This window comes from Pipistrellus hanaki (assembly GCF_964339955.1).
Source record: "Pipistrellus hanaki genome assembly, chromosome: 3".
NCBI lineage: Eukaryota > Metazoa > Chordata > Mammalia > Chiroptera > Vespertilionidae > Pipistrellus > Pipistrellus hanaki.
Genome location: NC_140505.1, coordinates 130919073 through 130991161, shown reverse-complemented (window position 1 = coordinate 130991161; position 72089 = coordinate 130919073). Strand labels below are relative to the sequence as shown.

The 72089-nt window shown below is 39.0% G+C and overlaps 2 protein-coding genes across 2 annotated transcripts; both read right to left on the bottom strand.

The window, feature by feature from the left end:
• Positions 1–1123: 1123 nt before the first annotated feature.
• On the bottom strand, positions 1124–4493 carry IFNG (interferon gamma). The gene is made up of 4 exons (XM_084879720.1): positions 4284–4493; positions 3076–3144; positions 2799–2981; positions 1124–1703 (listed from the first exon to the last, which is right to left on the bottom strand). The coding sequence occupies exons 1-4, from the start codon at positions 4389–4391 to the stop codon at positions 1578–1580; spliced, it is 486 nt and encodes a 161-aa protein (XP_084735846.1). The 5' UTR covers positions 4392–4493; the 3' UTR covers positions 1124–1577.
• Positions 4494–48218: 43725 nt separating this feature from the next.
• IL26 (interleukin 26) lies at positions 48219–65469 on the bottom strand (the record flags this gene model as incomplete). Its single annotated transcript, XM_084877616.1, has 5 exons — positions 48219–48305; positions 48391–48456; positions 64858–64992; positions 65157–65213; positions 65299–65469. 5 exons carry the CDS (start codon positions 65467–65469, stop codon positions 48219–48221), a joined length of 516 nt encoding a protein of 171 aa, XP_084733742.1.
• Between the last annotated feature and the right edge of the window lie 6620 nt (positions 65470–72089).

Here is a 72089-nt window from a genome sequence, read left to right as displayed (position 1 = left end):
AAGGCAAAAGACAGTGTCCAGAGTTTCTGTTCCATATTAAGGCACACTCCAGTTCAGCACCTGATTAGCTTATCTGATTCCCAGCTGCAGTCCATTGCATGTGGGGTTCACATGGCTATGGGCCACGTGCTGCTTAAGGACACATGGCTATGGAGAGAGAACGCACCAGCATCCAGGTGAATGAACAAGAGAGTGAAGGGAACAAGGGACACAAGCAAGGGAACTTTTGGGGGATTATAACCTTCTAAGATTTCATGTGCTGGCAGTGCTTCACCTCTTAGCTAATTACCTTTTTCCCAGGTTGTACTGGCAGGCAAGCACCTTCCCGACTTCACTGTGCATGTGCCCATCTCCCTCTTTGTTCAATCCCTTCCCCCAGTGATCTGCAGGGAATGGACTAGTGGGTCCCTGGAGAGTGTTAAGTTGGATCTTCCTGGTGAAGCTGCCCAGATGACCATGCTTATAACGTCTGGCTTCCCCTTTGCTCTCTTCCTATTACTAATATTATCCAGCTAATGATAGTAACAACATTACTTGGTAATGGAAGAACCAAGATTATAACCCAGGCCTCTCTCCCTAAAGCTCACAATCACTATTCATACCCAGAGATGTTTGTCCAAGGTGGACAGAGGAGATGGGGGAGGAGGGTACCAAGATGAAGGATGTAATGGGAAGTTGAGGGAGAAGGTACAAATAAATCTTTGTGTGCCAAGCTAAACAATGTGGACTACTTTCTAAAGCAGCTGCTCTGAGATAAATGGTGACATAGTTAAATCTATATTTTGGAAAGATAAACAGCTGCCAAATGGAGCAGTGGAAGCAAACAAATTGCCAGTAGAAGCACCATATTTAATGGAGCTTAATCTAACTCTAAGATTTCCACAGCTTAAAATGACTTTCCTCCTACTAATTCATTAGTACATAGTGCATTTACCAAAGACCTCCTTAGAAAATGTCTGAAACAACATAAATAGTTATAAAATTATGTTTTATTCATATATATTAAATATTGATAAATGAAAAAATAAAATATTTTGCATTTGAATACAGTCACAATTATCAGTGATATTCAGAAGCACCAAGCATGACATGAGATGAGATACTATGTTTTTTATCAGGGGACAAGTCATATGACCTACACATCCAAGTGTTGTGTGACATGCCATTAAAGCAGTGGCTCAGAATGCAGATATGATTTCAAATAGACAGGAACTGTATGACATCATTTCATTTATAAGTGTTCATTATATCAGCAAGTGAAATAAATGCACAACCCAAACCCACAGGGTCTGGCTTCAGTCCGCTGCCTACTTGGTCCCTGAGATAAAGCCTTATAAATCACATAGTTTTGCCTCATCAGAAAAGAAGGGTCAAGTGAAATAGTCATAGATTACAGAAATTATAAATAATACATATATTAATAGATATTCATTTTCATTAGATAAAAATTGCTATTATAAATAATTTGATCCTGAGTTTAAAATAGATTCCCCATATAAATAATGTAAAATATTAAATATTAATAAATAAATTTAGATTTAAAAATTCAAATATTGCAGGCAGAATGACCATTATTTCTATGCTTTCCAGCCACGAAACAGATTCTGACGCCTTTTCCGCATCTTTGTGTTAGATTTTGACAGCTCAGTGATCACATTGAAGAGTTCACTTATGGCTTTGCGCTGGACCTTCTGATCATTTACCTATTGAAAAGGATACAACAGTATTAATTTCAGGCATACAAGCTATCAGAATATTCTACTGTTGATGGTATAGTTCGTGAAAATGAAAGTATTCCTTTAAAAAGATGATTTTTATCTTAATATATAACAGTGATTTTTTCCAGTAGTAAATATAATAATTAAATTGCTAGTTATGCTGTAATAGGGTGGGACACACATTTTAACCTTAAGTGTACTGCTCCAGAACTCTCAAAATTAAATAGTGAAAAGCCCCTGAAGTGGAATGACAGACATTTTGGTTTGAATTATTTTTGAGCAATAATTTAGAACCAGTCACTTAACCTTTCTCAACCCATGTTTTAGATAACTCCTAGGTTCTCTACAAATTCTACTACCTTATACTTTAGTCTTTGCTGTATCAAATAAGTTACAGTAGGTTAGTGGTTCTCCCCTTTGGTGTCTAGCAGAATAACCTGGAGACCTAATGAAGAACTCCGAGGTCCCGGTGCAGGAAGAGGGCCAAGGCCATTGCTTGGTCACTAAGCTCTGCAGGGGATGCTGGTACCCACCAAAGTTTGAGAACCACTGAAGTAGGTCTAGTACTTTTTAAATAGCAAGTCCACGACAAATGAACACTGTAATTTTTAATTTCCCCCAAATTATGTCATTTCCATCATTTCCATAAAGGGATTAAAAATAAATCATTTTTATATGGTAATAAGCAAGTACTGCTATATAAACATCTAAAATTGGAATTGCAGCAAATTTCCCTGTATTCTGCCTTCTATTCCAGCACATTGAACTATTTCCTCAGATAAGCCAATAACAACATTTAGGTAAATTCATGTTTAATAAAATAAGGACCATTTACTTTCACCTTGGCTCTGCCACTATGTTTTTTTTTTTTTCTAATGCTGAAAACTCTGTGGCTACCTTGTCACATTCCTGAGAATTCTAGGCTGCAAGACTAGTCACTTAATAGCATAACATGCCTTAAATATATTAGCAATTGAGTAAAAGAGGAAACCGGTTGAGAGTTCACTTAAGATTGCCCATCCTGATACTTTTCCAAGAGCCTTTGCAATGAAATCAAGGAAAGAATTAAGATCAACTCACTGGAATTTGAATTAGCTTCTTGAAGTCTTCCATTTTGCTGTTGCTGCTGTTGAAGACTTTAACACGCAGCTCTTCCTTGATAATGTTCAGGCTATTTTGAATGGTATTGTTATCTTCAATGTTTTCAAAGAGTTTGAAGTAGAAGGAGACAATTTGGCTCTGAATTATTTTTATGTCACTCTCCTTGGGAGAAAGAGCACAAAGAGAGATTGATAAGAATTTATCCACTGGAAAATAAGCAACAGGAAAATCAGTCAAATGGAAATATTCAGCTTACCCCTTTCCAATTCGTTAAAATGTCTAAGAAAAGAAGTCCACCATTCGCCACATCTGGACTCGTTGCATTCTGGAAAAACAAGGGGGGACAATTGGTTTACAATTACTCCATAAATTGCCCTAAAATGCTGACAATACTCAATGATTTTCTTTTCAATCCTTGGTTTATTTCTAACAAGTACCCCCAAAAGCTGTTATGTTGGATATTGCCAAAGACTATCATGCCATTTTAACTTTCATATAATCCTTAAATTGCAGTGTCACAAATGAACTCAACAAGACAGATGATACTTCAGTTTTCTCAAATAACCATAGTGGGGGTTTTCTGTTGTTTTGTTTTCAAGCCTAGTAAGGAAATCAGCAACCCACTATAAAATACTGCCCCCCTATGGTACAAATCTTTACAACATCTCCTGTGTCCTATCGGATGTTACTTCAACTTTAAAAAATAGTTCTAGGTGTGAGAGAGAGGTTTGATGTTGTGAGAATAGCATCACCTGTGAAAGCTTAAATGTAAGTACAATAGCTATAATTATAATAACTAAATTTTGTACAAATAAAATATTTAAAAGGCAAACACACTAAAGTAACCATAAGTATAATTTTAAGAGAAAGCCACATAACAAAACAAAAATATTTAGTTATTTATAATTCCTAGAGAATCTCAGCAAGGAACTGAATTCAAGGGTAATTCATAAATGGGGTAGTAGATTTTTTAGATCACTTTTTGGAGAAAAGCACCTATAAATGATTTTTTTAAAGCCAAAGCTTTAAGAACCTCACCTTCTTTAATTGATTAATTATTTCAGGTTATCATTTTAATGCTAATCTTGACCCTTTACTATCACCATCATGGTAGTCTGAGAAATCAAAAATTAATAGCCAGTCTTTTTTTTTTCAATATGTTATATGCTACTTGACATTACAACTGCATAGATTCTTACCACAAAATTATCAACCTGTTTTATACCCATATTTTACCCATCTTTTGAAAGATTCATGAATGCCCCCTTCTATAAAAAATTTGAGTAGAGGGATAAAGCAAAACACAGATCATTGAATTAAAACTCATCCAGTCAACAGTCTAAATACCACCAGGTCTTTTCAAGATGACTGTGGACTAGAAATGACAGCCTATCATAGATACATTCCAAGTCAGTGTTCAGTCATTTCAACCACAAACAAGTATTATTAAAAGGTCATACTTACAAAATATCTCTTCAGTTTTTCTGTTTCGTTGAAAATTGTGGACTGGCCGTAGCAGCTAGAAAAGATCACGCAAAGCTGTAAAGCTAAGATGTAACTTGTGTATTTCATCGTTCTGAAGAGAGTTGGGCCGAAGTCGTTGAAATCGGTAGCTCCGGAATTGAGTTGATCAGGTCCAAAGGACTGAGCTGATCTTTCTCTTCTAACAGCCAAGCTGTAGACGCTCAGAAGAATGTACTGCATCTCCTTTTGCTGCTGGTATTTATACCTAGTTGGAGTCTCGTCGGGATTACGTATTTTCACAAGTTTTTTTTTAAGAAGAGATGGTGACAGATAGACGGAGATGCTAGTTTGTATTAATAACTATGGTTTTGTGGCATTTTGGTATTGTACTTAGAGTTTCCTTTCAACTCCTTGGGACTTCTGACAATGAGACAGACCCGTTATGCCCACCATGCCATTCTTGTGGGATTCTCTGAAAGCACTTTTACTTCACACCATTCGGGGATTAGAAAATTTTTTGCACTCCTTTTGCCCTTGTAAAAAGTTGGCTCCAATGTGTTGACAGAGCACATTGATAATTTGTTTGTGGTTGGGAGCAAGTGAAAAGGAAATTCTAGGGGTTCTCAAACCTTTACAAACGGGGTGCTTTTTTACATTTTTTCTTGCAAGTAGCCAAAAAGCAAGGAAAGAATGTGGTTAAAAGACCAATGTGGTGAGGAAATCCTTCATCAGAGTTAGTTAGTATAATTTTAAATTGCTCTGGACCAATAATGCCCAATAAAAATCCCATGTAAGCCAAATAGATACACTTAATTTTTTTAGTAGCCCCATTAATAAAGGTAAAAAGAAACAGGCAAAAATAATTTTTAAATATATTGTATTTAAACCAATATATTCAAAATATTTCTCTCTCTCTCTCTCTCTCTCTCTCTCTCTCTCTCTCTCTCTCTCTCTCTCTCTCTCTCTTTCTCTCTCTCTCTCCCTCTCCCTCTCTATTTATATATAAATATATAACATTAACAAAATATTTAAAATTCTTTTTGTCATACTAAATCCTAGAAATATGGTACACATTATATACCTACAGCAAATCTCAATTTAGACTAGTCAGATTTCAAATGCTCAAGTCAGTATGGCTAGAGGCTACTGTGTTAAACAGTATAGCTCTATGATCAATAGTCCCAAATAACCAAGAGAAGTTTTTTTTTTTTTTTTACTTTTATATTTCTTTTCCTTCCAAATGCAAAAAATAGGATTCTTTCTCCTTTTTTAGTAATTTATTTATGAACTAAAACCAGTGTGGATGTCACAGAAGGCCTGTCACGCTTTGGTTCCAACCCATCTTGCATTTCAACCTGCACTGTATGCACTAACATATCATGTTTGTGGATGCAGACTTGAATCCTGGTTCCACTATTATCTAGCTATGTGATTTTGAGCATCTGTGACTCTCAAATAAGCCTAATATTAGTATCTCCTTCTATGCCTCAGTTGAAAATTAAATCACACAATACATATAAAGTGCTAAGAATTTTGCCTGGCATGTAGTGAGCACTCAGTAAAAGTTATATATTATTATTTGAGCATGGTGGTATAACTAGACATTCCCATAAACATGCACTGAACTTTCGCTTATCCTATTCCTTTGCTCTTGAGCTCTCATTCCCTTCATCTGTGCCCCTGAGGGTGGTGCCCATGCACTCAATCCCGGACTAAAAAGCATTATTTGCATGAGTTCTCCCCAAATTATCCTTTTTAAAATTAAGTACACTAGCGTAGCACTTGGTTCATATTCTTCTTAGAATCCTGATCCCTCAATTTCATATAGTTATTCATGTATTATCTCCTTTGTTAAATTCCTTAAAATCAAAAGTTGTCTCATTGCTTTTACATTTTCTTTTTTCTCTTTTAAAAAGAAAAGAAAATATGTTGAAAGTATTACATAACTCCCCTTTATACCCTTATTGAACCCTTCTAGCCCACCTCTACCACCCGCCCTGGGCCTTCAACAGTCTATTGTCTATGCCCATGGGTTATGCATATAGGTATATAAGTTCTTTGTTTCATTTCTTCCCACCCACCCTCCCCTGCCTTCCCTCTGAAATTTCATAGTCTGTTCCATGCTTCTATGTCTCTGGATCTATTTTGGTCATCAATTTATTTTGTTCATTAAATTACAACACTTTTCTTCTCTAAAAACATTTTAGTCTAGAGATTTGTCCACAGACATCACTGAATAAACATGAATTTGAATACTTAATTTAGGATCTACTTTGAGTTATTTCCCCTCACATCCTAATCCCAATGTTATCAGACCTCACCTGTAGAAAACTAGTTTTTAGCCGAAACCGGTTTGGCTCAATGGATAGAGCATCGGCTTAGGGACTGAAGGGACCTGGGTTGGATTCCGGTCAAGGGCATGTGCCTTGGTTGCGGGCATATCCCCAGTAGGGGGTGTGCAGGAGGCAGCTGATCGATGACTCTCTCTCATCGATGTTTCTAACTCTCTATCTCTCTCCCTTCCTCTCTGTACAAAATCAATAAAATATATTTAAAAAAAAAAAAGAAAAAGAAAAGAAAACTAGTTTTTAAATAAGTAGAATATACGATTATTTTGGAAACATGACGCTATGTCTTTAGCCAAATCCTGCTTCTTAGGACAATTCCCTGTATATTTTATTGGAAGCCACCTGAAAACTCTTCGAGGGATTATCTGCTCAAAGAATAAACCAAGATCAAAACATATCTGCACAATCAAAGCCTCATGTTACGCCATTGGAAAATGTGAAAAGTCCACTGCTGCCCACAAAGCTCTAGTGTAGTGGTCCTCAAGGCAAAACATGACCCAAGGAGTGTGCTTACAGGTAACACAGTAACAAGAAAACCTTATCAAACCCTTGAGATACACTGCAAGCATTCAATATCTTCCAGAAAACCATTGCCCAAACTCCATGTTCCTGGAAGAAATATTCCCATCTTTATGGAAAGGAGTTATAATTATTCTCTTGATTCATTCACTGGAATATGGTATTGGGGGCGAGGAGTTCAGAATAGTGAGATATGCAAGTGGGAATTACAAATTGTCTGGGCCTTTGTAAATTGAAAGTGCCTATTTAAAATTACAGATACATTAGAAATATGTTTACAATATGGCCTGCTGTCTAGGATTAGCAACTACATGGCTAACATCCAAGCTCTATTAACACTGATGGCATGACACAGAATTATGTGAAGCATAACACAGAATTATGAAATTATAGAGATGATCTATGGCCTATTCCCTCACTTGTTAGATTTGTAAATCAAGACCCAGAAAAAGAGTGCTGTGTTAAAATTCATTCAACGGGAAAATGCAGAGCTGAGTGTGGAACCATGACTTTTTCCCTAATCCACCTGTCCCCCAATCAATCAATACCCATTAAGGTTATTGTATGTGCCTAAAACTGTGTTAGATGTAAATTCAAATCATTATATCCTACCAGACTTTGGTTTCTGAATTTTTTTCTGTAGAATTTGTGAGATAAAAGTTATTCTTTAATTCCTTTAAAAAAAATAGTAAGACTGCAAATAAGAGGTTTAAAATTAGAAATCCCAGCAGGCCCAAATTCATGGACTAAAACCTGCACCATCTATCAGGACCCCACTTGGTTACAATAGCCCACATTTGGTTTAGTGCACTGCTGTTACCTTCCTAAAAGTCCTAACAGGTTTTTAACAAGGGGCCCCCATTTTCATTTTGCACTGGTTCCTGCAAACTACATAACTGGTCTTGCATCCTAGGCTAGAAGTGAATCTTAATATATTAGATTTGCATCTTTTAACACAGGATTCTTTGGTTTAGCATATTGTTACTACAGTAGTACATACTTTTATGATCTTTTCCTGTCTTATGAACTTTACCAAAGATATTTCTCTCTCTTTTTTGACTGTAAAGCACCTTAAGTTGCACATGCAAACTAGAGGTTTCACACTTTGTTGGTTCAGCCAACACTGAGGCTGCAGAATAATTCATCACCAAGGTATTCTTTCAAAGTTTTGCAAACCCACCAAGAACCCAAGTGTGACCATATCCGTAAAACAAAGGGACTGAAAACTTTCTTTCTTCTTTTCAGCTAGACTTTCTTTCTGAAAACTGGCTATGGTTATACATTCAGCGTCAGCAAGATTTCTCAGTCATATCTCATGCTATCCTTAAGTGAGTAGGTAGTCGTAAGGCAAAACTTACACCTTGGTTGCCCTTTTTCCTCTGTGATCAGCAGTCATATCCCTAGCACTCACAACCAAATCATCTCATCCAGACTTTGGTGTCGATTTCTTCCACAGAGTATATGAGTCAATGTTGGATCCATGCCCCCACGCTATTCTGACTTCCGCAACTCCTGACATCATTAAAGCTGAGCCTACGGAGGAAGAATGACATACAAAATGGAAGTCCACGGGGAGTCAGGTTTCCCCCGCAATTTGACTCATAAAATCCCATATGTTAAAGGATGATTTTCTGAATCCCCCTTTTTCTTTCATGCCATCTGGGCAACTCTGAGAGGTGATTTAAAGAATATAGAGAACATTAAATGTACAGGACTACGCTCCAACCAACAGAGCTACCCAGCCAGGGCTAAAATAGCACCTTTTTTAAAAAAAAAACACAATTAAAATGTAGTACATATTTGAGAATTTAGAAAATATTGAAGAAAAAAAAAAGTTACTCAAAATTTAACCAGAATTAAGATTTTTGTGTTTTCCCTTTCCATGTATCTACATGCACTCTGCTTTTCACCTCTTCAGAAACAACAACACAATCCCAACAGCAACCATCCCAGCATAGTTTTGTGTTTAATTAGTGTCTTGTGTTTAATTAGGTACTGCATTCTGGGGGACAATTATACTGTATTATGTCAATAAACTTTTGCCTTCTGCAAAACAAAAAACAAAAACAAAAACAAAACAAAACAAACAAAAAAGAAAGAATATAGAGAACATTATGCTTGTGTATTACGGTCATCAAATTACAATATTTTCCATTTTATGTCAGATGGAATTTTGTATCGACAAGGTTCACCCTCTTAAGGTGATATTTTTATTCCACTGGGAATTTTAAAGCCCCTGACAAGTGCCAACTACTGGAATTATCTTGGGGTTACCAAAGACAGATGGGACAGTTCTGTTGTGAAAATATTTATATTTAAATTTCAACCAATTAGTAAGTCCTTATTGAGCACTTACTACATGTCTACAGATTTAGGGGTTACGAAGAAGCTAATGAGAAAACTGGCAGAAGCATATGTCATCACGTTAGTAGCTAGGGTTGATTCTTCTGTCCTGGTTAATGGGAAGGTATCCATATTATCCATATTCTCCTTATCTTCTCCATGTACACCCTTCCCAGGGGATTCATATGGTTGAAAAGGACTGATTATTGGACAGAGAAAAACTTACATATCTGACATATGTATCACATTTTCTCCTGAGCCCATGGCATATGTCACCAGTCAGCCATGATATTCTTTCCTCCTCAGTTTACATGTAGTCTCTGAATCCTTTTCAACACTGAAATCTAGACAGATATTACCAATTTATTGTTTCCTTATTATCTTCCCTTTTGTAGCTAATGTTTCTTGTTGCTGTGCCTCTTACTTAGATCTGCTAAATGTATATTTTCAAATTACAAAAAAATAAAAGATATGATGTTTTGCTCCAAAAACATCCGAATTAAAGAAAAACATATTACAATCCAAATAAATAATATAAGGTAAGACCTTTGGCCTAAGAGGAAGAAGTCTCAAATTCTGGACTTAGATCTGTTATTGACATGATATGGAATTTTGAGCAAAGCCTTTACCTTTGCTTTACATCTCAACTACATCATCTTAAAAAAGAGGAGTTGGATCTAATGAATTGTGTTTCATTTCTAACATCCTAAGTTTCTGTCTGTGATTTATGAAGAATATAAGATGTTACTAATAACTGAGGTTACATAAGGTAGAGGAGAGACATGGGAGAGTGATGGAAAAGTTGAGGCATTTCATCAGTGGCTTCAGTTTGGAATTTAATTTGAATTTGGGCTTTAAATCTGATTTTAATTGAATGTGAAGAGAAATATAGAATTTATGAGATCAGGTAAGGAACAAAACTTCACAGATAATACTTAACCCTGTAGGCCATGTGCTTTACCCTCAAAGATATCAATAAGAAAGTTGTCCTCTTGGTGACTTCAGAAATTGCACCAAGCTTTGAAAACATATGAATTTTTACAAAGAACATTTATCCTTCTATCTCCCATCATAAACGTTCAATACGGAAAATTTAGATTTCCCCCAGGCTACCTAAAAGGTGAATTCTGAATCTCTAACCAGCCAATAAATAATATTTTTACCAGGGTTTGATAAGTAATTATCCCTGTATCCTTAATCCTTGGACTAATTCATGAGGTACCTAAACCAAATTCCCAGCTATTCATTTTTCAAATAGAAATTGTTTTTAATGGTTACCAAATTATGTGAGATTCTTTAAATGAAAATCAGACAATCCAGAAGAGCACAAGAAAAGAAAAGAAAAATCACCTCTGATTTTACTACTCATAAGTACATAGTTAGCATTTTGTCACAAATTATTTCATATTTTTCCTATATAATTAACACAGGTCTAGCACAAAATTATTCCTTCATAAACTTTGAGGATTAATTGAATATGAGAAAAACTAGCCCAGTGATTAAGTTCAAAGGCTCTGGAATCAGGCTACATAATTTCATTATGACATTGCTCCTCATTTGTTGAGTGAAGTGAGTTAATTCCTCTGTGCTTCAGTTTCCTCTTATAGAAAAAGATGATGTAGAGAGTAGGTGTCTGAAAGGATCATGTGAGTGTAAATTAGGTTACTATGTCTAATGGGGTGCAATGCCTGTCATGTAGTAAAAGCTCAACAAATGTCTGGTCAACATTACTAGAGCCTTCCAAGATCCAGGCTAGCCTTCTTCCTGGCCTACGGAATGAAATGGCCTCTTGCCGTTAATTGAATCCTGTGACTTGTTCTGGACAGTCTATTTTGAGACTAAGTAATGCGTGTCACTTCTGGGCCTAAGGTGGAATGAAGCCGCTGGGTCTCTCCTCTCTTGCTGCTGTGATGGTGGAGGTTATATATTTTAAGGACATGAAACAAGGAAGATCAAAGACATATGTTTCTTTCAGAGTCCTTATATTAATACTAATGGGATAAAAGGTTATAGAGCCTCAACGATAGAGAGAGAAGAAGAAGAAGTCAACAGCAGATGAGAAATGTCAATAAAGTTATGGAAAATGCAAAGAGGGTGAACGAGTGGTAACTGACTTCAACTTTGGACTTCTCCACTATGACAAGTACCTGAGTAGTAGAATTCAACCGGATGAAAATCAGTTCACACTGTACATCTGCCAAAGATTCAAGAGTTGGGTTATCAACAATCTCTGAAAGGTAAGCTTAGGGTAGGATTAAAAATAGGACAACTGGTTTAAAATACATATAAGATGTAGTTAGATCCCTGCCAGGCTACTACCCCTGCCATACCTTGTTTCAAAGCTGGAAGTTTATTTCTCATAAAGGTTCTAGATATTTAGCACAGCAGAGAAGGAAATGAAGTGTCCTGATAAGATTAGGATTTAATTGAAAGTCATCATCCTGAACAGGGAGGCCATTGGTTCCAAAACGCTTACTCTCAGGTTTATATCCCCCAGAGCAGGTGACGAAGAGATTCATTTTTTAGGAAAGCTGGCCAGCCCAAAAGAAATATTAACATTTGGGGTTTCCCCCAGTGCAACACATCAGTTTCAAGTATAATCCTAATAGATTGCTTGTGAGTCAAGAAGCTCTATCTAAGCATATAATACCCATTCCAACAACTAGGACTTCATTATTAAGCATAAAAACAACAATTACTACACAGCACTTCAAAAACCACTGTAGGGTAAAAGACAAAGTTCAAAAAACAAATAGAGACAAGCCAGAGTAAATTAAAAAACAATGCAGAGGAAAAAATTAACAACTTGAAGCATTTAATATTATATCATTTAGGGTTGTTTGTTCACACATATTAAAACACAATTTTAATTTTAGTTGAATGTATATGGAGGAGCTCATGGATGGATGACAAAGGTGTTTGAACCATGTTCAAAACAGATAAGCGGTACCTGTACCTTGCAATCCCAGAAGGTGTCAGCCCCAGAGACAACCTTTTGCAGGTCACCATGAAGGAATGAATCCATAAACTCTAAAGCTTTTGTTTCCACCTTTGCATTCCTGCACCAGAATCAAACCTTGAGGAAGTTAGCCATCTTGGCTGATCTTGGGTCAATTGACTGCCCCTTAGTCATCAATCATATAGTAATTAAGAAGAAAATTAACCTGGCAGAGAGTTTTTCCAGGCTTTGGATTTTGTGATGGAGGACAGGAAGCTCAGCTTTACCAGCCTGACCACACATATTGAAGGCGATAAGATTCTCCAAAAGAAAACAAAGTGCCATTAGGAAGGGGTAGATGTTTGGTTGTCAAAGGAGGAAAATGACCTTTACAGGGACTTTCTGGGGAGCTCTTGGAAGGCAAAACCTCCAGTGGAATTTATGAGATATCTTTCTAACATTTTAGGACAATCCTTGAACCTTGAATACAGGAATAAGCAAGTAACAAAGAGGCTCAGGCACTGTGGTGACAGCTGAGATACTGAATCAGCTCGGTTTTACCTGGGAAGATGTTGGGAGCTGAGACTGACTTGACACTCATCAAACCTATTGCTTCTTCCTGGCACAGAGCTCACTTACATTTCCCAGCTTTCCTTCCAGGTATATATGGACGTATGACTGAATGCTGGCCTTTGGAATGTGAGTGGGAGTGATGCGTTCCACCCTCCATGTGCAACCTTCCATGCTCCTCTTTTTAGCAGCCCAATGCCAATGTGCATGCTGACCTCATAGTCCAAGTACTGAAGATGGTGGAACCCCAGAATGAACGGTCCTGCTAAGAGGAAAGATACCTGCTGCTCTCATACATCCATTTTGGACTTTATATGACAAAGAAATAAACTTCTATTAGTTTTTGCCCGTTATATTTTGGGGGGCATTCATGTTGCCTTAACTAATGTAACTATTGAAGCCCTGTATCTTGACTACAGTTTTTAGCTAAAGAAGTATGTGTATTTCATATGTTAAAATAAAATTTAAATGCATGTTAAAGGCTTTAAAGCACACGGTCACTGCCTACTGAGATGTATATTACTCTAAAAAAAAAACATTCTCTTCATAGTTATTATGACATTAAAATGTGTTGTTTATATACTTCCTTTTTAGACTTACCTTCATTAAAATGTGTGTGTGTGTGTGTGTGTGTGTGTGTGTATTGATTTTAGAGAGAGGAAGGGAAAGAGATAGAGAGAGAGAAAAATCTATGTGAGAGAGAAACATGGATAGGTTGCCTCCTACATGCACCCCTACCAGAAACCAAACCTGCAACCTGGATATGTGTCCTGACTGGGAATCAATCTGGTGACCTTTCATTGCATAGGACAACGCTCAACCAACTAAGCCACACCAGCCAGGAAAGGATTACCTTCATAAGGTTGATTTTTTTCAATGTGAGAAGTCTGTAAGGTCATTCTGTATATTTGGAACTCATCAAACTTCCTAATTTTTCTTCTTTACATCCTGATGTTTTTCTTTTTTGTTGTTATTTTTGTTTGGTTGTTTGCTTGCTTGCTTGCTTTAACTATAATTTCCCTAGTTCCACAAAGAATTTACAGTGACTGACATTTAAAGACTGTGTTTATTCTCATAATTTTGAAAGGTGATGGGTACCAGAATGCCAAGTAAAAAAACTAAAATTCTCATCTTTCTTTCTTTTTCAAGTAATCTTGCTTCTTTTCTATTATAGCAGATTCATCACTCCAAACAACTCTTAAGTATATGCCTATGTCTTTCATTAAGATTTGGCATCTGGCCGAAACCGGTTTGGCTCAATGGATAGAGCGTCAGCCTGCGGACTGAAAAGTTCCGGGTTCGATTCTGGTCAAGGGCATGTACATTGGTTGCGGGCACATCCCCGGTAGGGGGTGTGCAGGAGGCAGCTGGTCGATGTTTCTCTCTCATCGACATTTCTAGCTCTCTATCCCTCTCTCCTCCTCTCTGTAAAAAAGCAATAAAATATATTTTAAAAAAATATTTGGCATCTGCAGCCCTGATTTAATAGAGCGTCAGCTTGTGGACTCAAGGGTCCCAGGTTCGATCCAGTCAGAGGCATGTGCCTTGGTTGCAGGGGGTGTACAGGAGGCAGCTGATTAATGTTTCTCTCTTATCGATGTTTCTAACTCTATCCCTCTCCCTTCCTCTCTGTAGAAAATCAATAAAATATATCTTTAAAAAAAGATTTGGTGTCTGCAAATTTAATGATAGATATATAATTTTCCCCTTTTGAAAATGTGAAACACTGTTTGCTAATTGGAATTATTGATCATGACTTATGTACTGGTCACATGTATGATTTCATTAGAAAACCTATTAAACAAACCAAAAAAAGGTGTGCCTTGCGTCCTCTCTTATTAGCTTCTCCCCAAAAAAAAGAAAATGAAAAAAGTCAATCACAAGAGGAGAAATCTAAATGACGTATTACAAAACATTCAGGCTATACTTCCATTAGGAAAGTGAAAAGACTTGAGATGGAAATATTTCTTCACTCTAGGTTGCATTTGAAAAAGTATTTTCTAGTCTGACTTTTCAGAAAGACTAGCTACGTTCTGCTCTATTGGCCTGTGGTCGGGGGTTTCCCCAGAGGGCCTTCCATCTCTTGGCAATGAGCAGCGACTTGGCGGGTTAGGTTTTCTTTTCAGTCACCTGATAGGATTTCCCAGGACAAAGGTGTCAAGCCAATTAATCTGACTTCCCCTCTTCTTCCTGTGGGTCACCCTGAGAAAGAAAAAAATTGTTCTTATTCCGCCTCCTCCCCCCCACCTGGCCTGATGTCATATTTCCTCTCTCTTGAAGCACTGGCAGACACTTCCGCCTCTGCAAGATGTGGAAGGTGACTGTGGAGGGCATTGTTCTCTGTCACAGAGTCAGGAGGCCATTTGACTTCCTCTTATTTGAAGACTGTAAGACACCCCCTGCAGAGCTCCCAAGGGTTCAATAGTTTGTTTTGCATCTCCCCTCTTCTGAGGCGACCTCATGCTGCCACAGCTGCAACATCTGAAACCAAGGAGTAAAAACTGTGCAAACGGGAGTAAATCCACATGAAGTAGAAAGCTCTGAATAACCTCACTTGAAGTTTTTCTCATAAATGAAAAAAAAAAAAACATGTTACCCTCATATGCCTGTGTCACCCACAAGATTTTAAGATCCTAGAGGGCAAAGGCAGTATCTTAGTCTTCCTTATCTAGCTTAGAGTGCCCAGCTCAGTACTTTGCATGAGTGTTTGCTGGAAAACAAATCAGTTTCACTAAAAAAAGAGATGTTGACAGGAAGCCAGGAAGGCTAGCCAACAACCTTAATCGCTCTAACCTTTAGTTGAGACATTGTTAGCTGAAGCAGCCTCCACCTTGTTTGTCCCAGGTAAGTTTCTGTTATTTCCTGCCTAAGGGCTACATGTAAGTTTCTGTTTATGTTGCCTAAGATGTTTTCCCCAAAGCCTCAATAAAAGGGGATGGCAGGGCCAGAGCAAGAATAGTTCTCCAACTAGAGTTGGACTACAGCCTGGTCCCCCATTTTGCCAAGTTGAATTTCTTCAAGTCTCAAGTCTCTTCATTGTGTGCGGCCCTTCTCCAGAACCTGAACCCTGAATTGGAACTCTTTCCCCTGGGTCTGTGGAAGAGATTATTACATCTGGCATCCAACCTATAAGTGTTCACTGATTTCTGACCACTAGCCTAAAGGCTGCTTGACCAGGGCTGCGAGCCCAAAGAGACCTCAATTTTTTAGCTGCAATTCAGTGCCAAATCCATAGAGGTAATGTCACTATCTCATCACCCATGCTGATTGTAGCTACATACCAGGCCTACCTACTATTCTCCTGAGAGCGATATGACTGGCAACCACAGAGGCCGCTGCTAGTTGAGGGCTGTGCTCAGGGGCATTGACCTCTTAGTCCTTCCAGCCTTCCCTGTAAAGAGAAGCCCTTAAACCAAGAATAGTGAGCTGCTACACTTCAATGCAGAGGGTAAGAACAGGAAGGGAGGTTGCTGAGAAGATAGAAGCAAGGCACTGGCAGTATATACTATGGTGAATTTTGTTAACATTCCCTTAACTATTCTCAATAATTGTTTCTCATTTTTATTACACCTTATTTTCTTGGTATAGTGACAGTCCACTGGTAAATTGCATCTGTCAGGACTCTCGGGATAACAAGCAATGGAAATCCCAGCTCCACCTTTAATCAAGGAGGATTGTTTAATGGAAGGAACCTGAGATATTATGGGAGTAACAGAGGGAGAACCTCAGGGACAGTTAGAACCAAGGTCTCTGGCTGGTGATAAGATTTGTGTCTGGCCCTCATCTCTGCTTCTCCTGGTGAGACTATTTCAATCTCACCTAATGAAGAGAGAATTGTCAAGACATTCCTCCAAAGCTTCTTTTTTCACAGGTTTGTGACCCCAAAGATATGCTAGCTTTCTTTTTCAATTCTAGTTTGACATATTATACTAATTCATCAAATAACTTGTTCCTGTGCTAGACATTGTTCTAGTCACTGGGAATTAAAAAGAGAGAGAGATAAAAAACCCTGTCCCTATGAATCTTACATTCTGCTGGAGAAGATTGAAAACACAAATAAACACATGGTTGTGTAATATAGTGTCAAATAGGGATAATTGTTAGAAAAAGTAAAGTAGAAGAAGGGGATAACATTATTTTATTGTCGTAACATACACATAACACAAAACTTTCCTTAACTATTTTTAAGTGTACAGTTCAGTGGTATTAAGTACATTCATATTGTTATGTAATCATCATCTCCAGAGCTATTTTCATCTTGTAAAACTGAAACTCTGTACCTAATAACAATAGCTCCCCGTAACCCCCCTCCCTCTAGCCCCTAGCAACCACCATACTTTCCTTTTCTTTTCTTTGATCTCCCCCCTTTTCCTCCACACCCCACCTTTAGTTAACCACCATGTCTAATCTCGGTTGCTATGAAGTTCGGCTTCTTTTTTTTTTTAATTTCACCTATAAGTGAGATTATGCAATATTTCTTTTTCTGTGTGTGGCTTATTTCACTTAATATAATGACCACAAATGACAAGATTTCCTTTTTTTAATGTGTTTTTATTGATTTTGAGAGTCAGAAGAAGGGAGAGGGATAGAGAGATAAAAACATCAATGAGAGAGACATCGATCGGCTGCCTCCTGCACAGTGCTTACTGGGGATCAAGCCAGCAACTCAGGCATGTGCTATGACAGGGAATTGAACCAGGGACCTCTTGATTCATGGGTCAATGCTCAACCAGTGAGCCACACAGGCTTGACTAGATTTCCTTTTTTAAGCTGAATAATATTCCATTATATAGGGATAGAGATAGATAGAGATAGAGATAGAGATAGAGATAGAGATAGAGATAGAGATAGAGATAGAGATAGAGAGACAGAGATAGAGATAGAGATAGAGATAGATGCAGGCATATACAGATATAACATATATATATGTATATATATATGTATATATATATATATATATATATATATATATATATATCACATATTTCTTATTTAATGTCCTCTGGGTTCATCTATGCTGTCACAAATGGCCAGATTTCCTTTTTTATAAAACTGAATAATATTTCATTATATTGATATAGACATTATTGTACAGAAATATATCACATATCTTTATACCACACTTTTCTTATTCATCATCCATTAATGCACATTTAAATTGTTTATTTAAATGATGCTCTCTTTTGGATGCTCTCTTTCTCTCTAGACTCCTTTGGATGCTCTGGATGCTCTCTTTCTCTCTAGACTCCTTTGTTTAGAAGGATTAGAAATCAACTTGAGCTGCTTGAAGCAAAAACTAAAAGTTCAGCCAAAACCGGTTTGGCTCAGTGGATGGAGCGTCGGTCTGCGGACTCAAGGGTCCTGGGTTCAATTCCGGTCAAGGGCATGTACATTGGTTGCGAGCACATCCCCAGTGGGGGGTGTGCAGGAGGCAGCTGGTGGATGTCTCTCTCTCATTGATGTTTCTAGCTCTCTATCCCTCTCCTTTCCTCTCTGTAAAAAATTAATAAAATATATATTTTTTAAAAAACTAAAAGTTCAGCCATGGTTCAAGAGCACTCTCTCTATAGATAGATAGATAGATAGATATACAGATACAGATACAGATATAGATATAGACATAGATATCTTCCTCTCCCTCTCCCTCCCTCCCTCACTCTGTCTGAATGTAGGCTACATGATTTCTCAACCTCACCTTTCTGTGTGCATCTTTGCTTTATTCCTTCTCTTCCTGCATATTTGCTTCTCCCCTTAGAGGACAAAGGATGGCCATAGTATAGCTCTCGAGTTTTTACTTGCCCAGTGGTTTCAGCCAGAGGCAGAAACTCAACTATCTCTGAATCATAAATCAGAATCTTCAATGGAACTAACTGATCCAACTGGATTGCCTGTTGTCACCCTTACAAAACCGACATGCATTCTGAGCTGGGTCTCCCTGTGATGCAATGAAGCCAGAAACTACATTTTCCAGAATCCTCTTCTCTATATTTCCTGGTTAGAGTGGGCCAATTAAGGCACGTGCACAACATTTAGATTTTTAGAACGTAGAAGAGACAAGAGGCCATTATTCTTTAGAAGCGGGCATGCGGGCAATAGGAGGTTCAAATCAGCTTCTGGGCAAGCTTCCTGAGAACCTCCCACATCCATACTGCAGACTGACATGGTCCATAGACACTTCCCAGACATTCTGGAGATGCAGTTGCTGCAGGGTCAGTCTTGAGAACCACACAGCTCCATGCTGTAGGCTCATGTTGTCTGAGGCAGCTTGCCTGACCACAGCTTCTATAGTGATTGAGTCAAATCCTAATCCCCTTCACTGGAACCGTGTGAACATGCAACACCTAAAGCAGCTTCTACCTTTCGGTCCAAACCCTGACTGTTACACCTGAGAAAACCAACAAACATGGCTGCCAGCTACAGAGTGGATCTCAAAGGAGACAGTGGTGAGCAGGGAAGATATACTCAAATGAATTTCCTGAAGTTGTCTGACAGTCACCTCATGTATAGTCAATCCACCCTGAGCCTTCTCCTCTTTTGTTCTCTCTCCCTGATTGTGGCATCACCTCTACTTAGAAGCCTCCTATTTGTAATTAGTCTCTAGCTCTGCCAATTTTATCTCGTAATCTAATATTCTTAGCATTTTGCCCATCTTTTGGAAGCAGCCTTGTTATCTTTCCTAAACCCCAACAACTGTCTAACCAACTTCTGGTTTCTGCCTGTAGTCCTCTCAACTCCACTGTTCAAACAGAGATTCTTTTCCCAAAGGTATAAATGATTGTGGCATGCCTTTCCTTAAGTAAGAACTACTCATCACTATAGGCTCTTTCATGTGGCACAGGAGACCACCTGGGACTTCTGCCCACCTGTCCATCCTCAGCTCAGCTTTCTCTGACTCACATTTTAAGCTCCAGCATCACCTAATTGATTTCGGTTCCCAGTTCATTCTGAACTACTGTCACCTGATAACTCCAACTTTTTAAGACTCAGCTTGAATATCACCTTTTCTAGGAAGCTTTTATTGATTCACACAAGTTGAATACAATTCTCTTTCACTGTACTTTCTTACTATATTGTGCATAATTTCATCATCTCATTGATCATAATATATAGGACATGGCAAAAGTAGCTTTACAGTTGTTCGTATGGAAAATAATATAATAATTAATAAATAATAATGCAAGAATAAACTCTATGTTTCACATACAACTTTAAACCTACTTTTGCCCCACCCTTGATTACAATTTTGTATATATATATATATATATATATATATATATATATATGTGTGTGTGTGTGTGTGTGTGTGTGTTTTCTCCACTAAGCTAAAAGACTCTTCAAAATAAGGAAGGACACTAGCTGGTTTGGCTCAGTGGATAGAGTATCAGCTTGTGGATTCAAGGGTCCTGGGTTTAATTCTGGTTAAGGGAACATGCCCAGGTTGCAGGCTCAATCTCCAGTGAGGGGCATGTGAAAGCAGCTGATCAATGATTCTCTCTCATCATTGCTGTTTCTATCTCTCTCTCCCTCTCCCTTCCTCTCTGAAATATATATATATGACAAGGAAGGGTTTAATTGGTAAATATTTCACTCAAACTCCTTTAAGTTTACCAGTGTATTATTTTCCTTTGTAAGCCATAACAAATCACCACTAGGTGGCTTAACACAACAAAAATTTATTCCCTTCCAGTTCTGAAAGCTGGATGCCCAAAATCAAGTGTCAGCAGGGCCGTGCTTTCTCTGAAGACTCTTTCTTGCCTCTTCTAGAGTTTAGTGATTGCCAGCAATCCTTGGTGTTCCTTGGTTTTGGAAACATAACTCCAATCTTTCTGCCTCCATCTTTCCATGCCTGACTTTCCTCTATGTGTCACTATTCTGATGAGGCCACCAATCATTGGATGAGGCCACCAATCATTGGATTAAGGCTAACTCTAACCCAGTATGACCTCATCTTAACTTGATTATATCTGCAATGACCATACCTTCAAATAAGGATTACATTTACAGGTTCTAGGTGGATGTACATTTTAGAGGAACACTATTCAACCCAGTTCAACCGCCTTTCCCCACCAGTTACATTTTATAAAGCAGTGAAACATCTCCTAGGCTCTAACAATCTTACTAATTAAAGCCTAGGTGGTCCTCATGTCATCACACCTGATGTTGTCACAAGATGGCTGTATACACAGCAGAGGTGGGACGCCCGGCTCCAGCCTACCTCTTTGGGATAATCCATGGAGGAGCCCCGGATGGCTGGGTGGAGCCTACCTCTTTGGGGTGATCGATCTCAGGGCTCCTGCACTGAGAGAGGGCACAGGCCAGGCTGGGGGACACCCTCCCCCAAGTGCACAATTTCATGCACTGGGCCTCTAGTAAATTGATGAACATTGTCAAATTATTTACTAGACAAACTATATACCAACGACTTGTCTTAATTCATTTAATCCTCTGACTATTCTATGAAGTAGATAATATTTTTATTTTGAATTTGAAGATGTTCAAATAGTCATAAAGAGTCAACATAGGGCAAATATCACCATTACACAGAAAGAAAAGAATAAAGATAATAGCAGGTCCTTTATATTTTGATAACTTTGAAGGGAAAAGCTGCCATAGCCCTGGAATGGATCTTGGGACAGAGGAGGATCATTGAGTACAAGAAGGTCACATGCAGGAGCCAGTTCTGAGGAAATGCTCCTGGGTCTAGGAGGCACCTGAGAGGTGGCTTGATTCGGAGACTGAAAGAAATGAGCATCAAGACTGAGAGGCAAAGTTTAATAGGGAGACTGAAATCACCTGCCTTGGAGCATTTTGGTGAAAATCTTGCAAAGGTTTCCAACAATGACACCAAGTGGCAGCAGAGGAAATGACCATTGAGGGCCACTTCATTGCACAACTACCTTTTTGGATTTATAAGCCCCCAAGGATTTGGTAAGAAGAAGTATGAAGAACCTGTAAGAAGAAAATACTGGATTTCTTACTATAGGGTGAGTAGAATTTAGACTTCAGTGCAACACCCAATAAATAGCATTCTCCTTTTCTTTCTCATTCTGTGTCAGTTGAGAAATAAGACAAAAGATAGAACAAATGGAAGAGCAAAATATTTTTATATAATTAGGATTTATTAATGCCACCATTGAAGTAGCTCCAAATAGTAATGCTGCCAAGAGACATTTTAGGTAGATTTTAATAAACAAGTTTTGACTATTTTCAATTTTTAAACAAATTCTGATTATTTTCCATTGGTGAATTTTCCAAACAATAAATCAATTCTCCTTTAAGCAGCTCATCATTTTCTTTTTTGGTAATTATTATTATTACTAGTGGCCTAGCGCATGAAATTCATACACATTAAAAGGGACTTAATTAGAAGAAATATTTTAATATAGCTATTTGCCCTTTATAATAGAAGTGTCACTTATATGAGTGAGTGTGGCTCAAATCCATGGGCAAGTGGGAATCCTAAAACTGAACCTCCAGAATTAGAGACTTCCCAGTGAACCTGTGGTAAAATCTCTCTAAAATGAAAACAAGTGACTGAAGGATATGATGACAACCAGAGTACTGGGAGGTGACATAGTCTGATAATATATTTAAGCCAGAAGAAAATATTGAGTTTTAGTAAGAAGAGAGGGGAAATGGTGTGGATATTTGTAGTGAAATGCAAAAAGGGCACTTCAACTCTCTCTACCTCCAAGCCCAGGGTATAAGAGGGAGGAAGAGAAAACAGCCACATCTAGAGAGAGCTTCAAAGAACCCAGGGCCCCAGGGGAGAGTTACATAGGTTACAGCAAGAAGGTGACATTCAGGAAAAGTGTTACAGTTACGGTAAAATGGATTTTGCTGGCAACTAACAGTGAGTTTGGATAACACAATGGAAGGGGTTCAGATGTTGGAAATGAGGTCAGAGAAAAGGAGGTGCAGAGCCGTGGAGACTATGTCATCTCCCAGTGCTCTGGTGGTCATCATATCCTTTGGTCACTTGTTTTCACTCTGGAGAGATTTCGCCACATGTCCACTAGGAGGTCTCTAATCTGAGGTTCAGTTTTAGAACTCCTATTTGCCCATAGATTTGAACCACATATACTAATATCAGCTCAATCAGCAAAATAATATTTTACTCTTCTACTTGTTCTATCTTTTCTCTTATTTTTCAACTGGCACTGGACATGAAAACCTGAGCATGAGAGGTGACCTGGGGGTCTAGGCTTCTTGTGGCATCTGCTTTAAACAGGATTAAGGTGCACCATGAGGTTATCCCTGGAGGTCTCAAACCCCAGGGTGGTGGGAAGGCTCTGAATGATGAGCATACAAAGAACATGAAGATATGGGTCCCCTCTTGGTGAAAACAAATCTGTTTCACTAAAAGAGAGATGTTGACAAGAAGCCAGGAAGGCTGGTCAACAACCTTAATTGCTCTAAGCACTCACCCTTTAGTTGAGACATTGTTAGCTGAAGCAGCCTCCACCTTGTTTGTCCCAGGTAAGTTTCTGTTATTTCCTGCCTAAGGACTACATGTAAATTTCTATTTATGTTGCATAAAATGTTTCCCCCAAAGCCTCAATAAAAGGGATGGCAGCCGAAACCGGTTTGGCTCAGTAGATAGAGCGTCAGCCTGTGGACTGAAAGGTCCCTGGTTCGATTCCGGTCAAGGGCATGTACCTTGGTTGCGGGCACATCCCCAGTAGGGGGTGTGCAAGAGGCAGCTGATCTGATGGATGATTCTCTCTCATCGATGTTTCTAACTCTCTATCCCTCTCTCTTCCTCTCTGTAAAAAAAAATAAAAAAATAAAAAAAATAAAAATAAATAAAAATAAAAAAATAATATATATATATATATATATATATATATATATATATATATATATATATATTTTTTTTTTTTTTTTTTTTTTAAAGGGGGTGAGATGGCAGGGCCAGAGCAGTGAGTAGTTCTCCCACTAGAGTTGGACTACCGCCTGGCCCCCCATTTCACCAAATTGAATTTCTTCGAGTCTCTTTTCATTTGTGTGCGGCCTTTCTCCAGAACCCAAACCTGAATTGGAACCCTTTCCACACGGGACGTGAAAGAGATTCCTATACCCTCTTCACTTCTGTTAATGGTTCTGTGGAAGTTGAGGAAGCAATGGTCTTATTTATTAGAGGGACAATAGTTCCAAGCCCTTTCTGGACAATCTGAGGAAGTGGGTGACATGTCTGTGTTAATATCTATAGATGGAACCACATAAGCCAGTGAATGAAAGAGAAACACCACATGACCTCACTCATTTATGGATAATAAAGAACATTATAAATTGATAAACCAAAAGATAGATATAGAGACAATAAAGCAACAAGTAGACTGTCAAATTACAGCAAATTACAGCAGGTAGGGTAGGGAGATCTGGGGGAGATAATAGATCAACCGAAGGACTTGTATACATGCATATAAGTACAACCAATGGACACAAAACTCTGGGGAGGGGGGGTATATATGGGAGGGGGGGGGCAATGTTAAATTATGTACACAGATAATAAATGAATAAAAAAATGGGGGGGGGGGGGAAAGAGAAACACATAAGGACAGACACACAGGAAGGAGGGAGTGAATATGACACATGTGAACAAGCCAATATTCCTGGAGCCAGTAGGAGATATTAGAACTATGAGGGAGCTTAAGAGTCTTTAAAATGAATTTCTTTATTTCATAGAGGAGGAAACTGGAGTTCAGCAAAGTATCATGAACCCATTATAAGTAGGGATCTATGTAATATATATTGGAAAGCTCTCCTCAAAATAGTTACCCATGTCTTAGCCGGTTTGGCTCAGTAGATAGAGCGTTGGCCTGTAGACTTAAAAGGTCCTGGGTTTGATTCTAGTCAAGGGCACCTACTTCAGTTGAGGGCTCAATCTGCAGCCCTGGTCAGGGCTTGTGAAGGAGGCAACTAATCAATGTGTCTCTTTCACATCAATGTTTCTTTCTCTCTTTCTCTCCCCCTCCATTCCACTCTCTCTAAAAACTCAATGGGGGGGGGGGGGGGGAATACCCTTGGGTGAGGATTAAAAAATAGTCCTATATTATAAAAAGCCTGTGGTCATGATGCCCTCATGCCATAATGACCAATCAGCAGGAAGCTGAGTGCACAGCAGACACACATGAGTGGGCGGGGCTGTGTGCATGGGTGGGTGGGACTGGGTGCATGGTGAGGCACACACAGGTGGGCCAGGACTTGACACTGCATCCCTGAGGGCGCAGGCAGGGACTTGACCAGGAGGTACATCGGGGGAACCCCAGGGCGCTGGCCTCACCGGGCAGGACTCCGGGACTCGGGGGAGTCCCAAGCAGTGCCACTGTGGCCTTGACGCTGCGTCCCCATGGGCACCAGTGGGGGCTTGATGCTGCGTCCCTGTGGGTGCCAGCCCAGACTCTGACAGGAGAGTGGAGGGAGCTGGATACCCGCACCCAGGATTTGACTCTGTGTCTCACAGTGCTGGCAGGACTTGATGCTGCATCCCCATAGGAGATACATTTATGTTATTTTCATATATATTTTACTAATTTTCTTTCATCTCTGACTCTTCTATTATAAAGGGCAAATAGCTATATTAAAATATTTCCTCTAATTAAGTCCCTTTTAATGTGTATGAATTTCATGCGCTAGGCCACTAGTAATAATAATAATTACCAAAAAAGAAAATGATGAGCTGCTTAAAGGAGAATTGATTTATTGTTTGGAAAATTCACCAATGGAAAATAATCAGAATTTGTTTAAAAACTGAAAATAGTCAAAACTTGTTTATTAAAATCTACCTAAAATGTCTCTTGGCAGCATTACTATTTGGAGCTACTTCAATGGTGGCATTAATAAATCCTAATTACAATAGTAGTAATTGATTTTTCTGTACATTTGGCATTATAGTCACCAGCTATAAGCTCTGAAATGAAGTGTCATGTTATATGACAAATTTAAAGTAATACATTTTAGGATTTTCCATTACAACACTTTCAGAGATTGTTCTTTGAAAACCTACTGATAAATTAAAAATCCAAGTTGACTATATGCCTTTCTTTTAAGTGATGCTTGCGGGGAGGGGGAATATTTTCCTGAGATTTTTAAAAGTTATACTCTAGCAATAGAAAATAGTTACCGAAAACCTATATTATTCTTAAATATATTTTGTTTTAATGATGCTTGTTTGTGAAATCTGACAAATAGTTTGATAATTTTACATTTTCTTGAAGGTTCTCAACTAACTTCTATTATTTCTTAGGAAATGTCTTGGCTATTTTGATGGCCGTAACTCTCCAATGTACGCTTTTAGGTTTCTGAATTGATATTTTGGGGTCCCAAACTTTCCCGCCATAATTTAAAGTAGCTTTTGAAATAACTTCTGGAAAGCATAAATTGATTCCATACCTAGTGCTTTTTTTGAGTGTTGTCTCTCTACCTATCTATTCGAAATCATTATGACATATGTTTTTATATAATTTATAACCAGATTTATCTTATTAAAAAAATCAATCTATATTTAAAGTGTGATAAGCAATTAGATTACTTACTTTTTGCCACAACTCACTCTTATCCATTAATTTGAAAAACAAATTCAAGATAAGCCACTCTACCAAGAATTGGCCCTCTGAGGCAGCAACGAGGTGCCATTAACTATCATTTCCACCGGCAGCTGAGGTTGTGGTTTTGCATTCAGCACTTTTTTCCTTGTGCGGAGCATAGAACAAAAGCTGTTAATAGTGTAGTAATGTGAGTAATGAGCCGAACCTGTGGTTGCTGCAACCATGAAAAGTTTTCTTTCTCAGTAGGAAAGTGTCATTGGTCATTCCTAAAATGTTACACATGAGCAGAAAAAAGTGAATACAACTGGCTCTTGCATTTTTGTCTAGGAAATAGAGCTTAGTTCTTCACTTGCGGTTAAAGGCAAGTTACTGTGATGACACACACCGTTTTTTTCATTAGGAGATGAGCTAAGCAGGAAGCAGCCACCTGAGAGACATTGCCAGTGAATTTTACACTTATGATATTCACTGTAATTATACAAAAGCAAACATGAAAATTAATTTCTATACACTTCTTCACTTTTCGCCTCCTAGTCTCCTCACACAACTCATGGCATATTAATGTTTTTGTTGAATTAGATGTTTTTCTTTGAATTGAAATCCAACAGATTATTTTTCTTCCCATCAACAGCATGCGAAGTCTCCTCTTTACCTACTCAGTTGGTAACTCAAAGAGATGATGAGAACTAACATCTTTGTTTCTAGAACCAGGCTTTGTTCTAGGGCCCTAACAAGAGAACCCAGTAATAAGTTGGATGGGATTCAAGTCAAGTATCATAACTCCATGGTTGCTAGATGGAAATGACAGCTCACATGTGGACGGCCCACACGATGGCACCCCTAGATATTTCCAAAGTTCCCTGAACCCACCTTTACTTCCATCTCCACTATCTCCACTCTGGTCCAGTTGCAACCATCTCTCACATGCATCACTGCAAGTGTCTTGTAATCCCCTCCCAAGCTTCCACTCTGACAATGAGTGATGAGTCGCTGAGCATCTCTGCAGTCCACTGCAGTTGGGCAAAACACATGCCATTCAGTTTGTCACATATTTTTATTGCCATCCCTGCCCACAACCCTTTTGCCATATGATAGAGCCAGAGTGATCCTTACAGCATAAATCATGGCTTGCAACTCCCCTGATTATAATGATTTCATCTGGCTGACAACACCTGAAACTACTGATATATCTTAACATCAAGAAAAGAGTAACAGTTACATGCTTTCTGAAGGATGCAACATGCAGTTCATGAGTATTATTCTTGCCAAAAAAATTGAAACTGAATCTGATCAAGTTTCTAATCACTTCTAATCACCAATTTACAGGAAATTTTGGGGAAGAGAGATATGTTAAATGTCACTGTGGGGATATCAGCAGCAAAAGGCTAGGCAGAAAATTCTGTGGGACAAATTATCTGGTTTCTTCAACAAATAAATATTAAGATTGAGAGGGGCAGGGGGGAATGAGAGATACACACACAATAGTATGAGTATTATTATTGTTAAATATCTAAAATATATATTTATCCTATTTTTGCTTTCTGATTAAAACAAGCAATGAAAAGATATTTGTGAGATGTTCAATTTTGATGATATTAATAAATTATTATCAATTTTTATATGTGACTAGGGGCCCAGAGCATGAATTCGTGCACCTTGAAAGGAACTGTGGGCGGTGAGGCTGCAGTGGGCACAAGGGCAAGTCTCAGCCCATCCTCCACGCCCCCACCCGGCCCCTCCCGCCAAGGCCCCCAGTCCCCTTCTGCTGGCCAGCCTGCTCCTACCATTGCCACACATGCCCTGAAGACACCAGCCTGCTTGCACTCACTGACAGCATGGAGCAATTGGTGCCAGCACCACCAGTGGGTGCAAGCGGGATCTGCTTCCCCCATCAACCCTCAGGAGCAGAGAGAGGTGGAGAAGCCCTCAGAGGCAATCAGGGCCAGCAGCCGCTACTTGCACTCTCTGACAGCACTGAGCAATCGGGACCAGTGCCTGGTGCCAGCAGTGGGTGTGAGTGGCAGCTGCTAACCCCAATTGCCTCTCAGGAGCAGGGGGAGGCAGCACAGAGGAGCATAGAATTTTCAGTAACCACTGTCATCCGGATGACAGTGCCCAGCGCCCTGTCTTGGTCTGGCACCCCCATTCACCTGCTCCACCATCCTGCCGCAGCCGACACCCACCATGTTCTGTGCTCTGCTGCCTATTGCCAATGCCTTCCATGTTCTGTGCATGCCCCCTGGTGATCAATGCTCATCATAGCAACTGGTTGTTTGGTTGTTCATTTGTTCCGCCATTTGGTCTATTTGTATATTAGGGTTTTATATATAGAGATGATAATTTCCTTCATAGCACTTATCACATTCTGAAATCATGTGTTGTTGTTTATTGTTGTTTTCTACTTTTCCATTAGATTGTAAGCATCTTGAAAGCAGGGGTATTGTCTCTTTTCATGACTATTTTCCAATATTAGAACAGCACTTAGCATGCAATGGGCACTCAATAAATGTATGTTGAATAAACAAATGATATATTAAAAATGAGCAAATAACCAAGAAAAAAAACAATATCAGTTTTTCTCTCTCACTTATTTCATTTTATGTGTCTCAAATGGCAGTATTTCATCCTTTCTTATAGCTGAGTAGTATATGTGTGTACCACATCTTCTTTACCCAATCATCTATGGAAGGACACTTCGGTTGTTTCCATGTTTGAACACTGTGGATAATGCTGCGGTGAACATAGTGGCATACATATCTTTACAAATAAATGTTTCCAAAAAATTTAGGTAAATACCCAAAAGTATTTCCCACCAGCAGTGAATGAGGGTTCCTTTTTTCCCTAATCTTTCCAACGTTTATTGTTACTTGTCTTGTTGATAACAGTCATTCTAACAGATATAATTTTTTATTTGCATTCCATTGAAGTTGAGCATCTTTCCACATATCTGTTGGCCATTTGTATGTGTTCTTGGAAGAAATTTCTGTCAAGGTCCTCTGCTTATTTACTAATTGGATTGTTTGATTTTTGGTTTTGGTGAGCTGTATGAGTTCTTTAAATATTTTTTATATTAACCCCTTTTTAGAGTTGTTGTCTGCAAATATCTTCTCCAATTAGTTGCTGACAGATTCACATGAATCTTGAGAATATCATGCTAAGAGAAATAAGTCAGATAGAAAAAGTCAAGAACCATATGATTTCATTCATATATGGGATATAAAACTGAAAATAACAAATAAATAAAAGACAAACAAATAAAAATTCATAGACACAGACAACAGTATGATGGTTTCCAAAGAAAAAGAGAGGTGGTGGGAGGTGGTAAAGGGTGAAGGAGATTTAACTTTTGTTGGTATTGTGCATTGCAATATATAGTTGATGTATTGTAAAATTGTACACTTGAAACCTACATGATTTTATTAACCAATATGTCTTTGTGTACCTCGTTTAAACTCTCCATGATTTAGTTTTTTCATCTGTAAAAATTAGAAGAACAATGGTTATATTTTGTAAATTATATAGATTAACATTTGTTGTGTTTAAAATAGTACCTGGCCTATTGTATGCACCATAGAAGAATTTTTGCCAATAATAATAACAATAATAATATTCAAAGGATAAAAAAAAATGTGGTCTACAGAGAGAGAACAGAATGTGCAGGTTCCCAGGGCTGATGGTTAGACACAGAGGTAGAGCCCTGACATTTGTTTTTAAGCCTCCATCCATTCTGATCAGTTGGACATCCATTCTGATTGGCCAAAGTCCATGGTCTAATTTTCAAATCTGACCCTTGCAAATGTTCCTGACAAAAGGGAATTGAAAGGCACCGAGTCTAAAGTTTAAAGAGCAAGGACAGTTATAGAAAGAATGTTATAAGATGAAGTTAAATGAGAATCCACAATACCCAAGAAGCCAGTGCCTGAATGAGGGTGAGGACAGTGAGGTGAATAGGGTAAAATGTAAGGAACTCTCTCTCTCAGGATCAGGCAAGTACCACTTGCACAAGGCTGAAAGTGAGTTTCTCCTTAAAATGTGCACTGCAGGTGCTGCACCAGCCTCATCCAACTGCCAGCCCAGCTGGAGGTCATTTTATGAGCTTGCTTAGTATGATAAGGAGAATGAAAAGCCATTGAAATATTTTGAAGGATGAGGGAGATAGATGCTATATTTATAGTATCTGCATGTTAAAAATTTCTCCCAGGCTACCCAGACAGAAGAAGCTAGCCAAGAAGATCCAGTGTGGACCCCACTGGTGCTTATAAGAAGCAGTGCCTGGCTGGGACTCCAGATCATTCACTGCTCCCAGGAGATTCTGGGGAGCTATGGAGGTGATCTGTGTTCTCTGGAACAAATTGCTCAAATATGCTTCAGTGGCCACAGCTAAGCCTCACAGCCCATTAGGACTTTAAAAGTTGTCTCCTGAGACTTATGTATCTCAGATTTATGGCTATCTGAGGCCCCAAGAATATTCCTTGGCAGCCAGGGAGCCTTGCAAACTTTGTCCCAGCACCTGGACATTGACAGGACATTATCATTATCAAAAGAGAGAGCAGTAATGTGGAAATAGGGACAACAAAGGAACCCTTAAGAATAACTCAGAACCCCCAAAAATTGAACCCAGGCTCACAGACCCCTTGTGTGTGAGGATTGAAATCTAAATTGCAGTTGGGATTTTGGTGACAAGTAACAAAAAAATTCTATACAAATTTAACACCTTACCAAAATATACAGCAGGGTTGGGGCATAGTTTAATTTACAATCTAGAACTACTTCTTAGTGATTTTCTAAACTTTTACCACCTTGTATTGGGTTCATTCTTAGGCTCAATTTCTTCATGGTAAGGAGATATTAACAACAGAAATTGATGCTACAATCTTTTCCATTCACATCAGGAAAAGATAGCATTCCTTCCTTCAATTATTGATCAAAATTTATTATCTTAAGAATGATTAGACTTCCTTTGGATGAATCTTCATGGCCAGATTAATTGCATTCCTGTGGCAAGGACCTCAATCCTCACCATTCCCTGTTTCTTATCCTCTTTATATTGCTTTATTGTGATTCCATAGTTCTGATTATTCAAATTATTGTATATCTGAATATAATATAATATAATATAATATAATATAATATAATATTCTGTTATTATTTGTTGCCCATTTCCATTTAACAAAATGTAAGCTTCATAAGAATAAAGACTTTGTTTTGTTCCCTGTGCCAAGAAGTGTGAATGGCACACAAAAAAATATTGGATGGATGGATAGATGGGTAGATGGATGATTTGAAGTAGTATAAGTAGTGAATGGCTATTGAGGAAGCAGAGGAAAGCATGGACTGCTCTTGCAGGAAAGTTAACTATAAATGGAAGAACAATGGGTTGTGGCTAGGGGTTGCAGATAAGTTTGAGATTAAGGTTTCTTTTTGTAAAAAGAGGGATCCAGAGAGAAGGTTTGAATGACACACTTCTTTCCCTAATGTAATGTAACTGGAGGAATAAATTGCCTTCCACCTTTCATTTGAAAAAAAGCAAAGCAAATCAGTTTTAACACTTATCTTGGGTGGCAATCAGAGTTAGATCAGCAGTATCAAATCTTTTCTAGCTCTGCTTCATCTCAAGATTATCATTTGTGTGGACTGGTGTTACCCACACTACTTTCTGTGAAACAAAGACACAAAATGTCACTAAGTGATACAGCTAACATATTCTTGGCTCAAACAACTTCAAGAAACTCGGGTTAAATGAAGTTGGATTTGTTTTAATGCAGAACTTCTCCAAGCCTTTGATATTCCAATTTGTAGCATAATTCCCCAGGTAGAAGTTATAGTTTTCACCATTTTCCCAACCCTGTTAAATAAGAAAATTCTCTTTTAATTTTTTTAAACTATTAACATCTTGGGGAAACACTAATAATCCAAGGAACAGTGAGAAATACTAGTGAAAGTCACATTTGCTTTTTTTCTTAGGAAGGAGGTGCTCCTTAGTTTGTGTGTAATGCTTACTGCCAGGTCCAAAGGATCTGTATTATTATGGTGACCACATATTCTTGATTTGATGGCAACTTCAATTACTTGGTCCCATCGTCCCCCTAAGTACTTTAGAACTAAAGCGGGCATAGCAAATGGACAAACAGATAAAAGGGCAGGGCGGGGCTAACTCCTCAGAATGAGAGGCAGGACGGAACTCCTGATCCTCCATTTTGTTACTAAACCCTAACCCTCACTCAACCAATCAGGGTCAGCCAAAGCAGTGACATCACCACCCCTATAAAACCCCTTGATCTGTTGAAGCTCTCTCTCTTCCGCCATGCCTCTGTTGGTGTAAGTGGGACAGAGCCCATGCTAGTATGGAATACAGGCTTTCTGCTATCGCATCGGACTCAGCTCCCTGGTGGTCCTTGAGGATCACGAAATCTGGGCATAGCACAGCACATACAAATTATGAAAGCAGAATAAGCTTGTCTTACATGGTGAGATTTTTTTTTTAATGCATCAGTCTCGAGAGAAGCATACATGATCGAGAGATGGATTTGTAAACTCCTTCAGTCACCTATTTAACAAATGCCTGTTCAGCCCTTAGTACCTGCTGGATTTGGTCTTAGGACTGGTGAGAGTAGAGGGTCTGATAATAGATTCATTAAGTGTCAGACTAACAATCTAGAAAATGATTATGCTATGCCATGGGCTTATTTTCAGGATTAACAAAATAGTGTACTCAAAGTGTTGTATAAGCCATTTTACTCTATGGTGATATACATGTGTTTCATTACTCAGCCTGAACATTGATCTGGTGAAAACTTCATATTAGACCATGCATTTAACCAGATGGCCACAGAAAACATATTCTGAATATCACACATTGTATCAGAATTTAGAAAATAATGGTTGCTGAGACATAGAACAGCTATGAAATAGCCTTTAAAAATAGAAACTGCTGGAAATAAGTGATAAACTTAATCTTTTCCAGACTGAACCTATAATCTTAAAAAAAAAAACAAAAAACAATTAAGCCTGTTCTGAAATTAATAAAACATTCTTCAGTTACCTCACTTAGAAGCTGCTGGATGGAAAATTACATTACAAGTGACTAAAGGAAACTACCGTGTTTCACCGAAAATAAGACATCCTTTGAAAATAAGACCTACTTACAGGTTTCCTTCTGAGTGAAATATAAGGCATCCCCCCGAAAAGAAGCCCCCCCCCCCTTAGGCTAAACATGAGAGATTTGGTCCACTAATTCTGAAAGAAATGGAGTCACAAGAAATACACCAGGAAATTCAGGAATTGGATTGTTATGATGATGTTCCAGAAGATGATGACATGATTGTCACTGAATAAATGAGTAAATTCATGATACTGTAGGATTCAGATGTCTGGTTTGTGTTGACAACTACCGTACTACTGTACCGTATACAGGTAATAAATTTCCTTTATTTTCATTTAACGATAAATGTGTACCGTATGCTTCTTCATGGAAAAATAAGACATCCTCTGAAAATAAGACCTAGCCCATCTTTGGGAGTAAAAATTAATATAAGACACTGTCTTATTTTCGGGGAAACAGGGTAGTAGCTGTCTGTGTATAAGATCCAACATCTATTAGAAAATTATAGAAAAAGCAAATGTACCTCATGTTCCTCAGTGTTCTCTTCTGCCACAAATTAACCATTTTAATAGCAAGAATTATTTTCCTCAAAACATCTCTTAATTTGAGAATTATTGCTTTTATCCTCAAAGAATTGATTATGCCTCTTCTCATTCAGATAACTTGTTACAGCCTTTGCTATATGTGGCATGTAATGCCTCATTAATTCATTCCGATGAGTTTATGAGCTCCTACTGTATTCTAAAGTTTTCATTATATGTTGACAGAATAAAGATGAATAAGGCATAATCTCTACTCTTGGTGAATTCTTTATTTGGAGAGAGAGTTAGACAAGGGAGTCAAAGTTTGCAATATGGTGTGATACATAGTGTAAGAATTGTGCAGGTTTCATGACATCCAGAGAAGTCATCTAAGTAGGCCAGAGATGGGATAGGAATAAAAGAGGTGCCACCAGTGAATAGATAGGAAGGGTCATAAACTATTTGGACAAGACCTCTTTTCTCAAGGAGATGGTCAGGAATGTCATTTGGAAAGAATGGGAACTTGAGCTGAGACCTGGATGAAAGGAGCCGGCCGTGCAAAGCACTGGAGGAGGACCTTTCATGGAGAAGAAGTAGCAAGTACAAAGCCCTCAGTGAACTTGAATTTCCCAGAAACAGAAAAGTCAGCTAAGAGATGAGAACAGTGAGAAAAGCCTGGCATTTCATGTAGGACCTTCCAGGCCAGATAGTAAGGTTTTCTCTCAATATAAAGGAAGCCATTAAAAGGTATCAAACAGAAAGGGATGTGCTTTAGCCTGTTTTGTTAAGTTCTCTCCGGAAGCTGTAATGAGGCTGGCTTCAAGGGGAAGAGGTGAGTGGAGACAATGAGAACAGTCAGATGATGGGTATCTTTTACAGAGATACTAGTGATGTGGGCCAGGACTTACTGATGAGAAGTGAATAAGAAGGATTTGGGATATAGAACTGAAGGACACATTGATGAGTTTGGTTGGTGATATGAAGGAAGAGAAGAAATCAAGCAAGGATATCAAAACTTATTAGGTGGTCATTTATTATGTAGTGCTTTATAGTTTTTATTATATGTTGTCATGGCTTTAATCATTTTCCATATATTACCTCATTTAATCATCATAAGCAGTGCTACTAGATAGGTACAAAAGATGTAACCCATCACCCCTATTGTACAGGTAATAGAAAAGAGGATTATAAAGATTAAGCTCACTCAGCTTTTACATTACAGCCTAAATCTGAATTCGGGCTTTGTTGCTCCAGGGTCTGTGTGCTTAACCATGATGCCATTCTGTCTAGAACTACTTCCAAGTTGCTGAAGACTAGAGGATGAACTTATTTTTAAAAAGAAACAAAATTCCTGTTTTTGACATATTATGTTTGAGATGCATTACATGGAAATGTCAAGTACACGGTTGGAAATAGAATTCATGGGCAGGTCAGCCTGGAGACATTAATGGGGTCATTAGCTCATGTACAGTATGGAAAGACATGAGATTGAGCCAAAACCGGTTTGGCTCAGTGGATAGAGTGTCAGCCTGCAGACTGAAAGGTCCCGGGTTCGATTCTGGTCAAGGGCATGTACCTTGGTTGCAGGCACTTCCCCAGTACTGGGTGGGCAGGAGGCAGCTGGTAGATATTTCTCTCTCATCGATGTTTCTAACTATCCCTCTTCCTTCCTCTCTGTAAAAAAATCAGTAAAATATATTTTTTAAAAAAAGAAGAAAGACATGAGATTGAATTATATATATCTAAATAACAATCTCTAAATATTAGAAGAGGCCCAAACAAGCCCTGGAGTCATTCAGTTTGTGGTTTTCAGATAGAATCTCATTGCAAAACTTAAAAGCAGCATCCAAGTGCAGTAAAAAGAACCCCAGAGTAATGTGGGTTCCCAGACGCTGAATAATTAGTGCTTAATTCTCAGTCGGGCTCTGTCCACATGGTGGTGACATGGCTAAAGTACTTCAGCCTAAATCCTTTCAAGCTTAAAGTCTACAGAAAAGAGAAAGACTCTCTTTTCAGAGAGAAAATCCTGGAATTAACTCTGATGGACCTTCTTGGGCCATGGGCCCATTACTGAATTTCTCCCCAGTTACGGTGATTAAGGAGCTCTGGGATAAGGTCTCATCCATAATACATGGATGAAAAGCTGGGACTCACCATCCACTATACGTTATATATTGCATGAAATTGTTGCCAGAATTTTGAAAATTTCCATGGCTAAAAATTGTTCGAGGGACTTGATTTCTATAAATAAAAGGCTTTCTTCCCAGTTCATAGAGTCTCTGACTATCATCTTACTTGCGATGGCGACTGACACTTCATCTCCAAGCCCCAAATACGCCCTCACAGTCTAAGGCACTCTAAGCCTGATGAAGACTAGGCAGGAACTCAGTCATAAATGAAATGGATAAATGGAAAATAGAAAATAACCAGAGGCTCATTTTGAATCAACAACTTTGAAACAGTTTTGTTTAAAGGGAATGTAACCACACGGGTGGGAAGCCATTTCACCCATCCCTTATAAGAGCTTCTGTCCTGTCATTGGTGAGTTAGGAACCAGCCATGGGTTTTCAACATTCTTGGCAACAGGAGTCCTTTGACTCCTTCCCATATCTCTGACCACACCGCCACTCACTCATGCCTTTAGTCAACAACTAGTTTACTGAGCACCTATTTGAATAAGTTACTATTCAGATACTAGAGACACAGCAGTAAACAATTCATACAAAAATCCCCCTGATCATGAAACTTAAATTCTAGTAGAGGGTGGTAGGTGATATTAAATAAAAAGTAATAAGTAAGTAATTTATATAATATGTTAGAAGTGATATATGCTATAGGAGATGAGGAAAAGAGAGGTGGAGTGTCATGGTGTGCAATTTTAAAGGGAATGGCCACCTCTCACATTTTGTGCCTACTACCTTTATTTATGAACATCTTTTTCTCGTAATTATTTAAAGACATAACAAGTGATGCATGAATACAATAAATGAAGGAAAAGAGAGGGGGAGGGGCATAGGACACCAATGTACTATCCCCGGTGCTCACAGGCTGCTAGGAATGCATGGATCAGAGTTTATTCTTGGGAAAGTAGATCAAGAATGATTCATCTCAAATTTACTAAGATTGGGAACTGTCTTGTTTTGGGGGGTGGGGAGCAGAAGGAGTTGGGGAAACCTTTGGACAGGAGTTGAATAGGCAAGTGGGGGGGGGGGCACTTTACCCTGGAGGATTCTCAGTCCCCATCTTTACCTCCAGAGCAGATGCAAACACCTACATTATGGCTGGGCGTCTCCCTTTCCCTCAAATGCCTAGAGCAGCAGAGGGTCAGGGTAGAGCAACCCTCAATCTCAGCTGAGGGACACAGGGAGAAGTCATCTGCATAGCGATCTTTTGCTGGGCAGTGTGGGCTTTGTAGAGGAGAAAGGAAACACGATGCTTTACCCAAAGCATGCTTCTCACCATAAAATTATTTAAATCTTAGTATCAATAAAAATGTACCATTTATTGTTAGGTTTGGATAAGATTTCAAACTTATTAAATAAATGGCTCGTAAGACATTTGGGGGTATATATGCCGGAAAAAAGGAAATGTAAGTGGAGTGCACGTGTGAAGAGATGATTGACTTGTCAAAGTGATGCCATTTTTAATCATCAGTCTTGCAGAAATGGAAAAATATTGATAATATCTAGTGCTAGCAAGAATGTGGGGAAAATTAGCAATGTAAGAGTTACTGTGAACCATTAATGGAGTGGCAGTGTTTAGCATCCCTTGACCCTGCAATCCTTCTTCTAGAAACCATTCTTATAAAAATAGAAACACAGAACAGGATATATACATACAAGGATGCTTATTACAGCCTGGGGTTTTTTTTTTATTTTTTTAGTTTCTTTTTTTAAACATTTTTTTCTTTATTGATTAAGGTATTACATATGTGTTCTTATCCCACCATTGCCCCCCCAACTCATGCCCTCAGCCCCCTGGTGTCTGTGTCCATTGGTTAGGCTTATATGCATTACAGCATGTTTTATTTGACTAAAAGCAAAAACAAAACAAAAACAAAAAACAAAAAAAACTGGAATGATTGAATAATTATGCTGTACTCATTCTATAGAATATTTTGCAGCTATTTAAATAAAATATACATATATTTTTTTCCATATATGCATATGGAAAGATTTCTCTGATTTGTTAAGTGGAAAGAACTGGTTGAAGTGTAAAATAAATGATGTCATATCATTTTTGTTTCTAAAAAAGGAATACATATATATATATATATATATATATATATATATATATATACATATATATATATATACTAGTATATATATTGATAGAAATTTGTTGATAAAAAGAAAAATATGGGAAGAGGCTTAGCAAGCCACCATTATAGGCTCACTTGAGAAGGTGGAGGTAGAGAGGCAGAGAGATATGTTTTCTTTTATATATATATATATATATATATATATATATATATATATATCTTAATATTATTTCAATTTTACAGATATATATATATAGATAGATAGATAGATAGATAGATAGATATATATATATAATTTTTAAAAAGCCAAATAAAACATAAAAGAAAAAAAAACAGGTAATTACCATAAAAAATAACAAAACAAAAATGGCCCCAAGAATCTAACAGGGACTCGTTAAGAACAGTTGGGAATGCATTTGGAAGAGAATAAGCTCCAGTTAGTGAAAATACCCAAAGCCCTGCCATTTGAGAATAGATGGGAAAACTTGAAGCTATTTAGTCTGGAGAAGAGAGTAGGTGGGAGGAGATGAGGAAGCTGCAATGTAAACAAGAGGAAATGATGGTGTTTACAAATATTTAATATGTGACTGTGTCACCTAATATCCACAGGAGCCCTCGATATTTAGCTGAATGTATGGTTACCCCAAATAAATATTGCATTTTCCACCATCCTTACTGCTGGATGTGACTTGTTAAGTTCTGGTCTATGAACACACAGGGTATATATACCTTACAACTTGAAGCTTTATATATATATATATATATATATATATATATATATATATATAGAGAGAGAGAGAGAGAGAGAGAGAGAGAGAGAGAGAGAGAGAGAGGCCCAGTGCACAAAATTCATGCATGAGGGTGGATGTGTCCCTTAGCCCAACCTGCACCCTCTCCAATCTGGGACCCCTTGGGTGATGTCTGAATGCTGGTTTAGGCACTGATCCCTAAACCAGCAGTCAGACATCCCTCTCACAATCCAGGACTGCTGGCTCCTAACTGCTCATCTGCCTTCCTGAGGTTATATTGCCCCCTAACCACTCCCCTGCCTGACTGATTGATACCTAACTGCTTCCCTGCTAGCCTGATCACCCCAAACTGCCCTCCCTTGCCAGCCTAATCACCCCCAACTGTCCTCCCCTGCTGGCCTGGTTGCCCCCAACTGCCCTTCCCTGTCAGCCTGATCTCCCACAACTGCCTTCCCCTGCCAGCCATCTTGTGGTGGCCATCTTGTGATGTGTGAGGGCAGCCATCTTGTGGAAGCCATCTTGTGATGACATTGCATATGATACCACCTAGGCTTTTATTTATTTTTTTTTCTTAAAAAAATACATATTTTTATTGATTTCAGAGAGGAAGGGACAGGAAGAGAAAGCTAGAAACATCAATGATGAGAGAGAATCACTGATTGGCTGCTTCCTCCAGCCCCACAGTAGGGATTGAGCTGAAACCCAGGAATCAGACTGTGATATCCTGGTTCATAGGACAATACTCAATCACTGACCATGCTGGCTGGGTGGCAAACCATTTTTGAGATGGTATTGCAACAGGTAATAGGAATAGCTAAGGAATTCCAGAACAGAGGAAACTGGATGGGGGATTCCTGTTTCCCCGAAAATAAGACAGTGTCTTTTTTTTTTTTTTTTTTTTGCCACCTTGTGGTTTATTTTTACATTTATTTATTTATTTGTTTATTTATTTATTTATTTTTAAAATAAATTTTTATTTTTCATATTATTACAAATGTTCCTTCCCCCCCCCACCACCATTGCTCTCCTCCACCAGGTTCCCACCCCACCCTCTGCCCTTTCCCCACTCCCCATTGTCCTCATCCATAGGTGCACAGTTTATGTTCAATCTCTTCTCACATCCCCCTCTCCCCTTTTCCCCAAGAATCAGTTCACTCCCCTTCCATACCTCTGATTCTATTATATTCAACAGTTAATATTGTTCAACAAATTTTTTTTTAATTTCCTTGGTTTTTAGATTCACTTGTTGATAGTTACGTATTTGTTGTTCATAATTTTTATCTTTATTTACTTCTCTTCCGAAAGAACCCCCTTTAGCAATTCATATAATTCTGGTTTGGTGTTGATGAACTCCTTTAGCTTTTTTTTTATTAGTGAAGCTCTTTATCTGACCTTCGATTCTGAGTGATAGCTTTGCTGGATAGATTATCTTTGGCTGTAGGTTCTTACTATTCATCACCTTGAATATTTCTTGCCATTCCCGTCTGGCCTGCATGGTTACTGTTGAGAAATCAGCTGACAATCGTATAGGTGCTCCTTTATAGGTAACTACCTTCTTTGCTCTTGCTGCTTTTAATATTCTCTCTTTGTCTTTTGCTCTTGGAATTTTAATTATGATTTGTCTTGGTGTGGTCCTCTTTGGATTCCTTTTGTTTGGAGTTCTGTGCGCTTCCTGGACTTGTAAGTCTAATTCTTTCACCAGGTGGGGGAAGTTTTCTGTCACTATTTCTTTCTATGTTTTCGATATCTTGCTCTCTCTCATCTTCTGGAACCCCCATAATTCTGATGTTGGTTCGCTTGAAGTTGTCCCAGAGGTTTCTTACATTATCTTCAATTTTCTGGATTCTCTTGCCTTCTAGCTTCTGTGGAGGAGTGTCTTCTGGCTCTTTATGTTCCAAATCTTTGACTTGATTCTTGCGATCTTCCATTCTGTTTTTAGGACTCTGTATAATATTTTTTATTTCAGACAATGTATTCTTTATTTCTTGTTGATCCCTTATCATTTCTTGTTGATCCCTTATCATTTCTTGTTGATTCCTTATTAATTCTAGTTGATCTCTTTTCATATCCTCATAGGTCTTATCAATCTTTTCTAGGAAATTCTTGAAAAACCTTTTAAGCATAGATTTGAATTCTATATCCAGTCGCTTTTTGATCTCCATTTCTTTCATTTGTGATCTATTTCGTTGTTGCATTTCGCAGCTACAGATGGGGCGGAGTTTCAGGGTGGAGCATACAGCCTTGGCTTCCGTCAGCCCTGCCCTGTGCTGTTGCTGGGTCTCAGGGTCCTTCAGTACTCTCTGCAAGCGCCTCTGAGAGAAAGGTGCCCTCGATTTTCGCCTGCTACCAAACAGTCTAGGCTTTCCCCCAATGAGCCCAGTATTGGGGTTCAGTTCAGTTGGAAGTGGGATTGGAGGTGGCGTTCAGAGCAGTCTGGAGCCCCAGGCTCCTTCCCGCCAGGGCAATTCCTCGGCACAGCCAACCATCTCTTCTCTGCGTGCAATGTGCTCGCCGCCGGGACCTCCTTTCGCCGCTTCCCCGGGGTTCCGCCTTACAGCCCAGCTCCCTATGGATGAGCCTGGGTCCCCGGGTTCTGGCCTAGAACTGGGGTTCAGAGCAGTCAGAACTGGGGCCCAACACAGTCAGAGCTTTTATCTCCTTCCTTCTAGGGAACACCAGCCAGGCACTCAGCCTCCCTCCTCTCAGGCTCCATCCTCTCCACGCGCGCCGCGTGTCTCCGTACCTTAGGCTTTTATAGCTCCTCCGCGCTTCCTTCTGGTTTTCTCCTTGCTTCTCATTGTAGAATTTCCAGTCAGTTGACTTTCCTATAGTTCTGGGTAATGTCCATTTTATATTTTAGTTGTATTTTATTGAAATTGTCGTGTGCGGCTGTGGCTAGGTGTTTACCTGGGCAGCCATCTTGGATTGGACCAAGACAGTGTCTTCTAGGCTTTTATTATATAGCATGTTTTATTTATTTATTCTAAAGAGAGAGAGGAAGGAATATGGAGAAATAGAGAGAGAAACATACAGTAGATGAGAGAGAATTATCTATCAGCTGCCTCCTTCACTCCCTATTAGAGACCAAGCCTGCAACCCAGGCACCTGCCCTGACCAGTAATTGAACCTGTGACCTCTCAGTGCATGAGACATTGCTCAACCAACTGTGCCACACCGGAAAGAGCACCTTGAAGCTTTATAAGGAATGAACCAAGCCTCCTCTTCCTCAACATACCTCCTGACTAGCCTGTGGAAGATAGGTCAAAATTACTCTACACTCCATGTTTTGAAACAAGGAAAATATATGATAAGTTTCAAGAGGATTTCAGACCAATAAAAAAGGTTAAAGTTAGAGAGGACTTTTCTATGAGGTGTTGAGTCTTTCTTAATTGTAAGTGATCAAATATATACCAGATGGGAGTAATGTATTAAAATGATTCTGGTATAAGATGTAAAGTTGGACAATGTGACCTCATTACCAATATTCCTTTCAAATTATGAGAGTCTACTAGTATGCTCCTATGAAATCCAAATGTCAAAGTATTTATGTGTCTTGCCAAAAGGAAGTGCTAAAATATCATTACAACTTTTTTCTGAGTGCTCATCTATACTAATAAAAAAGTAATATGCTAATTAGACCAGGAGACCTTTCAGACATTCTTCTGAACAAAGCTATGGTGCCAGGGCCAAAACAGAGGCAGTTAGGGGTGATCAGGCCAGGAAGGGAAGATATTTTGGGGTGATCAGGCCAGTGGGGGGCCAAGTTGGGGGTAAGCAGGCTGGCGGGGGGGGGGGGGGGGCAGTTGAGGATTAAGCAGGCTGGCAGGAGGGCAGTTGGGGTTGATCAGGCCAGTGGGGGCGGGGGGGGGGGGGGCAATTGAAGGCAAGCAGGCTGGCAGGAGGGCAGTTGGGGGCAAATGGGCTGGTGGGAGGGGGGCAGTAGGGGTGAGCAGGCCATCAGACAGAGTGGTTAGGGTGATTAGGCAGGCAGGCAGGTGAGCAGTTAGGAGCCAATGGTACTGGATTGCAAGAGGGATGTCCAACTGTCAGTTTAGTCCCAATCCCTGTGATTGGGCCTAAACTGGCAATCAGACATCCCCCAAAGGGTCCCAGATTGGAGAGCGTACATGCCAGGCTGAGGGACATCCCTCCCCGTGCATGAATTTCATGCACTGGGCCACTAGTTTACTATAAATCAGTGGAAATTGTAAAACCCCAGGGTCATGCTAGACTGTGTCCTCAGCACCAATCCCCAAACCCCCTTCAACCAGTTGATCACCAAGTTTTATCATTTTTACCTCCTAAACATTTCCCAAGTCCTTTTTTTCTTTTTCCAGTCTCACTGTCATCATTTTCTTCCATTGTTTCATTTCAAAAATGTTTCCTGAATTCCTGAAATGTGACAAGCACCATGCTACACACCAAGGGATCAACCCTGAATAGCACTCAGTCTTATTCAGGAGAGCAAGCAGAAAATTACAAAGCAACATGATAAATTCTGTTCGAAAAGCATGATCTGCAAGGGGCATCAAACCAGCCTGGGAGTGAGAACTGGGAGGAGGGGATCAAGGAAGACTTTCTAGAAAAGGCGACACCCAAGTTGAGTCTTAAAGGCTAAATTACCTCAAACTTGGCCTCCTCAGAGCAGTGTGTCTTGACCTCCCTCCCCACTGCACTTCCTATATATCCCCATTATTGCCTGCATTTCATAATGTGATTATCTCTCTATCTACTTTCCCAAGTCCTAAACTGCTATAGAGAAACTATGAGTTTTATCTTTATTACATCAGCCATGACCAGCAGATTGTAAGTATTCAGTAACTGTTTATAGAATTGTGTTTTGTTTTTGCTTCGGATTTTCAGAGTTTTATGGTAAAATATAAAACAGAAACCCCACAAAACAAATGCACAGCTTAATAATATAAGGTGAATAGACTTGTAACCATCGTTCAGGTCAAGAAACCATGGACACCTACCCTGGAAGCCTCCAGGAGCTCCTTTCTATTCACAAGCCTATCCTTTTCCCCAAAAGTAACCACTATTCTGACTTTTATAAAAATCACTAGAGGAACATTGTATTTTGGTTTGAGACTACGAGGTAAAAAGCAATCAATAGAATTGATTGGTTTTCATTTTAGTTGATAACTCACAGTCTTATAAGAATAAACCGTATGCGAATCGTATGATTCACAGCACAGTTCTGCATCTGCGTTCTGCTACTCCTGTTCAGCCTGACTGAGCTTTCACTTTTTGTTCCTACTAATACATGTACATCTGGCCACTCCAGCAGCCTTGCTAACAGGAAAGACAGTGACTCCTGTAGTGTCCCTCCCTGGGGAGCTGAATTGACCACACTACCTGGGAAGAGACATGAAGGGAGGCAGAGGGCTGTTCTGCCATCCCGCCAGCCTCTGTCGAGAGCCACCGTCATCACACCATGGAATGACTGACTGGGTGAGCATGCTTCTGTACCTCCATCTCTGGAAACAATGACAGGGGCTCTGAAACCAGTTTGAAACCTAGACATCGTGGCTTGCCTTTTTCTAAACTGGTATCTGTGGGTAGGTTAAAGTTATCAAGTTTTAATTTCCAACTATTTCTCTGTTGGACCAGAATGAGACAGTGGAAATTCATTACAATGCAGCGTTTCCCAATGTAAGAGATACATTCCACCTGGGGTTTGTAAGATGATTCTACATGGTACACAAATGAACGTGTTTCAGTTAACAATGAATTTGTTTAAGTTTAGTAACATATTTTAAGAATTGTATAGTTATTTACAGTTACCTTTTACTTGGGACAAGTTTTAAAAAATGTGTTGATTTGAATTCTTGTTATGCAAATAATGATATAGGTGCTCGTAAAGGACTCAAGGTGGGAAGCACTATTATTTTACATTCCTCAAGGTGAAATTATAGCAACAGAGAATGCCAAAAGCTGGAGGAAACTTGGAGGCTATCCAATTCAATTTACTATTTTATTTACTTATTCATTCAACAAATATTTATTGGACACTTACTAATTATAAGAGTCGTGGCAGAACTGCAGTGAATCAGAGAGGGACGATCTAGTGAGAGAAACAGACATTAAATATATACCCAGTAAAGTAATGATAATTATGATAGGTTCTGTGAAGAAATAAAACATGTATAAAGCTATTAATAGCAGGATGTTTCAATGAAATCTTAATGGACTAGGAAAATTTAGCCAGACAAAGCAGGGCTTGGGGATGGAGTTAGAGGCAGGTGGTGGGAAAAGAGGAGAGTGTGTGAGATCCTGAGAGGGCCGAGCATCTGGAATACAGAAGACCATCTTTCCACAGTGTGCAGGCATCTGTATAGATCACCTGTTGTAGTTAATTCAATCAGGACCAGCCCAGAGGTAAAGTAACTTGACACTGGCCACACATTCTAAGAGCAGCAGGGCCAAGACCTCCATCCATTCTTCTTTATTCAATATTTTTATTGACTTCAAAGAGGAAGGAGAAGGGAGGGAGAGATAGAAACATCAATGATGAGAGAGAATCATTGATTGACTGCTTCCTGCATTCCCTACACTGGGGAATCGGCCTGCAACTTGGGCATGCGCCATGACGGGGGATTGAACCATGAACTCCTGGTTCGCAGGTGGACACTCAACCACTGAGCCACGCCAGCTGGGCTCAATCCATTATTTTATGGGTTCATACACTCACCACATACTTACATAATGCCTTATGTACGGGTCCTGTTCTGTGTGTGCTGAGGACCCTACTGGAAACAAAACAGACAGAAGTCCTGCCACACAGAGCCTATATTCTGTGTGGTGGAGACAGTCAATAAACAAACAAGTCAATGCAAGCATGCCAGTGGGAGAGAAGTGGTTTAGAGAAAAGTGGTGAGGGATGATAAGTTGAGAGGGGAATCCATATTTTGTATGAGTTACCCTCTGATGATGTAGGCAAAGACCTCAAGGAAATTGGGACAAGCCAGGTCCCAGGACTTCACTGAGGGCTCTTGCTACCACTCCAGGCTACTCATTGGGACTCAGACCACTAACACTCTACCCTGTGGTAAGAGCAGATTCAGCTCAAACATGCTGAAACTATGCTTTTTTTCCTTGATATTTGAAAAAGTTTACTTGTGAATAGGCACCAGCACATGGATATTGGCTTTTATTTGGTGATGATTTTTAAATTTCTATAGTGCTTCTGATTGAGTTTAGCAGCCTATTGATTATTCTGGGCAAACCTAAAAATATAAGAAACAATTAAACAAACAAAACCATCTAATTCAATCATCCAAATATATTGGAAAACACAGATGAAATTTTATCTTTCAAAGACCTGAAATTTGCTGGCCAGCAAATAAATATTTCTCAGTACCTCTTATATCTAGAGTCCCTATGTATAATAATTGGAGACATTATAAAAAGTTTTGTAACAGGACTGGAGACACCAGGTTCTGTGGAAGTGCAGCGCAACCTCAGCTGTGTGGGGTGCCTGTTCCCAGAAACACTGAGTACCCTAACAGTGGGGCAGTGAGAGGCTGTGGGTGCACTTCTCAGACCCATGGCAAAGCCAGTAGATTCCTGAGGAAGGAATGCTGCCCCATTACTGATGGCCTGGGAGCCTACCCAGGGAACCCCTACATCCTCAGCATGAGATGAAGAGTCCTCACCAACTCCCTCTGCTCACCACACCTTTTCTTCCCTGTGGTTTTGCCTAATAATGAGGCCCAGATAGAGATAAGACCACAGGGTGTTGATGGGGAAGGCAGGAAAGAAGAAGGGGGGAGACAAAGAGGTAATTTTGGAATCTGAAACCAACTAAGAGAGGGTAGGCCCTGGTGAATAAAATAATGACTGTAAGATGGAAAAGAAGAACCGGATAGCGTGAAAGCAATGAAGAGAAGAGGTGCCAGGGACAAAATCCACAAAAGCTTGTGGAAGCCCACACTATTTATGTCACAAAATCGCAATGTCGTCTGTGTGCAGCAGGGGCACAATGAGAGCTTTGTGGGTGTGACCTGGCTGTCACACAGAGTGCTTCTGAAACTGCCATGCTTAGCATGCCGATAGCTATGAAGCTGAGTCTGTTTAATGCAAAACAATGGTCAATCCATAGTACTCATTTAAGTGAAGGTCTAGCTAAACAAATATGGTATTTAGATAGTATGAGAAGTTTGCTGTCGTGGTATCTAAGCTGTATTTAGACTTTTCTTTGGCCTCTATCAACTTTTTGAATTGTAAGGAGCATTATCAAACTCTGGCATCCTTTGTGGTCTTTGTAGCATAGGTTTAGTACTAGTTAAAGGCAACTAGTAAACTATTCCAAGCATGTCGCTGACTTGGGTGGTTTTCTTTTTATCTGATCTGGTTGTTACCCATTGTACTCAATGAAATTCTAGCATGCTGTCATTAAAAGGGCAGTTAGGAGACAGAAACAGTTTTATTAAACTCAAAATCTGTTAGGAGCTAAGTTCACACTGGGCATAACTAGGAACCATCAAACTCTTAAGTGGACAATATCACATATATAGCATTTATTTCAGTCCCAATAACATTATAGTATTTCCTAGAAATCTGCCATTTTCTCTCCACAAATATTAGATGAGTTAATTTTGATTCTACACCTTTCAATTAAATGTATTAATGTGTTTGGCAGTAACAAAACATGTTCAAAATGAAAGTACTATAAAACTTTATTTTGTTAAATTTCTCTAGTCCAAGCATATCAAACTCAAAGGCTAACACAGGCCAAATAAACAAGGTTTAAGTTTATGAGGGCCGCAAAAAAGCAAAAGCTTCAATTTTTATAGAAACATAGGTTTATTTCGATAGAGACATGCTGAATACAAAGGGCTGGAATAAATGAGTCATCGTTAATGAATATTTGTTGAGGGCTGCAAGTTTGACATGCCTGCTCCAGTCCATTATGAATCTAACTTGCTGTCAGTACTATGTACAGAATTTAAAAAAGAAATACACTGTTTTAAATTTATTCCTGGTGGTTTTTATTCTGTTTCAAAATAATCAAATCAATTGATTTCTTGCATTACTTAATATTTTCCAGGAATTGTTTAATCCAGGAAAGAAGAATATCCAGTTCATTGATGGCTTTGTAGATTCCTCTGTTTCCAATCTGCAGATAAAGTAGAGATATAAAAGCAGAAATCTTGTTGATTTAAAAATCACAGTATTCAAAAGTAAGTATTTGGAATATTTACCCCATAAAATGTTCTTTTCATCCTGGTAATGGATTTCATCTCTCTAGCTGATGAAGCACAGGAAATCTAAGAAATCAACAGTAAATACAGATAATATTATTGAAGAGGCACTAATAGTACTTTCATTTATTCAGAAAATATTTATTGAGTACCGTATTTTCCAGCGTATAAGACAACCCCCTAATTTTACAGTTAAAACATAGGTTTAAGCCTATATTCGCTGTATAAGACTACCCCCCACTTCCGAGGCAACACCAGTTCTTTTTTTAATAGACCGCCTCTCTAACTCAGCCAATCCAAGCAGGCTTTTTATGCATGTAAATTATACATGTTCTGTATCCGAAGCTACATTGTGTTCTAGTAAAAAGCCTACTCAGATTGGCCAGAGTCAGAGAGGCGGTCTATTAAAAAAAAGAACTGGTGTTGCCTCGGAAGTGGGGGGTAGTCTTATACAGCGAATATAGGCCTAAACCTATGTTTTAACTGTAAAATTAGGGGTCATCTTATACGCCGGAAAATACAGTAGGTATTATGTTCTGGGCATGGATATGCACTGGCAATAAATAATACATGGTGTCTGTCCTCACAGAGCATATAGTTTCATGGTGGACGCAGATAATATATAAGAAAAGAAACAAAAATTGAAGTTTACAAATTACAATGAAAGCTGTGTTTGTAATGCACGAGACTCTGTGATAGGGATTTATAAGAATGATATACTTTCAATTGGTCAAGGAGGGTTCTTTTGAAGAATGACATTTGAATTTAAGATCTGAAAAATGAAAAGGAACCAGTTATTTTAGGATCTAGAGAAAGATGGAGGTGGTTGGGAAGAAGCACAGGAGAGATTATTCAGGCAGAGGGAGAGGTGTGCAAAAGCTCTGAGGCAGGAAACTGAAAGAAAAAAAGCTTGGCTGGGGCAATTGAAAAGAGAGATGTGGACAGCATGAGAGATGTGGGAAAGACAAAGAACTTTTACTTTTTGAAAAATTACCGTGACTGTGACTGTTATGTACATTGCACTGTACAATATTCAGGAGTCAATTGCCAGAGAAATTAAGAGAAAGCAATAAGAAATCAATATTAATTTCTGAATTAAGAGAAGGAGGAGGCTGATGATTTATAGCCTGGCTGGTAAAGACTACCAGTCTCCCTTGAGGAGGTGAATTTTCAAATCCTATCTGAGCACAGGATTGCCTAGGAGATAAGTAGGAAGGAATTAACATCATCTTCTGTTCTTTCACAAATTTCCATGGAGTTAATTAGAGAAAGGGAAAGAAAAAGGTGAAGATATCTAATGTATCAATTTAGTTTTTGCTCATAAAACCTTAGCTCTAGAATAGACCAGGGAAGGCCATGTGTTCTCAAGTTGTAGAAAAGGAAACCAAGCTCCAGATGTGTAAGTCACTCACCCAAGGTATCACAAGAGTAGTGTAACAGAGTTGGGGACATCAATAAAGATAACACTTAATTAAAACTCATGAAGTAGAAGCAGCTAAATGACAACACCTATTACAGCAAATGAAACACGGCCAATGTCAACCAACAAGTCCCGTTGGTTAACTAAAATACGAAGGGCCAAAATGCAAAGATGAGAAGTGGAGAGAAGAAGCATAATTCAGGCTCCTTTCCTATCAAGAGAAAATAACTGAAATGATTTGACAGTTATATCCTGAATGCTGTTTCGGGGCTTAAAGGTGATGATGGTATCATGACTGCACAGACGGGGACTCTGCCTTCCAGTCAGACCTTGCTTAGGGGGAAGGGCTTTGGTGATGAGGCACAGAAGGACTGCAGACATGAATGTTCTGGTAAGGTGCAGTTGATGGGCTTCACAAGCACAGGATTGGATGTTCCTGTGATAAGAGTCCTAAATTAAGAAGAGGATATTTCAGCTCAAGCCAATCCTGTAAGGCCAAGGCAAAGCATGACACATCCAGGACAGTGGTAGCCAATGTCAGAGAAAACAGAATGAATCCAATCATTCATTAAATATCCCTAAAGTGCCTACTATTTGTTGGGCCACCTGCTAGGTAGTAAAGTCATAATGATGAGCAAGACAGTGTTAGTAGATAAAAGAGTTGTAGGTAGAAAAATTAACAAAGCACAAGTTTACTGGTAGGAGGTAAAAATTCAGCAGTTTCAGGAGCTCTCATCTTTTTTTAAAAAAAATATATTTTATTGATTTTTTACAGAGAGGAAGGGAGAGAGATAGAGAGCTAGAAACAAAACGTCAATGAGAGAGAAACATCGACCAGTTGCCTCTTGCACACCCCCTACCGGGGATATGCCCGCAACCAAGGTACATGCTCTTGACCGGAATCGAACCTGGGACCTTTCAGTCCACAGATCGACGCTCTACCACTGAGCCAAACCGGTTTCAGCAGGAGCTCTCATCTTTATTCAATTCCCCTTCAAGTGAAGACAGAAAGACTGAGAAGATGGGTAGGTAAAAATAGTCAACATGTACTATGTTAGTGTTATATGTCAGGCACTGATCTGAAGGCTTTAGTCGTATGAATTCATCCGGTCCTCACAACAGCCCTATGAGGGAGGTACTATTACTTCCTCATTTTACGGACTGAAGCATGGAAGTTAATATTCCGCCTATGTTCAGCTGAGATCTGAATCCAAATATTCTGACTCCAGAGTCTTGAATTAAAAACACTGTATTAAACTGAAAAAAATAAATAGCATAACTTGGAAAAAATATTTCAACTAAGTCAATCTCTTGTTGAAAACTTTCAAAATCATTTCAAAGGGAAATTAGCTCAAAGATCTCTGCTCCCTATAACACAAGGGGTAATGTCAGAAATGAATTTGAGACGAAGAAAGATTTCAACCTGAAAATGGACAACATGATATTAAATATTATAAAAGAAGAAACCCTGTGTGTAGTGTGTGTAGTGCGTGTGTGTGTGTGTGTGTGTGTGTGTGTGTGTGTGTGTGGTGTTTTCTTTTTTTTTTTCTTTGTTGATTTGTTTTTCAGATTGGAACTACAAAAGAAAATTCTAGAGATACCAAGCCTAGTTTCAGCCACGTTAGTAGGTCTGGTGATAATTTAAAGAAGTCTGCCCATTATCTTATAAATGAATAGGTTTATCAGATACAAGTCCTTTTAGCCTACAATTATCTATACTAATAAAAGTGTAATATACTAATTAGACCGGGAGACCTTTAGGACATCCTTCCGGACAAAGCCATGGTGGCAGGGCTGAGGCAGAGGAGGTTAGGGGCGATCAGGCCAAGAGGAGAGGACAGTTGGGGGTGATAGGCTGGCAGGGGAAGGGGTCAGCTGAGGGTGAGCAGGCCGACTGCAGGGGCGGGGAGGCTAGTTGGTGGCTATCAGGCCAGCAGGGAGTGCAGTTGGAGGCAAGCAGGCCAGTAAGGGGGGCAGTTGAGGGTGAGCAGACCAGCAGTGGAGGCAGTTGGGGGCGATCAGGCTGGCAGGGGGGCAGTTGGGGCAATCAGGCCAGTGGGTGGGGCAGTTGGGGGTGAGCAGGCCGGTGGGTGAAGCAGTTGGGAGCAAGCAGGCCAGCAGGGGGAGGAGTGTCAGTTTGGGATGAGCAGGCAAGCTGGGGGAGAGGAGGTGGGGAGAAACAGTTGGGGGAGATCTGGCTGGGATGGAGAGCAATTAGTAGTGATCAGGCAGTCAGGCAAGTGAGCGGTTAGGAGCCAGCATTCCCATTTGCAAGAGTAGTGTAACAGGGGTGTCTGAGGGGTCCCAGATTGGAGAGGATGCAGGCCAGGCTGAGGAACACCCCCTCCCCAGCACAAATTTCGTGCACCAGGCCACTAGTCTAACATAAAAGTAGCCCAAGTCTTGCAAAAAAAAAAAAAAAGGAAACTCAATATAAAGGAGAAGTAATACTTGCCTCATTCCGAGGCACTATATCAAAGTTCTTACCTGCAAGGATTAGCACAAAGCACAGAAGATACAAGTTACATGGCGTAATATCAAATTCCCACGTGTTAGGATTTGAAGATTTAACACTGAAAGTGGGAGATCAGAGAAGCCAACCAAATCCTGGACATTACAGAAGTTAAATATTATTAAGGCATTCCTGTGACTATATTCTTTGCCCAGAAAACTTTGATCTGCAGTGCATCCCACAGCAGGGTGGGAAGCACAAGAGGCTTTTGACCTCACTCCATCTAAGCCATATGCTACCCTAAATAGAACAAGAGAGTAAAAAATGAGAAAAACAAGGTTTGGAAATAGATAGATAGATAGATAGATAGATAGATAGATAGATAGATAGATAACAATTAATAGGCCAGGGTTGTCACTAGAGGTATATTGGTTTATGGGATGTTTTTGGTGCCTTAAGCTCTGTTTATTATAAATAACCCCTACGAAAGATCTGACCCAGGATTGTGCTAAGTGAAATAAGTCACTTAGAGAAAGACAAGTACCATATGATTTCACTCGTATGTGGAATCTAATGGAAAAAAATTAAACTAACAAACAAAATATAACAGACTCATAGATAGAGAAGAGACTGACAGCTGTCAGAGGGGAGTGGGTTGCAGGGTTGGGTGAAAAAGGTGAAGGTATTAAGCAAAAATTAAATAAACTAATAGACTCAGACAACAGTATGGTGATTACCGGAGGGAAGGGGGTTTGGGGTGAGAGGAGGTAGAATAAGGTTAAAAGGGAATAAGTGGTGATGAAAAGAGACTTGGCTTGAGGTGGTGAACACACAATACATTACACAGATGATGTATTTTAGAATTGCAAACCTGAAACCTGTATAATTGTATTAACTAATGTCACCCCAATAAATTCAATAAAAAGAACAATTAATTTTAAAAAAAAGTTCTGACCCAGAAAGTCCTAATTTTCCTGACTGTTGTACATATGTCCACAGACACAGTAGGATAGCCAGATGTTATTGTCATGATTTCAATTGCTTTTCTTAAAAGGAGGATGTTATAAACAAATTGTTTCTTTTATCTCATATTTTAGTATCTAGTTGCATTTGCCAGAAACAGAACGTGCAACGAAGGGCAAGCAGTTTTATTATAAAAATGGTTGAAGGATTTGACAAACTCAACCAAAGTGGATATGATCTAGACTAAAGGTAAATTATTAGTAAGGCTAGAATAACTAGAGACCAGATCAAAGAGAGGTGTGAGATAGTCATAGAACACCAAACACAAGGCCTAACTATTCATTAAGTCAGTACATTTGTATTGCACACTAACTGTTTGCTAGGCATACAGTAGCATTCCCACCCACATGGTGTTGATTTATAAAATGACCCTACATCATGGAAATTGCCTTGGTGTTCAAGTGATGGTTCATCTATTCAGACAGACAGTGACACAAAATTACAATACTCTGTGATAAATACTGTGGTTTTAAAAATACAACTGCTCTGGGAGACAGAAAAGACACAATCTGACTGTGGAATCCCAGAAGGCTTCTAGAAGGAAAAACAAGCGAGTTGCATCTTGTAGGATAAGGTGGAGTGGAAGGAACAGGGACAAGGGACGAGTAGGCCCAGGAAGCATGATGTTCTGTGGCTGGAGAGAGCAGAGGTGATGTAAACACCCTTGAGATCGGAGCTGAAATCCCAGACTCCATTACCCGTGGTTTGATATGCATTAGCCCTGCTGCAGCACCTCCTCCTGTGTGCTCCCTCCTCTGCACCTGCCACAACCTGAGACGAGCTGAACCCAGCCGAAAGCATTTTCAAGGAGCTCTACTAGGACAGAGATACCTGCGAATTTTTGTTAAATTTGCGGCTTCTGGAATAGTGTTCTGCAAATACTAACACTCAACAAATTGTTGTTTACTAAATGAATCAATGAATGAGATGCAAGCATCAGCTTACCACTTTGGGACATGGGTTTAGTAAGTTTGAAGCATGTCTTAGGCACTTATGAGCATTAGAGCTTTGTTTGAAACAATTGGATGAACAAGTAATGCAGTGCTTAATTGGTGTCCACAGTGTCCTCATGTGTTTGAAAAATTATATAAATGTGTATTGTGTATGATAGTTAAACAAAAGTAAAAAATCCCTCCCCACTGAAAATTCTAGAAAATGAAATATATGTGTCAGTGAGTGGACAGCTACACATGTATAGTCAGTCTCTCAGAGAAATAACTGCTTACACTGTGTTCTCACAAAGAGCAACCTCCAACCTTTCTACAGAAAGAGTTTTATTATATTATCTCCTATTATAGGTATATGCCATATTCTCCCAACCATTCAAAGAGTGTAAAACCATATGTAAGATCTTATATATTTTATTTACTTCCCCAAATTATAACCATTCTTTTTTGTTTCCTTTTGTTTGTTTAGAGTTATTTATTTATTTATTTATTTAACCTTAATGTTAAGGCAGTTCCTACTTTGGCCATGGCCTGGGTTTCCTGAAATTTTCTTTTCCTCAGAATGTCAATGATAAAGAGTTAGATTAAAGATTAAACTAATTTTATTTTATTGTATGACAGCATATAGGTTTTTTTCAGCAAATCTTATTAACTTTTTGAAGTTTTTTTATGTGATATCACAAATATTTTCTGAGGTTCGTTAAAATAACACTTGAAGACAGTAAGTATAGCCCATCTTGAAAATCTATTTTTTTAAATGTTATATCACTTTGGACAAAAGTTGAGCATTAGTACATCAACACAAAATGACTGATACCAGACAGGTTTATAGGAAACTTAAAAAGAAAAAATTTTTAATTAACATTATTGAAAGAAAGCTTACCTATATGTGCAACCAAATAGGTTGCATGAAAGGAGAAAAGGGTAATAAACGTTTTGCCATGTCTCTCTTCAAAAGCAAGTTCATAATCAAACATTTGCTTTTTAAAAAGCAAAACAGATATCCAATACCTGTGTAAATATATATATATATCAGGAGAGTTACAAAACAATGTCCTATTTCTATATGCTATGTAACTAACAGAATCACCTGATATAAATGAGTGTCTATAATTTCACTCACCTATAGTTACCTTAGACTCTGTAAAAAAGAAGGATCTTATCCTTGGTGACAGTATGTAAGGATCTAGAGGTTCTTATGCTAAGTGAGATAAGCCAGACATAGAAAGACAGATACCATATGATCTCACTAATATGTGAAATCTAATGAGCAAAATGAACTGATGAACAAAATAGAAAGGGTGGCATGGCTACATGGAACAAACTAAGATGTCAGAGGAGAGCAGGGTGGAAGGGATGGATTAAAGAAGATGAAGAGATCAGTCAAAGAGCATATATACATAGCTCATGGTAACAGCCAACAGTGTGTGTGTGATGGGGGCTGGATGGAAATAGGCAAAGGGGTGGGGGTAGAAGTGGAGGACATCTGTGATGGTGTCAACAATAAAAAAGTAAAACTAAATTATAGGTGAGCACCAAAAAAGAAAAAGAAAATCTATTTAACCAAGGTTAAAACCAATTACTTGATCTATTTATCTTGAAATCAAAGTTCTGCTATACGTTATACACATAATGCAACAAACACTAACAGTAGATACTAGAAAGGTATTTGATTGTTTAGGAGAATTACTCTTTTGGCAGTTGAGAAAATTGTTGAGAAAATGTAACTAGAAGAAAATTAGTGTTCTGTGTATGGAAAGCAGTAAGGAAAGACACTAACAGTTTTACAGAACTATTAAATGCTAGGCACTTTGATATATTATCTCACTTATTTCTTCCAACAACCACAAGATGAGATTATTGCTATCCTTGACGACAAGATTTGGACTTTGCAATTAATGAAAGAATAAAGCAGGGTTGGTCTCACTTCCTACATCTAGCTTTATCAGATCAACCAGTTGCAATTAAAAAACATTTGAAATTACAAGGATAAATAATTAGTAATGCTTCACACGTTGATAAGTTAGTTGCAATTAATGATAAAAATTACTTATCAAACACACTCCAAGAAATGGAGATACAAATATTCTATTTCCTAAGACTTATCAGACTTTAAGTTAATTACACACAATATAAAGATGAGCCTTTCTCTAATTACCAATTACTATTCAGGCTCTCAAAATGCTAATTAAAGTAAATGATAAAATCTTAAAAACTAATGGATTTTTTTTTTTAGCTTCAACTTTGATTATTCGCAATTAGGCAAATTATTTTGTGAATTCAATTAAGCAACTATTAACTTCCATTTCAAGTCAGAGTATTTCAGATCTATAAAAACCTTTAAAATGTCTTCTTACATATGCACAGGTCAACTTCCCAAATACCATTTAGCCAAATATCATGGTTAGCAAAGGTTATTAAAAAAAAAAAAGGTACTTTATGTAACCCATAATTTATTTTCTTTTAATGATTATACTATCTAAATTACCCAAATCAGATTATGTAAAAATATAACATTTTAATTGGTGCTACAAAATCTTCAGAATGTTACCAGAAACTCTAAGATGACATTCAAATACAATGAAGATTTCAGACCTTGGGGCATCTCAGGATGATTATCAAGGTGCTATATCTTTTTTAAAATATGTTTTTTATTGAGTTCAGAGAGAAAAGGAGAGGAAGAGAGATATATAGAAATATCAATGATGAGAGAGAATCATTGATCAACTGCTTCCTGCATGCTCCACACTGAGGATCGAGCCTGCAACCTGAACCTGTGCCCTGACCAGGAATCGAACCATGACCTCCTGGTTCAGAGAGTGACACTCAACCACTGAGCAACATTGGCCAGGTTATGGTACCATATCTTTTTTTTTTTTTTTTTTTTTTTTTGGTACTATGTCTTAAGAGTAGTTAAAGAAGATTCCAGTATTAGTAGACTTGCAAAGAAACCCAAAAGGCAGTATGCTTATAGAAATTAGAAAGGCTTCTTAAAGATAAAAAAAAATTTAAGTCCATGAGTTAATAATGAAATGAAGAGAAAATAACATCTCATTGACAATCTTGGAAGAACATTAGAAAATTAATTCCTTATATTGAAATATGGTAAATAAATAAAAATAATTAAGTATTTTTCTGCCTTTCTTACATGACAAGTTCCTCAGGACAGTCAAATAGTACTAGTTATATTCTATTTATAGAACATCCAGGCTAATAAATAAAACATAATAGAATTTTTAAATATCATTTTGCAATGCCTTATGAATAGATCTAGACAACAATTACCAATGACAGCAAATGTGATAAAAATGGATGCCATATATTATGCGCCTCTTAATGAACGTACACAACATTATATATGAACTAATCCAGCCAAAACATCAAACCTGAACCTGATTGATTCTCTATATGTAATTACTAATGTATGAGAAATAAAGAAAAGAATATATTAAATTAGTTTATGAAAACGCAATCAGCAAAATATAGACTATGAAAACCTCTTTAAACAAGTTACTCAATTTCTTTAACAAATTAATTGCAAGAAGAAGGAAGAAGAAAAAGAAGAGAGGGGGAAAAAGAATGCACAGGGATTTGGATAAAGTTAACTGAAATATGTTGACTTAGTAGAATTAGACAAAATAATGCTTTAATCCTAACTAACAAAACTTTAAAACAAGATCTAAAAGAATTAAACTCTTTTCAAGCAATTTAACTGTCTCCCCAAACAAAGTTTAAGAATATTTAAAGGAACACAAAAAATATCTAGAGCCAATAAGATAAAATATATAATGGCTGACATCTAATCATAAATATTTATGTACCTAATAACAGAATTTCAAAATACATGGACTTCTAATATGAGTACTGATAGAACTTCAAGGAAAAAAATCAAGGAATCCATTATTAATGTCAGAGATATCGATAATTGATAAGTAGAAAGAAAATCAGTAAAGATATAGAATAATTGGGAAACAATAACAACTAGATCTAATTGATATTATAAAGCACTATACCCAAAGCATAATATCTATTCTCTTTAAATACACATAGATCATTTGCTTAAATAGACCAAATTTGGGACCATAAAAGATGGCTCAACAAATATAAAAGGATTCAAGTCACATAAAGTATGTTCCCTTACCAAAATGTCATCAAATAAGAATTCAAAATCAAAGCAGTATCCAGAAAAGTCCCCATATAATACAGATACTAAATAACACCGTTCTAAATAACCCCTGGGTGACAGAAGAAATCAAACAGGAAATTAGAAAGCATTTTAAAATGAATGAAAATTAAGCACTTACATCAAAGAGTGGGGTATGCAGATAAACAATATTTAAAGGGAAATTTATGACACTATATGAAAGGACAGAAAATCTCAAACTAATGACCTCAGCTTCAACCTTAAAAGAAACCTGAAAGGTCTCAAGTTAATGACCCAAGCTTTCACCTTAATAAACTATAGCCCTAGCTGGTCTGGCTCAGTGGATAGATCATTGGCTTTTGAACTAAAAGGTCCCAGTTTCAATTCTGGTCAAGGGCACATGCCTGAGTTGCAGGTTCAATCCCCAGTAGGGGGCTTGCAGTAGGCAGCCAATCAAAGATTCTCTCTCGCCATTGATGTTTCTCTCTCTCTCTCTCCTCTCTCTCTCTCTCTCTCTCTCTCTCTCTCTCTCTCTCTCTCTCTCTCTCTCTCTTTCTCTCCCCCCCCTTCCTTTCTCTCTGAAATCAATAAAAATACTTTTTTAAAAATTATAAAGAGTAGATTAAACACAAATTTAACAGAAAAAAAAGAAATAGTAAAGTTCGTAATGGAAATCAACTTAATAAAAACAGAAAAGCAATAGAGAAAATATATTAAACTAAAAAGGGATACATTGAGAAATCAATAAAATGAATTATAGTATGAATAATCATAGCAGTTTTACTTGTGACAGCTAAAACCTGGAGATATAAAAATCCTATCTAATAAAAGAAAAACATGCAAATTGACCAAACCTCTGCTATGCCTACAAGCCATGCCCACCAGCCCATCAGGAGTGAGTATGCAAATTAACCCAAGAAATATGGTGGTGGCCACAGAGCTGGAGAGAGCAGGAGGCTTGGGTTGCCCCTGATGATGGAGAAACCCAAGCTTTCCACCCACTCTGGCCTGCTCTGGCCTCCGCTCCAGGCTACAAAGTTTCAATTGTAGAAGATAAATAAGTCCCAGATACCAGGGCCTCCGCTTGTGTTGCTGAGGGGCATGGCTGACCTGCAAACTACCACAGGCCCCTCACCCAGGCCACCTCATGCCCCAAGGGAACCTCCACCCTGATCCTGGAAACCTTTCAGGGCAAACCAATCAGCCCCCACCCATGCACCATGCCTCTATCCTATCTAACAAAAAAATAATATGCAAATTGACCATCACTCCAACACATAAGATGGCTGCCCCCATGTGGTCAAAGATGGTTGCCCCCACATGGACACAAGATGGCCTGCAAGGGAGGGCAGTTGAGAGGAACCAGGCCTGCAGGGGAGAGCAGTTGTGGGTGATCAGGCCAGCAGGGGAGGGCAGTTAGGGGTGACCAGGCCTGCAGGGGAGGGCAGTTAGGGGCAATCAGGCTGACAGGGGAGCAGTAAGAATCAATCAGGCTGGCAGGGGAGTGGTTAGGGGGTGATAAGCTGGCAAGCAGAAGTGGTTAGGGGCAATCAGAAAGGGAGGCAGGCAAGCAGTTGGGAGCCAGCAGTCCTGGATTGTGAGAGGGATGTCCGAAGGCCAGTTCAGACTAAACAGGTAATCGGACATCCCTCGAGGGGTCCCAGATTGGGCTGAAGAACGCACACATCCCCATCCCGTGCACAAATTTCATGCACCAGGCCTCTAGGATATATAATAATAGGCAAATACATTGTGTTATATCATTTCAATGGACTACTACTTGGCATTAAAAAAAATTATTGTTACTCTCAATAACATGAATAAATCTCAAAATAAGTATTCTGAATGGAAAAAGTGTTCCACTCACTGTATCATGCTCATGAAGGCTGTATCACTGGTCAAAAAATAATATACTAATAAACAAATACTTTAAAAAATTATATCAGAGACTGCTAGCTATTTACCAAAATTTATTTCTTCTTCTCGGCCATAAGCTAGACAACATTTCCCAGGGTTCCTTGCCGTTATTGTGGCCATGTGAGTATTTCTAGCCAATGGTATATAAGCAGAAAACTATGTGTCATTTTGGGAACAAGGCTATAAGAAAATATGTCTTCTTGCTCTCATCCCCCTTCACCTGACTAAATGTAAAAAGTGTAGGGAATGAAAGAGCTGCAATATAGAAGCCTGGATGCCTATTCATAATGTGGAGGAAAGCAACCTTATCCAGATAAATGGAAACTGTAACTTACATGGGAAAGAAATAAAGTTCTAAAATGTAAAGCCACTGCCCTATCAGGTGGCTCACTTGGTTGAGTGTCATCGAGTGCACTGAAAAGTTGCTGGTTCAATTCCCAGTCAGGGCACATACCTGGATTTTGGGTTCAATCCCAGGTTGGAGCACATACAGAAGGCATACAATCAATGTTTCTCTCTTCTCTCTCTCTCTCTCTCTCTCTCTCTCTCTCTTTCTCTCTCTTTCTCTCTCTCTCTCTCCCTTCCTCTCCCTAAGCATGTCCTCAAGAAAGGATTTAAAAAATATTAAAATGTAAAGCCACTAAAATTTGTGAAAGTATTTGTTACAGCAATTAGTGTCTTTCTGATATGAAATTTGTACATGCTATATGCTTGAATGTATTCTTCACTCAAAGGAATGCCTACAAATGCATTTTTCTCATGTATAAGAACAGATTTATGTTAAGTGTATTTTTAAAAATTCTGCATGTTCACAACAATTCCCTTATTATGACTCTTCTTTGTTTCCCCAACCTCCCTTCTCTCTGCTACTCAGTCTCCAATTCCAAAGGTAGAAATCTGAAACCAAGAAAAATTAGAATATTCCTTAAAACAAAGGAATTCTTTTATATGAAGATAAAATAAAGCCAGTCAACTAAAACTAGATAGGTAAATGAAATAATGGATTCAAAAAGTTGCTCATTTTGCAAATTGGCTATTCAGCAAATTGACTCAGAGCAGGTACATAAAATATTCTGAAAATATTTTATAAAAGGAGAGATAGGTGAGAGGAAGGAAGAAGAAAAAAATGAAAGAAGGGAACAAAAACCCTTGATTTCAGCCACTCCATGGCTACGCATCCATATATATACAAAAGCCTAAGCGACCAAACGACCAAACGCCCAGTAGCTATGAAGTGCACTGATCACCAGGAGGCAGACACTCACCTCAAGTGCTGCCTCCTGGTGGTCAGTTCCCTCCCACAGCCAACCTCCCGCACTTCCTCCCCCCTACTGGGCAACCTTCCACAGCCTCCATGGGCCCTGATTGCCAGGGGACCCCACCCATGCATAAATTCATGCACCAGGCCTCTAGTTAAGTATAAATCCATAAACCCTCAAAATGTGGATAATTGTTTCTTTGCCTTCATCACATGGTAGTAAGTGGCACAATGTTACCTGGGAAAGAACAAGTTAAAATGGGAAAACAGAACTATTTATTTGCCATGGACATTTTAACATTGTATCTGAATTTTGAAATAAGAAAGCTAAAGCTTAGAAATGTCCAATGGTTGGTTCGTGATAATAGTGTTAAAAGAGTTGTACCCTTATCTATATAGCCAGTAACCTTAAAGTTCCATGTCGCCGAAGCTGGTTTGGCTCAGTGGTAGAGTGTCGGTCTGTGGACTGAAAGGTCCCAGGTTCGATTCCGGGCAAGGGCATGTACCTTGGTTGCGGGCACATCACCTGTAGGGGTGTGCAAGAGGCAGCTGGTTGATGTTTCTCTCTCATCGACATTTCTAGCTCTCTATCTCTCTCCCTTCCTCTCTGTTAAAAATCAATAAAATATATTATAAAAAAAAAAAAAAGTTCCATGTCAGCTGCATAATAGAAAGAGATATTGAGCATCTCCATCTGGCAAAATAGGGCAGATTAGATCCACTACCTAATTCCTGATTGTACTAGACTTGGTTTTTAAGTGTTTTCTCTGGAGACACAAAACAACCACTATGAAGGATAACTCAGATATAACCCAATATACATTTGGTAATGTAATACATAAGTGTTCCAGCACTGAAATTACAGTATTTCCCCAATGCAAACTCTCCTAAAAATACCAAAGACTTTACTGTCAATTTTAAAGAAGTAATTTAGTACTTTGCTCTTAATAAGTGAAAAACTCCTCCTAGCTCAACATAAAATCAACTAATTCGTCCAGAGTCAAATTCCATCTGGCAAAATACGGCAGATTATGATATTTGAAAACATTATGAGGACTGAAATATCTTTGCATCTTTAACAGAGTAATTGTTTTTTAAAAATCCTGGATGATTATTTTAAAACTAGAGGCTTGGTGCATGACATTCATGCAGCACTGGGGAAAGGGGGTCCCCTCAGCCCAGCCTGCACCCTCTCTGCAGTCTGGGACCCTTCTGGGGATGTCCCCTGAGGGATCCTTAATGCTGCCCCAGAGGCTGGAGAGGATCCCGCCACAGCTGCTGCACTCACCAGCTGTGAGCCCAGCTTCTGAGTGTTGGAGTGCATTGACCACCAGGGGGCAGTTCCTGCATTGATGGTCAGCGTGCATCAAAGTGACTGAGAAGGCTTTCCTAACCTCAGGCTAATCCACCAGTTTCCTAAAGGTGGCAGATACATCCCAGGGCATAAAGTCCAGAGCTCCTGAGACAAATTAACTGAAGCTAACAATGGTTTGCTACAGGTGGGAGAAAGTAAGAAGTAAATGAGCTTGGTGGCTCTTGGGGAGGTTGATTGGGTGTGGTATTGCCATTTGGCCATAAGGGGGAGCCAACCACTTAGGTAAGCGGCCACAGCCCGCCAAAAGTGCCATGCTGTGCTGCATTGACCCAAGTCCCTGAGAGGAGGGCATCTCCATTGACAGACTGAGGTCCCCTTAGGAAAACACTTCAAAAACAAATCAAGGAAAACCAGAGTTCCTATACAATTCTGTGTTTTCTAAGTTTTTCAGCTTGGTTTGGGTTATAACTGTCATTATCTGTTTTCTAGCTATTTGAACCAAGGAGAGTGGATTAACGGTAAAAACATTCAGGCTTGGGAAGGGGAAGGGGGGCACCTGAGAGAGGGGGAGAGTCCAGATGTTCAGATAACACTGTATTGTATCAGGCAAGGATTAAGGATTTCTTCGAGCACCTCACTATCATTAACAAACTTCATTTAGAATAGCATTAAATGAAATCGGATGGCTAATGCAAATGATAGCACCTACACAGAGGAGCCCAGGTTCTCCAGCAAAAAGAAAAGCAGAAGGCACTAACAAAGTAAAGCCGAAGAGGATGCCTGCTTCCAGATACTGAAATGGGAACAGTTTGCTGGTCCTTTGGATGACCCCACTCTAACCTACAGTCGCTGCCACGGGTCTCTATTTCCCCCAATAGCAGCTGCTTCCATGGATTATTCTCCCCCTCTTCAAGTCTTTTAGTGGTAAAAGCTCTCTTCCTTGGGAGAATAATCATCTAATCAGGGAGGCCAAAAGAAATATAAAATTACATAATAATTCCACTTAAATTTAAGAGACTATACTACCCACTGCCTTTATAAGAGTTTATAGATTAAATATAGAATAAACCAACGATGAGTGACGGCCTTTCCATGATTTCAGGGGAAGGAACTGGCCCCGAGCAATTTCCAGTTTGTAATTTTTAATCACTATTACTATTTTAGTGAAATGAGAAAGTTTATTTAAAAATCATGCAGCCCCACTCCCAAACAAGGACATGACCTAAACACAAACTGACCAAAGAAAAGTGAACATAGGTTCAATGAATTTTTTGCCTAACTGACCAGCTCACCCTTACAAAATTCCTCTGCCTTGTGGGCTATGGTTTGGATTCCTGACCCTTTCACGGACCACAAGACAAAGATATCCTAACTCTTGAAAAATAAAAATCCACCTCCAACTGCCCATCATTTAGGTCTCAGTAACCACTTTTCCCAAGAGCAGAGAGCATGGCAGTCCAGAAGTTCTCAGCACTATGGGAAAGAAAAAGAAAACAGCTTAAGATAGTGTTGGGCATCTAGTTGGGACTTAAGAACTATCCAATGAATGAATGAACTACTTGGGAATCATAAAGAGGGAATGATAAAAAAAAAAAAAAAAAAAAAAATTAGTGAAATACATGAGTGGGGGAAAGTAGGTTAATAGTTGTGAGCATACAAAACACATTGTCTATTATCATTTATTAATTATTTTCCATATGACCAACTATAAACCTACACTTGCCCACCTCTGTATTTGAGTAGCATTCCATGTTAGTTTAGCTTGCTTCAATATGGTTTACATGCCATTCCTTGAGATATAATAAATAGTGGCATTCTGAGTTATGCATGGTTATTTGATCCTGTTTTCCTAGAAATGAGCTCTCCGTGTGGACTACAAGCCAACACTTAGGCCCTTTTACTCACCCTTTGATGTGGAGACAGCTTCACATATGCTGTTTTCTAGGTAGGTTTGTAGGGCCAGACTCACCATGTTTGCTGTGCATACTTACACAGCGGCTCAGTTTCTGCCTAAAGCTGTGAAATTCTTCCACAAAGTGCATTTCCTTGCAAACTTGTAATTGGAGTTGACCAAAAACATCTTCCATGAAGAAGGACAGAAGCTGTTCTTGGAATCTGCAGTTCTTCTATAGATAAGAGACAAGAAATTGCATATGATAAACCATGAATCACCTTTGTAAAATGTCACTGAAACATCCCCCTGTTTATTACTTAATGACCATCTGGAAAAATTTAAGTGAAACATCAAACAATTAGAAACCTGGGAGAGAAGAAAGGCCCTCTGGCTTACCATAAATAGCTTTTTTGATTTCTTTTTTAATAATCGTATATTTTTTATGCTGTCTTCCTACAACAAAACAAAGAGAAACAAGTTTTATTCAGAATTATAAATGTCCTGTAGGTCTTCATTGTAAGAAGAGCCTAGTACTTACTGGAATTGTTGCTTTGAGCCTTGCTGCCTTGACATAGAGCATGTCAACAGCTTGGGACAGTGTCCCCCTTGGGTAACAGCTCTTGGCGAAGGAAGATGGCTTGTGCTTGGCAATAGCAAGAGACAGAGTGGCAAGCAGCAACCCAGACGTCAAAATGCAATTCCCCCGCATTTCCCTCCACCTGTGTCACTCACAGCAGCCAGAGAGTTGCTTGTGTTCGAAGATGAGAGGATAACCTACTTACTCTACCCCTCAAGGCTGCCTCTCCAATGAGATGCTGTGAAAGATAGCATACAGTATATATAGAGGAAGATCACTTAGGCTGTTCTATTTTTTTTTTTTAAAGATTGCTTCATAATCAAAAATCTTTGACCACACCATCTGTGACATTAAGCAAAAGCTCAAATTTACTGGTAAGATTGGGGCCTCCACCCCCTGCCCCACAAAGAGAGTTAAAACTTGAGTTGCTTATCAGAACAGATTTCATTATTTAAAAAGTCATGCCATGCCAATGACAAAGTCTGATTTCCCGAAGGTGCGTGAATTCTTTTAATTCCCAAATGAAAAGAGAATCCCCCTTTCCAAGGAGTATCCCAGAAAAATTTAACAGCGAAGTAGAATGGGAAGCCCTGGGAAACATGCTGGTGATAGCATATAGAGCTCTATCTATCCCTTGCAACACCTTTCACTGGGCTCCTCTTCCCTCAGAAGCCATCATTCTGCAACCAGCATCAAAACCCAAGAGAGAAATTTTCCAACTTTTCTGAAGAATTTTTCCAGCTCAGAAACTGTAACACCCCTAATATAATTCAAGATTTATTTGGAACTGAACCTCAGATTAAGGCCCACAATTTTAAAAGGTTTTTTTTTTTTTATTATCTCTAATAGCCAAGTTGACCACATGGACTTTGCCTCTAACTCTAGACTTCCAGTAGAATGTGAATTCTTAAGGAAAGACCCCCTGTCTTTTTATCTTTGAATCCTCAATACCTACCATGGTGCTTCATTGTAAGCACATCTAATATTAGTTGAGTAACCAATTTCCTTCCCATATCATGAGATGCTACTATAACTATTTAATTTAAATAAATTTATTCCATCAAAAACTTCTATCAAGGATCTACCAGTGATAGCTGGTTTGGCTCCATAGATAAGAGTATTGTCTTGCAGTCTGAAGGGTCCTGGGTTTGATTCTGGTCAAGGGCACATACCTTGGTCACAAGCTCTTCCCTGGCCCAGGGCCCTGGTCAAGGCACATGCAGGGAGCAACCAATTGATGTTTCTTTCTGTGGCAACCCTATTCAGAGTACGCCAGATGCTCAAGGCCACTCTGAGTGTGGGAATCTCAATTAGGATGTCCAAAGTCTATACACAGGTACAAGAGCAAAGACACAGTAATCTGTATGTACCCTGCACAAGCGTGCCCTTCTATAACCCAAAAGACTGAGGTCACTATTTGGTAAGAAGCCTCTTTTGTCTAAGTAGTGTAAAGTTGTTACTGACCAGCCAGGACGGGGCTATATTATGGAGAAGATGTATTATAGCTGTGGGTACAGAGGCTGCTATTGCTTTGTGGGAAAGGTGTATTGTTACCTAGCTGGTATACAGCTATTGTATAGGACTTTGCTTTAAAGAACTGCTTTGTCTGGTGGTTCCTTGTTAGCAATGGCTACATGTAGTGTACCTGTTGGAAATGGCTAAAAGGCACTCCCCCCAAGCCTGAAAAGGATTGTTAACTGCCAGACAGCTCAAGGCATTTTATTGCCTCCTGTTGGCCAAACACCTGAACAGCTGTAGGCTATTCCCCAAGCTGACAAAGTTCCTGCATACCCTTTGATACCATACCCTTTGAAATGTATATTTTCACCTTGCCTTGAGACAAATTGTACTACAATAATAAAAGCATGGGTCCTTGGTCAAGGAAGAGAGTCTTCTAGCTCCTTCAGCTGGAAGCTCCTCTGATCCCCAATGCCTATCAAAAATACCTTTTGTCCACCGGCTCCTTCTTAATCATCTACATGCAGCCCTTTCTCCAGAATGTTAAACCCTTTATAAGGCTGGGGGAAAAGAACCCCGGTAGATATGTTTTTTAAAAAGAAGTAGAAGCATTCCAGGACCATTGAAAAGCAGAGCTGAGTCACCAAAGCCTAGCAATAAGAGAGGTAACGTAGTGCCCAGGCAAGTCAGCACTAGGAATCTGGTTGTGAGGAAGAGTCATCAGAACTAGGCAGAATCAGTAACAAGCACCAGAACCTAAGACTAAATTCCAAATCAAGACTGGCGATGGAGCTAGGAGAAAGGATCACATGAAATGTCCAAACACTTGGGAGCATTTTCTGATGTTTAAAAAAGTAAGTCAATCTCTTTGAAGAGCCCAATCCTCATTTCCACCAGAGCACCTCTGCTGATAACAAACACGCCCTCTGAAATGAGATGAGAACTCATCACAAAGAAGACAGTTGATGAGGAGAGAAAGGATGCACAATGCACAAATCCAAGCATCCTCCATAGTTTTATCAAAGCACATAGGGCTCAAAAATAGCCTTTCTACCTCACTTTCTAAGTGCATAAAAAAAGAAAAAGTTGCAGTTATAACAGCAAGAATTGAGACAGAATTTAGAAATCACAATAGTGAGAGTCCTAGAAATCAATGTATTTTTCTATCAAAATGTGTTAATCATTGGTCCATCTCTTCTGCCTGTGACCTTGGAGCAGTCAGCACAAGCACCTAATAGACTTACTCAGATGAGGCAATGCATTTGAACCAGAATTTGCAGACCACTAGCAACATGATTTCTCCCTGGAGGACTTTCTCTCACACTCAGAATAAAAAGCCAAACTTCCTCCAATGACCTAAGGGCCATGATTTTACCATTCTCCTTACCTTTCTGGTCTCTTCTCTACTGCTCTCTCCCTTGTTCACCTACCCACTCCAGTCACTGTACTTCCGGTTTGCTCTTCAAACTCACCAAGCATACCTGTTTCGCAGAGCCTTTGCATTTGCTGTTCCCTCTCCCTGAAATGATTTTCCCCCAGACATCTTCATGGCCAGCTCTTCCAAGTCTTTGCTCAAATATCATCTTCTCAGCAAGACTTTCCCAAGGTACTTGTTATGAGCTAAATCCCACAAAATTCATATGTTGAAGTCCAAACCCCCACGACCCCAGAATGTGACGATATTTGGAGAGAGGGTTTTTAAATGAGTTATCAAATTAAAATGAGGTCATCTGGGTGAGGATTATTCCCATATAATTGGTGCCCTTATAAGAAGAGGCAATGTGAACACAAACATACAGAAGGAAGACCGTGTGTAGGGAAGACTGTGTGTAGGCACAGAAAGAAGCTGGCCATCTACAAGTCAAGGAAGGGGACCTCAGAAGAAACCTGCCCTGCTGACACCATGATGTCAGACTTCTAGCCTCCAAACTGGGAGGAAATTAATTTCAATAGTTTAAGCCCTCTAGTCTGTGGCACTTTGTTATGGCAGCCTTAGGAAACTAATATAATACCCTAATTAGAATCAACCCCACTCCCAACTCCTCTCTCTCTCTCTCTCTCTCTCTCTCTCTCTCTCTTTCTCTCTTTTGCTTTATTTTCCAAACCCCTTATTGTGATTTAACATCCTACATAATAACAGGATAATATGCAAATAGAGCGAAGGGCAGAACAACTGAACAACCAATCAAAATGTAATATGTTAATGATATGTTAAGGCTACCACTGCATTGACCACCAGGGGGCAGATGCTCCGACTGGTAGATTAGCTAACTGCTGGCGTCTGGTCAATCTTGGGACTGAGCAAGATGGGCCAGACATGCCATGGAGCCCTTCAATGATCCCTCCCCGGCCAGATCGTGCACTGGTGGGGTTCCTCAGCCTGGCCTGCGCCCTCTCGCAATCTAGGACCCTTCAGGGGATGTCGGAGAGCTGGTTTCAGTCCAATTCCATAGGCTGCTCCCCTTGGGAGGGCGCTAGATGCAGGGCTCGTGGCTGGAGGCAAGAGCTGCTGCAATGCAAGCAGGAGTAGCAAGTCAGAGCTGCAGGCAGCTTTGGACTGCGGGTTTCTGCACGATCCCCACAGGCCACCCAGAGGGAACCCACCTGTGCACAAATTCATGCACCAGGCCTTTACTATGCTATATTTTATTAACAGTCTATCTCCCTTTCCTAAAACCTTAAGCTCTATCAAGCAGGGAGTTTTGTCTGCTTGGTCATGGCTGTTGCCCCAGTTCTAAACAATGACTAGCACATAGTTCGAGCTCAATAAATAATGCTGAGTTACTGAATACACCCCACAATTACAAGAGAATGCCCTGTAAGGTGAGAAAAGATCAAAGGGCAGCTAGAACTCTACAGAGAAAGAAGAAAGAATAATAAATTCTGCTTTGAGAGAGCCTTTCTGGATGTTTCTTCTCAATTCAGTTCTGAGCTATGTTGGGCAGCCACAAGAGCTCTTTATCTTCTCATTTTGTCTAGAAGATCTCTGGAGCCCACAGTGGGTATCTCCTCCCCGGCCTTTGCATTTCAAACTAGACCAGAATGTAGGTGATCAGATCAGCTGTGCATCAGGCTTGATGGGAACTTTTTCTGCAGCTTGGTGCTAAGCAATGCTGGCTACTCCTTTTCATCTCTGTCTTTCTCATAACTTCCTACACACTAGCTGTTGAGTTCAGCACAGTTAAATCCATCTGGGGATTTTTGTATTGCAGACCTGGGTGCTCTTTATGGAGGGAATCAGCTAATAAGAGGTCTCTTATCCTTACACAAATTTGTTTTAGTGCTCATCTCTTCCAAAGGTTCTTCCATGAATTGATACATTCATTAATTTTTTCCAAATTAAATGCAAATTATATATATATATATATATATATATATATATATATATATATATATTCTGATGCTCATAGCGGATGTTATATGTAAGGTATATATGTGTATGTGCATATATACATACAGAGAGAGAGACCCCCAAAAATGTATACACACACTTAGAATAATTATGAAGATAGTTTTTATTAAAATAAATTTTATTTTCAAAATTAAGCTATCAGCTGCTAAAATGTGTAACAGTTTGGGACACCATGTATTGGGTCGGCAGCTAAGTAATTGCGGGTTTCACACACATATGGCTTCAGTTGAATTTTTAGGTTTGCAGACGTAGTACAAATGTAAAACACATTTTGTTATTTGATAGTTGGCTATTCACCTGTTAATCAGTAAAAAAGTTTTTTGATCTGTTTTGTAGTTTTCGTTTGGCGTTCGTTGAAAAATGGAAAATCAAAAGGAACATTTTCGTCATATTTTGCTTTTTTATTTCCGCAAAGGGAAAACGCATCGCAAGCTCATAAAAAGTTATGTGCTGTTTATGGTGACGAAGCCTTAAAAGAACGGCAGTGTCAAAATTGGTTTGCCAAATTTCGTTCTGGTGATTTTTCACTCAAAGATGAAAAACGCTCTGGTCGTCCAGTTGAAGTTGATGACGCCCTAATCAAAGCAATAATCAATTCAGACTGTCACAGTACAACACGTGAGATTGCAGAGAAGCTTCATGTATCACATACATGCATTGAAAATCACTTAAAACAACTTGGCTATGTTCAAAAACTCGATACATGGGTTCCTCACGAACTGAAAGAATCACAGTTAACGCAACGCATTAGCAGCTGCGATTTGCTAAAGAAACGTAATGAAAATGATCCATTTTTAAAACGACTGATAACTGGCGATGAAAAATGGGTTGTTTACAACAATATCAAGCGGAAAAGATCGTGGAGCAGGCCAGGTGAACCAACTCAAACAACATCAAAAGCTGATATTCATCAAAAGAAGGTTTTGTTATCAGTTTGGTGGGATTACAAAGGAATTGTCTACTTTGAACTCTTACCACCCAACCGAACGATCAATTCTGATGTCTACATTGAACAACTAACGAAATTAAACAATGCAGTTGAAGAAAAGCGGCCCAAATTGACAAATCGAAAAGGTGTTGTATTCCATCATGACAATGCAAGGCCACACACATCTTTGGTCACTCGGCAAAAATTATTGGAGCTTGGTTGGGATGTTTTGCCACATCCACCATATAGTCCTGACCTTGCACTATCTGATTACTTTTTGTTTCGATATTTACAAAACTCCTTGAATGGTAAAAATTTCAATAATGATGATGATGTCAAATCGTACCTGATTCAGTTTTTTGCTAATAAAAACCAGAAGTTTTTTGAACGTGGGATTATGATGCTGCCTGAAAGATGGCAAAAGGTCATTGATCAAAATGGGCAATACATTACAGAATAAAGTTATTTAGTTCCATGAAAAAATTGTCTTTGATTTTCTTTAAAAAATCCGCAATTACTTCGTTGCCGACCCAATATATACAGATCTTATATACCTTGAACACCTACTATGTGTCAGGCAATATTCTAGGCAGTAAGCAAAATAACCAAAATCTTTATCCTCACAGAGCTTAGATTCTAGTAATGAATTGTCTTAGCCCAGGTTCCCCAGAGAAAAAAAAAGGAGCCTGAGGCAAAGCTTGAATGCCAATGCTTTATTAGGGATCAGTGAGGGTGAAAGGAAAGAGAAATAGATCCAACAAATACTAGTAGATCCTGCTGATATATCAGTAATCTGGCCAATGTTTTATGCAGCCAGTCAGTCTTTTGGCTACTTGGGATGTCTCCAAACAGGCTGTACAGAAACCAAGAAAAGGGAATAAAAAAGTATACTCTAGTTTTCCCAATGAAGGTTTGCCCTGTGGGGAGTTAACTTTTCACACCCATAATATTCCC

Bases quoted from the DNA above. Each gene is read 5' to 3' on its own strand.
- IFNG (XM_084879720.1), bottom strand. From the start codon at position 4,391: ATGAAATACACAAGTTACATCTTAGCTTTACAGCTTTGCGTGATCTTT. The intron at 3,145-4,283 runs GTAAGTATGACC...TTGTTTTTCCAG, and splicing joins AAAAACTGAAGAGATATTTT to AATGCAACGAGTCCAGATGT. The intron at 2,982-3,075 runs GTAAGCTGAATA...CTTTCTCCCAAG, and splicing joins TTTTAACGAATTGGAAAGGG to GAGAGTGACATAAAAATAAT.